The following is a 59,690-nucleotide window of genomic DNA, read 5'->3' as shown; positions in this document are numbered from 1 at the left end:
GACAGACAGCTCGGCCAAGTAGCCGTTTTAGGCATTCACAGTGTTTGTATACAAATCCTCTTGAAAAGGGGTTTTAGAAATCTGCCAGACTGCAGTTTTCGTTATTTTAATTGATTAGTTGTAATTTGACTCAGGTTTCTTGTCAAAGCGTGGTTTAGGGGACAGCAGTGTTAGGTCACAGTCAAGAATAACCACCTCCTGTTTGTACCTCAATGATGCAGTTTGGCTGATGTTTGAACTGTGAAATAGCCAACCCCTTGTTTCCATGTCTCTACCTGAACCAGTTAACCTATTTAGTATTTTAGATCTTTCGCAGTCCAACTAGGCACCCTGGTCACATCACATAAATATATATCGTCACTGTCAGGCAGAAACCTCCAATCTCCATATTCTAAATGTTTGTGTTTTTTCGTAAATGAATGCCCTATTTGTGCCAGTGTCATAGATCATTTTACTATTTTGGCAAATGTTTTATAAAAGCTTATGACCTTGTGTTTGATTTCCATCTTAATAATAATGAAAAATTGAGTTGTTATGACCATACCAGTATACTGCCTAAAAAGCTGGTATCTGTATTGGCGAGCACACATCTGCACCGATTTGATAAATTTGTATGTGATGATAGCTCATTTACAGTTACTGTATCATTTAAATGTCTCGTTTTAGTAAATTGTAGCTGCACTTTAACAATTTATGAAAGTGTTATTCATACGATATGAATCATACCTAGATGTATTTCTTTTATATTTATCAGTTCTGATTATCAAACTAGATAATAAAATACTATATCTATGGCATTCGTTCTCTGTGTGTGTGTTTAAGGTTTTACGAAGGTTTAAACCTGAGACAGGCCATACAACAACATTGATAGCCATCTAGCTCTGGTCCAGAGCATTAGAGAACTCGCTAATGCTCTGGACCAGAGCTAATAGCCATCATACCTCATGTAGTCTGCTTGTGTATTTGAAACTATTCTCTTGTCAAATCATGTACAAATTGCATTTTTGCCTAAATGTTTGGGCAGATAGCCTATATCCATTTAATAATTGTCAACTTGTCTTGTTTAGATTGCAATAATCATTTGGAAGTTAAAAAAGTTAATTGGTAATCAATTTTGCATCAACAGCCCTTACCATGGTAGTCACACACTTCCACCAGGAGATGGCACCATTAGGCAGCCATCTTGGCTGTTTTGTAGAGACTTGGATTTAATTTCAAACCAGCTCAATTATTGCACAATTGTTGGCGATATATATAATTGATGTTTATTAACGCAACCTTTCAAACAAACACGCGAATCTTGAAATCAACCTCTTCATTGAGGAATGCCATGCAACATTTGTGCATCGAATTTACAAATACATATCTGAGGGACTTAACTTTATTTATTTTTAGATGAATCCTGTGATAGGGCTAATCTATCAATTTCGCAAACTAACTGAGAGGGTACAATATGTAACCAAACAATGGTGGGAAAATTACTCTCATTACTCACATGTTTCACTTCAGTAAAAGTATCAATACTGCAATGTAGAAATAGCCTAGTTACAAGGAGTTAAAATGTACTTGAGTAAAGGGACAAAAGTATTGACAGATGCCACAAGCTTGTAGATCTGCTATTTTCAAATGGCCGAAATGTATATAGGGCTGGAGTGGTAAATGTTTGTAATAATCAAAATCTACAAAGTAACTAGTAACTAGAGTTTTCAAATAATAGTGGAGTCGAACTACAATATTTGTCTCTAAGATCCAGTGCAGCAGAAGTAAAAGTACTGAAAATGTACAGTACTTGAGTAAATGTACTTGGTTAATTCACACCGCTGTAACCAAATGGACCATTTGGGTCCATCATGGGTCCATGATGTACCCTCTCAGAGATCTAGGATCTGTCCCCGTGGGAGGAGCGTTCCTATCAGAACAGATAAAACCTGGCGGTAGGTAGCTGTGTGTTGCACATCATAGCAGCACTGCTACTGTTTATTAACGGAACGGAACACACTCCACATCAACACAGGAGGTCCTGAGAGAAGATCTACAAGATCAGGGGATTACTGGAAGCCGATCTGACTTGTGTAGTTTGATTGAGGTGCGCGGCAAAAGTGCATTCATTTCAATCATAATCTATATGTGTCATCTATCTTTATGATGCACTTGTTTTTGTGCGATCGGAGCATTCTACCTTTAGGGTGAATTTGTCTTTCTTTTTTTTGTGTGGAACACGCCCTGATAGAAAGGAAAAGGTATAGAAAAAAAGACCTGAGGGCTCCAGAATATACCTGAGAACAGACAGCTAAAGCCTTCTAATGATAACTGCACCGGACGGATTATTACTCTGCCGACAAAATAGACCCAATGAGATTGAGACAAACTTTGCAGCTTTTGTCCTGGGGACATCATCCTCTTCTTCTTCTTCATCATCATCCTCACATCTGGACACACCTGGAACAGCTGCTCCGACAGTGACCTGCAGCAGCCTGGACATCGAGTCCAACAACATCTCGTAGTTAAATAATACAAAAAACTTCACTTCAGCCATGAGTAGGAAGACGCGACGGTGGATTTTCCATTTCTTCCTTTGCCTTGGAATTGTATATTTGAAAATCGGGTAAGTAAAGTTGACGGCTTAATAATTGTCAATAATAGAGCACTGTTTCCCAAACAGTGGGTCGGGACCCATTTGTGGGTTGCGGACACATTTTTATGGGTCACTAGTAAATATATATATATATCCTTTTATTTTTTGTTTCCTATACATTTTGTTTTTAATTATTATTTCAAAACATTTTTTCATGAATTGTAAACAATTTCAATGGTTTTTCAAAATAATTTCTTAACAAAAACAAATCTTAAGAAATTCCATAAATTAGAAAACAAATGTTTGAGAAGTAGTGAAAATAGCCGATCTACAAACTTGCAACTTGTTGTGTGCTTGTAGATCTGCTATTTTCACTGGTTTGGGTCCTGGGGAGACATCACATTTCTCTGTTGGGTATTGAGCTAAAAAGTCTGGGAACCACTGTAATAGACCCATCCAAACTTTTTATTTGTATTATTATTTTGAATTGAGGTAAATGATAAATTGCTGTAAAACTCAAATGTGATGTTCTCTAGTTATTTTTGTATGAATTGTTTGAAAAAAACAAACTAAAAAATCTTTATGGGGCAAATGTTTGTAATTGCAACTCAGCCTATATCTGACACTACACAGTAACATGGTTAATGTAACTCTAAGCATGGAACCACAACCCTTAAGGGAGTGTTAAATGAACACTCAGGATTCTATTTCTTAATCAGCTGATCAATAGCGCTATTGATCAGTAAAACAGGGACTGTGCCAAGTGTGTAGCCTAATGAACAGTGTGGTTCTCAAATATTTTCATATCAAGGACCCCCCTAATTATGTATACGTATTTGGCCGTGGCCCCTTATCTGAAAACAATATTTTGTCAGGGACCCGCATGTAAGAGATTTGTGTAAAACATCAAAATGATTCCAAGGTTTTGTAGATTTTCTTTCATTATTTTTTTTTCTTCCAAGTAGCAGATCTACAAGCTCAATGAGTGCAAGATTGGCTATAGCTGATGTATAGGGTTAAAGTGGTTGATTTATGTCGATGCTGTAGTAACACATTTAGCCAGATTTCTATTATTTTGCTGCATGGCCCCCCTCTCTCAAGGATCCCTAAGGGTCCCCGGACCCCACTTTGAGAACCCCTATCATCCATCATGGCATTGGGAGCCAGTAGATGTAATACAATGTGTGTAGTCAGTGATGGACAAAGTAGGCTACTCAACTCCTGTACAGTCAAAGTATAGATACTCCTCGTCAAATATTACTAAAACTACTAAGTGAAAGTTGCTCTGGCAAATTTGTACTTGAGGTAATGTTGGTATTGTTAATTAATTGCTAAATTCATTCATTGTGTAAAATGTATAATTGTTCACTTAATTCCTTAATTGTAGGTTATAGGGTTAAGGTTATGTGAAAACTGAACATAAACCTTGTTTTAAAAATAAATCAATTTATTACAACTTATTACACTAATCGATGAATAATCCTGCCCTATTTTGGACATTTCAAGTGAAAAGTAAAGAAAAACGAAGTAAAAAGTTGTCAAAATAGCAGAACATTTTTCTCGATTAATCAAAAAATGACTGGATACAGTGGATAGAATAAACGCTATAAGACAATAATTGATAGTTGCAGCACTAATGTTTTCTCTTCATCCATGCAGGTGTAAAAATGGAACCAAATCGTCCCTCACAGGTCCATTTGGTCCAGAGTTAAATAAACACCAATTTTACAGTGTAGAGTGTTGTGTCACGTGTCAGATGGTGGTCCGTGGCCCTAATGCCTAACACATTGGGGGTCCTTGGAATGCTAAAGGTTGAGAATGAACTGAACTTGGTGTTCATCCACATGGATTAATGTTCTCAGTCGCCATGACTGATTTCTGTCTTATGGATTCCATAGAAGCCAGCATGTCTTCTATGGAATCATGTCATGCACCGAAAATAGCAGATCTACAAGCTGCACTTGCGCTGCAACGTGTTGTGAGCTTGTAGATCTGCTATTTTGGGTTATTTTAAGATGAAAGAGTATTTGAAGTGGTCAAACTAGCAATATAATACATGTTCAGAAGCATCTTCCATAAACATGAATGTTGTCAGATATGTCATAGGTTAAAGGCTCAATCTGTGATTTCTTCAACTGGTTGGCTTTATGTAGAACAGCAGCAACCTACGTTTAGAATGATAATACTTAAACAATGTGTTTTGTTTTTCATTTAATGTTTATTTTATCTATTTATCTTTTCGATAACTAGGCAAGTGCAAGGGTATGTGTGTGTAAGTGAGGGTGTGTAAATGTGTGTGATAGTGTGTGTAATGTATGTTACAAAAAAGAAAGAACAAATTACAAACATATTAGGGGGGAAAAAAGATAATACTTAAACAGCATCACTTTACATACTGTGTTAATTGTTTAAGCAGCACTATGTAACTTTGCTCTTCTACCCTGGATTTGAACCCGGTTTCCTGCGTGTTGACTTTTTTTTTACTATTTATTGAACTAATTAGCCTGCCTGCTTGCTCAGGGAATTAATTGAATCTTGACCACCAGGTCAAAACTTGAGTCCGATCCTGTGTCTAGGTGAGACATGACCTTTGACACCATCTAAATGTCTCAATAGAAGAGCAGTAAGACAAAATACTACCACCCCAATTGTACAAGTTATATTGTATTGACGTACTCTACCATACAGATTGGACAAAATTACATTTTATTCATAAAAAAAAGTTACATGAGTTGCATAGTGCCACTGTTTCATAAATCACAGATTATAGGACTTGGCCTAAAAAAAATGGTTCATCATTCGTGAGACTTTATTTATTTTGCTTTATTCCATGGGTCATCCCATGCCAGGGGTCTGTCGTCCGTGGTGGCGTTGGGAGCCAGTATCATCTGCAACAAGATCCCGGGCCTGGCCCCACGCCAGAGGACGATCTGTCAGAGTCGACCGGACGCCATCATCGTGATCGGGGAAGGAGCGCAGATGGCCATCAACGAGTGCCAGTTCCAGTTCAAACACGGCCGCTGGAACTGCTCGGCGCTGGGGGAGAGGACCGTCTTCGGGAAAGAACTGAAAGTGGGTATGTCACAATGCGCCATTCTAGTTTATGGTCCCATCTATAGGGTTTAATGGGATCCTTTAGGATTTTTAAAACGATTCCGGTTCCTTGACGATTCTCTCTTTAACGGTCACACAGTATCGCCTGCATACAGTATCGCATGCATATCATTGTAGTGGTTCTCAGAGTGAGGTCCAGGGACCCTCTGGGTTATTTGAGGGGGTTCCAAATGGACCCTTACAGGTCTGTAACTCCGAGAGTGTACAAATGGAACCAAATGGACACTTACAGGTCTCTAACTCTGAGAGTGTACAAATGGAACCAAATGGACCCTTACAGATCTCTAACTCTGAGATTGTACAAATGGAACCAAATGGACCCTTACGGGTCCATTTGGTTCCATTTGTACACTCTCAGAGTTATGGTGGTCTGTGAAATTAAAAAAGTTTGGGAACCGGTATTGTAATTGTATAGCAGATGTGAAGTCCACATACCAGCACTGACAGTGTGATAAAACCAGTTCCGGAAGGTTCCAAATGTGATCGAACCGATTCGGTTCCTCAATGTTGGATCCAGTTCCTCTGGTTGCGGATCCCAACCCTAATCCCATCAGTGGTGGAAAGTAACTTTGTACATTTACTCAAGTACTGTACTTGTAAGTAGGCCTACAATTCGGAGGTACTTTTACTTTACTTGAGTATTTCCTTTTTTTCTTATTTATTTCTTATTTGTTTTGCTGAAATGTATATTCCTACTCATATTATTAATATTTGACAGCTTTGGTCACTAGTTACTTAGCAGATTTAGATTTTTAATACAAACATTTTCACAATATCTGTCTGTGGAACCGAGTCACACAAAAATGTTATACCTCAACCCTTTCTAAGTGCTTGTCAGGGTGGGGGGTCCCCAGTTAAAATATGATTATTTTGGGGGTACCACTATCTCACATCATAGAGCTGTTGACAGCATGGCCATCATACTAAGATAAGATGTCATAATGTTAATGTATATTTGTTTTAAGTGAAGCAAGTTCCTTCTATTTAGGTGGTTCCCCCCCTTTCTATGTATAGTTCCTGAGAATTGCAAGCCTTGATACTATTCCGTCTGCAACAGTGTATCATTTTTCTATTCTGACATCCAAGGTGTTATCAACATTGTTGCACCAGTATTGCTTATTACTGTGGCCACTATGTATGAGTTTGTGCTCATATTGAGACAGTGAAACATGATTTATAGTATTCTCAGGCTGAATCCTCCTCTCTTTAGTTTGTTTGAATTAGACATACACTTATTGAGTCTATATGTATTAAACACTTTCAACCAGGTGGCCAGGTATTTTGGGCCTGTCACTAGGGGCGAAAAGTGTTGAAAATGGTAACAAATAGCAGATCTAAGCTTGTGACGTGTTGTGGAGCTTGTAGATCTACAATTCTATCTCTTCCACATGTGGGGAAGTATATATAGCGCTAAAGCAAAACTATTGCTGAAAAAAAAACGTGCTATTGAAAGGTATTTCTTTCCTTTTTAATCAGGTCAGAGCTTTTGACATTGACTGAAGGTGTTCTTGGTGATAAATGAGACAGAGACATCCTGCACTGTGAGTGGAATAAAGCTGGAGGCCATGGATACTCAAATGACACAAATGAATGATCAGCATATCATCCTTTACCTTCAGCACCATCCATTCCACACACCTACTGTACCTCTAGTGCAGGGTTTCTCAAACTGTGGGTCGGGACCCCCAGGGGGGCTCCCCAAATGATATTAGGGGGGCTCCCCAAATGATATTTGGGGGTCCCCAGATGTTTTGCTTAATGTGAAACATTGTTTTCTCACTCAACAGTAAAAAAAACAACAATACACAATATAAGTGTATACAGGGTATCTGCAGAAAGTGGATACCTCTGAAATAGAATTGTCATTGCATCAAAAGTAATGAACAAGCTATACTATAATGTTAAACGGAAAATAGGCAATCTAACGCTTTGCAATGCGAGGCCTTGTGAGTATGTACTAGATCGGTTATTTTCACAATATTTTTTTGTGGAACCTAGTCAAACTAAATTGAATGCCCCAGCTCTTACAATTCCTAAGATTATTTTCGCGTCTTGAAAAGTTTGAGAACCACTGCTCTAGTGAGAAGAAGAACTCATATCACACATTACCAGAACCGTGCACTTACATGGACTTAAATCTCATTACCTGGAGACCATTATGTTAAGTTGTGCGAGTAGCAAGTACAGTCAACAAGCTGATGTTATACAAGCAACATTATTTGCTCTAGTTGTTGTCTATTATAAGCCATGTTTTATTTGTCTTTTTTTATTTGCTCCTGGGTATTTTCCTGGGGTTAACATTCGGTTAACAACACTGTGAGCTTGTAGATCAGCTATTTCCAACAAGTGAAAACAGGAGTGGGCCTAGTATATAGCCCTGGAGCACTTCGGGTAACTACTGTAAATCTAGGTTTAAGTAGTTAACTTAACAGTAATTGAGAAATCCAATATCTCATCATTGTGTATTCAGGATTAGTCCTTTAACAGGCCTCCCATTCCTACTGGGCCTTTCTCACCATAATGCTGATATCGTCTCTGTCGGGTGGAAACCTCATGTCCAAAACTGTTACTTTTCAGGATTCAATTGCAAAAATAGCAAAAGTAGCAGATCTACAAGCTCGAAATCAGATCTGCTACTTTTGATGCTTTTGTGTGACGCTGTAGTACGATCAAGTAGGGCATTAATTCATGAAAAAAACACAACAAGTTAGAATATGGAGATAAGAGGTTTCTGCCCGACAGCGACGATATATTTTTTTAATCTTGTCAAAGATCCTAGTAAGTTCAGTGAAAAGTACCTTCATGTATTCATAAAATACTTTTCCCCCTAAAAGCAGAAATGCTTCAAGTCCAGACAGGCAGGTTGGTAGGTAGCTGCTTTATAAATGTAGCTCCTGTCTGTCGGTGCAGCTTTGGCAGGGGAAGCGTTCTAATGAGGAATCACAGTTAACCACTTAAACCCCAGCATCCGTATTGTGGGGAAAGGTTTTGCAGAAGAAAGCTTTCCCCACAAAAAAAGAAAGAACATAGCCGATCGTCAAGCTTGACGATCGGTTACTTTCAGCTAAAGCTTTCCCCACAATAACAGAAAACAGAAAAGACACTAGTATAGAGCCCTGAGGAACTTGCTTAACCATATAGGGTTTAAGTGGTTTAAGTCAGTAATTCACAGAAGCTCCACATGCCTTTCCGTCATAACGCACTCATTGTTTCTTTTTAATCTCATACCCCTGCATAGCTGTTTAAAGGTGCAGTAAATTATTTTCTTTTGTTAGAATAAGTGTAAAATAGCTCTATATTCCGATTGTAATCACTGCTAATATAGACTCGAGGTGTTTGTTCAGTAACAAGAGTCTCTTTGTTTCAACAGGCTCTTTACAAACAGAAAATACATTTTCGGGGTCAGGATACTAAATGTATCCAATCAGGTGGGAGAACTCATACAGGAGACAGGATAAACAAATAAATTGGAAGTGATGGCACAAAGAAATGAGCAGACACATTTTAAACTGGAACACTATAACATTTATAGTGTAAGTGATATTTTTTTTATAAAAATATAAAAAACACACAGCCAATGAGAAATTGAACTTTATCGGCTTTTGCAATGTGGAGGCTCAAACATGTCGTTCGCATGATATGTGCTTTAATCTACCACAGGTGTGACTGAGTTTTTTGGCCTGATTCGTCTCTTTAAGAAATCAAGTAGTTTGTCCTTCGGCACTTCACGTTTGGTTGTAAGATGCCGTTTGAGATGGGTTTTCATGCATTCAGTGCTAGAAGAATTTCACCACAGACCACACTGCCTGTACGATCTTCCTCCGCTCCACTCCACTCCAGCTGAATCCCAATTTTCAAGTTCAACTCCTTTGGCGTTACTGAATCAACTTTGGGCTTGGTTCAAGTTCACTGTGGAGAGAACAGAGACATACAGAAAAATCTGATCACTAATAAATACGTTCATCCAATTTCAACATACTAGAAGTACATAACATAAAAACATCAAGAACATGGGTACTGTAAATGGAACCTGCTAAAACTCAACTCACTGATGGTTATAATTAGGTCCAGCTGCTAGTTTTTATATTTTTTTAATATTGTTTCCTCCTTTGCAGACTTATCTCTATTTCTCCTTTTTAATGAAGAACACCGTTTGACCTGAAGCAGCTGATTTATAGAGTGGAGATCAGTTAGTATCAGGGAGGATATCGTCACTGTCGGGTGGAAACCTTGTATGTCCAAAACTGTTCCTTTTTTCTTATCATTTGTAAGACATTATAAAATAGTGAAAATAGCCTATCTACAAGCTCATAATGTGACGCGTTGTGAGCTTGTAGGCCTGCTATTTTCACTACTTTTGTGTGACACTCTGTTTGAATACGGAGATACAAGGTTTCTTCCCGACAGCAACGATGGGTGCGTTCCAGATCAGTTGTATCAGTGTGCTGGTTGCAGGGAGGATGGGTGCGTTCCAGTGGGGTTCACCTCTCCCCAGGCAGGGTGCATGCTGGGTGGATCCGCGTTGTGACGGAAGCTGGGACAAGAGCCAGACTGATGTCTAAACATAGACGAAGCGCTCCCCCACCCCGCCCCCATGCACATGCACTGGCTCACTGAAATACTGTACGGCTTTGGACGTTAGAGGTCTCCAATAGAATGACCCTTATGTTTATGTTTTTATGTTTTAATTATCACCGTTTGCAATACAATACAAAAATACATGGTATGATAAAAAAGTTGTAAGTGCCAGGAAGAGGCAAGAAGCCCAAATGACTTACACAAGGCCTATAGATACAAGTTGAAATAGAAAACAGATTCTTTTCATTTATTTTTTTATTCTGTTTTCTACGTAAAACGCTCAACCTACCGTCCCTTATTAGTAAAAAAAAAAAAGGCAAAAAGTAACACATTTTCATTGCATAAACATTCCCTTATAACTTAACCACAGGAATCCTAAGCGTCCGTTTTCCGGAGCAAACCTTTGCCGAAAAGTGAGATTTGGTGTATAGAGGAGAAAAAGGTGGGGCGTTTCATCTAGGCCCCTGGGGGACTCCAGCCAACAAAGTACAGGGTTTAAGTGATTAAAATAAAATAAATTGTTTGCTCTCAATGTATCTGCCTTAGCAGTGCTTCTCTCATAATATGAATGAATGTGCTTTAGTTAATGTGACTTTGTATTTACTTTATACTTCATAAATACTTTATATTGTATAGAGGCTTAGGCCTACCCTCACCTACCGCTGCTCCTACCTGTCATCATTAATCCCTCTAAGAGAAAGCGTGATGAATCAGTCACACTTGGCTCATCTGCACTATTTTTATGACTGGCTTGGAAGCAGTTATGCCAGGTATGTAAGGAGGCTTGGCAGAGGAGTTCTTTATATCACTGCTTCTCAAAGTGGGGTCCGGGGACCCCCAGGGGGCCCTTGAAGGGGGTTCCAGGGGGTCCCCAACAAAATGAGTTAATACATGATCAAAAATCTGTTTACCACTTTAACAGAAGTTTATACTGTGAGATCTCATGATCTGTCAGCACCACTGCCATAACCATGTAATGTTGTTTTTAATAGGAATAAACACACTACTGCCACATGTAATGTAATGTTATTAGTAGGAATAAACACCGAAGCACTCGGGAGGAAGTCGACTAAAAAAGGGGAGGAGCCAAACCCCAGTTCCTGTTTAAGGAGGTTGTGCCCCCAGAAGATCTTTTCAACATCTTTTCAGATGGGGGTCCACGACCAAATACATTTTGGGGTCACTTGCCTTCAAAATGTTTGAGAACCACTGCTGTATTATGTCATCAAAGGTGTTTAAAAATGTCTTCCCTTCCTTTTTTCTCTCTCTCTCTCTCTCTCTGTCGCAGGTAGCAAGGAGGCTGCGTTCACCTACGCCATCATCGCGGCGGGCGTGGCCCACGCCATCACGGCGGCCTGCACCCAGGGCAGCCTGAGCGGGTGCGGGTGTGACAAGGACAAGCAGGGCTTCTACAACCAGGAGGAGGGCTGGAAGTGGGGCGGCTGCTCCGCGGACATCCGCTACGGCCTGGGCTTCTCCAAGGTGTTCGTGGACGCCCGCGAGATCAAGCAGAACGCCCGCACGCTCATGAACCTGCACAACAACGAGGTCGGACGCAAGGTGTGTATGCCGCTTTGGCACAGTGGCACAACGCTACGGTGCAGAATCAGAATCAGCTTTTATTGGCAAATCACAATAAAAGTGAAGTGGGTGACGTTCGTTTTCGTTCAAGCTCCCATCGTTTTGTTGTATTCCATGAAAGAAAGAAAAAAAGGGGGATAGGGAGAGCAAGGAGAAACATTATAATCTAAGACATCTACATACGCATATATACACATAGCCAGGGCCGGATTTATCATTGGGCTAGTCTGCTAGCGTATCTACAGGTCACAATGCTATTTTCGAAAAAAGGTTTAGCAATTTTGAAAAGATTTAGAAGTTTTACTTTAGTACTGTAAGTATATGTTGATGCCAATACTATTGTACTTTTGCACTCAAGTCGAATTTTGAGTACAGGACATTTACACAGAGTATTTCTACATTGTGCTATTATTAAGTAAAAAAACAAAAAACTTAAAAAAACAGATCAGAGTAGGCTACTTGTTGCAGCAGTATCAGAGACAGTGTAACTGTACCCTGGTGAGGAGCTGGCTGGTCTGGTTCACAAGGCTACTGTAACAGGAGATGTTGTGAAAATGTGTCTTTTTGTACAGACTTTACAATGGGGCCTGTTCAATGCACCATATTGGCCCCGTTGTTTTCCAAGCCTCCTTATCTCACCCCGTGTCCTGAAGGGCCCTGCCGTCTAGAGCACTGCTTCTCACCCCTTCCCTTGAAGGGGCTTCCAGGGGGGGCCCCAGCAAAATGAGGAACAGTTTAGGCACTTTAACTTTAGTTTATACTTGAGATATTTGAAAATAGCCGATATACAAGCTCACACAAGGATTTGGAATAATTTGAACGCAAATCTTCTCTTATCATCTCTGGCACAAAGTATTTTCAAATGTTTGTGGGTTTAATGTAATGTACTTTAAGTTCCTATTTATCGGTATCACAAATACATTGTCATTTATTTTTTATATTAATTAATGTTACATTATCATTCAGATATTAAGTGTTTTGCCAATGATTTGGGGGTCCACTTGCAATACCATCGCGGCCCACCAGTGGGCCCTGGGCCACAGGTTGGGAATCACTGCGTAGGTTACAGGTTAGTACATGGCTCATGTACACCTCCTGTCCTTTTATAATTTCATTTTTCCCCCCTCCTAATTCCATGAGTGCCACACACACATTTCTCTGTTTCAGAGTTTCCTGGCTCGCGTATAACTACTGTACATCATTTTCAAGTGATGCATACTTGAGATAAATATTATATTGAGACATCTCTGTTTTTGTTGAGGATCAGCTACAGCATGGGCCTTGTCTGCAGGGAAGAGGAGGTTGTTGCAGTAAGCTTGCAGCTGCAATCCATAACGGTTTTAAAGTAAATTAAAGCTTATTTCAATATGTTAATACTATAATCAGTGTTAGTTATATTATGACTAACACAAATGTGGTGTTTGGTGGTGGTCTCCCTGCTCTTCAGTTGAGAAATGTGTAGATCTAGTGGTCGGGTATACTTACTTACTTACGCCTTACACCCTTACTGGGGTATAGGCCGTCGACAAGGGACCTCCAGAGTTTTCGGTCACAGGCGTTCTTTTCTATCTGTGACCAGGTGTATCCCAGTCTCTTGGTGTCTGCCTGGAGATCCCACCGCCAAGTGCTTTTTAGGCGGCCTCTGTTTCTCTTCCTTTGAGTGTTCCAAGTCAGAGCCTGTCTGGTGGTGTTTGACACTGGTTTGCACAGTGTGTGCCCGATCCATCTCCATCTTCTTCGTCCAATTTCATCTGCTGCTGGGAGTTGTTTTGTCTTCATCCACAGATTATTATTGGTGGCCGGGTATAGTAGCATAATTAGTTCACAAGAGGTATTGCATGAAACTCAAATATAAATAACTCGCCTTCAAATGTGCGCTCTGTTAGAGCGGGGAGCCTGGGTTCGGATCCAGGCTAAGACATGAAAGTTGTGCCCCATGCAGGGTTTCACTGTTTCCATAGATAACTCCCTGGTGGCTTCTGTTCCAACTGCCAAGAGCCTGGCTGTTGTCCTGGACAGTCAGCTGTCCTTCAAGGCACACATCGCAGCGGTCACTCGCTCCTGTAATAACACTTAATAACATCTGAAGGATTATCACCATGCCGGAGTCAGCCCACTGTGCCCAGCTCCTTATCAAGACCTCAGTCATCTCAAAGCTTTACTACTGTAAACTCCCTCCTTACTGGCCTCCCGCCATGTGCACTCATAAGCCCCTCCAAACCATGCAGAATGCTGCAGCACACCTGGTCTTGAACCAGCCAAAAGTGTCACATGTCTCTCCCCTTTTTTCCGCTCCCTTCATTGGATCCCGGTTGCTGCCCACACCGAGGACAAAACACCCTTGTTGGCCTACATGCCAACCAAAGGCATGGCATCCCCATACCTTCAAAAGCCTGATACAGCCCTACAACCTTTCCCACTCACTCAGATCAGCTAACACAGACATGAATGCTTGCTGTACGAACCTTCCCTGAAACACGTCCCAGACTCCCAAACTGTGGAATAAACTCCCCATTGCTGTCAGTGCTGCAGACTCACTCCCAATTTGCCGCAGTAGTCTGAAGACTCGCCTCTTCTGACTCCACCTCACTCCATCACTTCCCCCTGGCCGCTTTTTCTTTCAATTGATGTTATTGACCAAGATATGGCTACTATTCTGACATATCTTGGTCACTAGTTCTCATGTTTTTGTTTCTTACATTTGTTTTTATCGACCACACATATCTAAAATATGATTTAGAACATGTTGTTAAAACAGATGTTGGGTTCATTGTTTACCTGGTATCCTTGAGAGATTACACGGTTCTCTCTGCACTCTACTACTATGTGACTATTCACCTTGTTGTTTATTGACTTAGAGTTCAAGTTTACTCCGCTTATTCCCATCTCCCACTTGTAAATTGGTCTGGTCTTCTAAATACCTAAATTGTAAATTGAAATTGTAAATTGTAAGTTGTGAGTTGCAGAGTCCTGCTGTCATTTAAATATTGCATTGAATGTGACGCGACGCCATTCTCGTCTGCAAGTGACACCGTCGTACTACAGAGTATAAATTAGGCTGTACTTAGTGACATGGCTTTTTTTATGGGCAATTTGGCTGACACTGCTTAGGTACTGTTTGAGGATATCTTAACTAGGCTCCCTAAAGTAGATCTCACTATAATTATTGTAGTATGCCTTTCATGTAGGATTTTAAATTATGTCACAATGTTTTTGGAGCACCAGCCCTGGCATTTTCTTGACAGGAGTAAACGTGGAATGTACAAGGTGCATGTACAAGGTGCCATGGGTGGCGGGGGGGTTGGCTTAACCCATAGATCTGCTATTTTTCAAAAATTTAGCAAATCTTTGAATATATACTGTATATATCTTTTAGAGCGAACATTTTTAACTCAAATCTTTGCTTCTGGGTGTCCCTGGAATAAAATATTTTGAGGTGGGGGTCCGTGGCCAAAAGCACAGGTCTCCGCCAGGTCAGCAATGTTCTGAATTCAGTCATTATAGAGGTGAGTGGAATCTGTAGAAGTTTAGGGATTAATGTTGATGAAGTTATTGCACAGACATGCAAACTTTAGATGCCAATCTTAGCCAATCAGGATGGAATATGAATAATCGGATAGATCCGCCTTGATCACATGACTATAGAGTTATGAACGATTTGCGTGATGTTTGGACAAAATCTGTAGGAGTAATATAAAAAAATAACTTTAGCAAAAAACTTTACTTGGCCTCTAGGGAGTGTGTATGCAAAGTTTCACACCAATCGGTTCAGTTATAGGTAAAAACGTGAATCGGGCTGTTATAGCGCCACCATGAGGCTGAGTTGAAAAATTGTAGCATTTCTTCCTTGGCCTAGTGGGAATGCTGCGTTCATGCTTTGAGGCATTTTGTTCAAAACGGACCACTCCTGCAAACTTTGGATGCCACTCTTAGCAAATCAGGATGGAATAGGAAAAATCCTACAGATCCGTGTTGATCACATGACTATAGAGATAATGTGTACAGATTTGCGTGGTATTTGGACAAAATCTGTGGAGTAATAGCCAAAAATGTGTTTTACAAAAATCTGCCTAGTGGTGGCACTGTAACAGGCCAACGTGAAAACATTTTCTGTCCTGGCCTTTAGGGAGTGTGTGTGCAGTGTGTGCAGTGTGTGTGCAGTTTCATGGCGATAACGTTGGACCGATCGTATTACCTGTTAACCGACGGACGGACACACAGACGGACACACGGACGGACGGGGGCAAAAACATAGTCTCGGCCACGCCTTCGGCCTGGCGGAGACAATCAGGCTTTACGGGGGGCTCTGTTGAGCCCACAGTGGGCAATTGACTTGAATGAAGTGCATAAATTAAAGATTTGTGGGGACTGGGGGAGGAGGGCATGACCGCACTAAGCTGTATGCATCCATGCTTTCTGACAATTACCTCGAGAGAAGACTCCACAATGTCTGAGAGCAACATGAGAGTGGAATGCTACTTTAGGCTTGTTTTTGTTAAAATGTAATTTAGATAGCATGTTTATTGGACAGATGCTAGGCTTGTTGTTTGCCTGGTATCCTAAAGTTTCAATGCACAGATTATTATTTTGATAGTATATTGTTTAGACTGATGCTAGGTTCTTGGTTTACTTGGTATCCTAGTTTACTGAGGCACTACACTGTCTCTCTGCTTTGATGTAAGTGTTTACCTTGCTTAAGTCAATTTACAATTTAGGCATTTAGCAGACGCTCTTAATCCACAGCGATTTACAGTAAGCAGGTAAATACAAGGTAATACATCAAATGCATAGAAATAGTATCTGGGATCATAGGTAAACCAAGTCGCTCTGGATAAGAGCGTCTGCTAAATGCAGAATACATTGTAAAATTGTAAAATGGAATAATTACAACTGCCTGTTTGTGTGGAGGGCCCAACCTCCACACAAACAAAAGACAAGGTTCAGTCTAGTCCTGAAATGGCCATTCAGTGATGTAGACCACTTTTAGACCCCTTTACAGTTTATACATGATGTATAACCATAAGCATCGTATATATACACTCAGACTGTATGTCGGTATACAGTACACTGTGTGAGACATAAGATTGAGATTGATAACGTCAGCGTTTCAGTTCATGATGTGTGTGTGTGTGTGTGTGTGTGTGTGTGTGTGTGTGTGTGTGTGTGTGTGTGTGTGTGTGTGTGTGTGTGTGTGTGTGTGTGTCTGTCTGTCTGTCTGTCTGTCTGTCTGTCTGTCTGTCTGTCTGTCTGTCTGTCTGTCTGTACAAACGTATGTATGTAAGCTCACAAAAGCGTTGCGCCGCATTGTGAGCTTATAGATCGTCTATTTCACAGGATGTTCGTAAACCCCAGTATAGGGACTGTAGGGTTTAAGTGGTCAAACATTTCAGTTGAGTTTTCCTCTCTGATTTCTTAAAGGAAGTTTGTTTTCCTTAGTTTGGGTGCATAATTTGAGAATGCAGGATCTGCTATTGTGTTTTCGTCTCCCTCCCTGTGTGTGTCTCATATCAAATGTGACATCTCTAGCTCCAGGCTAGGGTCTAGCCTGCACTTGGGGATTCTTGCTTTTCTCCCTGACTCTCATTTCTCAATAGAAGCTTTTCTATATCAAACATGATCATGCCACAGATTAATGCCCGCATTCCCAGGACTATGGGTTACAGCAGTGCTTCACCAACATGTGGGCCGAGGCCCAATGGTGGGCCGTGAGTATATATATAAACTTATATCAGTGGTTCTAAAACTTTTTCATGTCAAGGACTTTGATTGATTGATTAGTTTATTGAATATTAAAATTCAAAAGGATAAAAACAAGAAAGCCCGCAGGCTTGTTTCAATTGTACATTACAATTGAAACAATACATTTTGGGACCCCCAAAATGTATTTGGCCACGGACCCCCATCTCAAAATATTTTGTTCCAGGGACCCACAGAAGCAAAGATTTGACTTAACAATATATATATTCAACGATTTGCACACATTTTCCCCCAAAAAAAAGAAGTAGATCTACAAGCTCATAGCACGGCAGGATGTGACGGGCTATGAGCTTGTATATCTGCTACTTTTGAATACTTTTGTTTACCTGGTATCCTAAAGTTTCAATGAACAGATTATTATTTTGATAGTATATTGTTTAGACCAGTGGTTTTCAACCTTTTTTGCGTCAAGGACCCCCAAATTGACACATATTGGCCCAGGGACCGCCATTTGAAAAGATATGCCAGGGACTCAACCATTTTTGATTCCTTGGGGGTCCCAATCTACACAGCAGTATCATAATCAGTGTTCATATAACTCTGAGAGTGTACAAATGGAACCAAATGGACCCGTTGGGTCCATTTGGTTCCATTTGTACACTCTCAGAGTTACACACACACACAAGGTTCAATTTGGTTACTAACTATTAATTTGTCTGGGGACCCCCTGGAACCCCCTCAAGGACCACTGGTGGTCCCCGGACCACTGGTTGAAAACCACTGGTTTAGACTGATGCTAGGTTCTTGGTTTACCTGGTATCCTAGTTTACTGAGCCACTACACTGCTCTCGTGCCCATTCCTTGGTGCGTGTATTTTATACTTTGGCTATTCAACAATTGCAGATATACCAGCTCATAGATAGCACGTCACTTCGTGCCACGCTATGAGCTTGTAGATCTGCTATTTTTTTGAAAAATAGTGAAAATGTGTGCAAATCTTTCCAATATCCAACAGGTCCTGGAGAAGAACATGCGTCTGGAGTGTAAGTGCCATGGTGTGTCGGGCTCCTGCACCACCAAGACATGCTGGACCACGCTGCCCAAGTTCAGACAGCTGGGCTTCATGCTGAAGGAGCGCTACAACCAGGCCATGCACGTAGAGCCTGTTCGGGCCAGCCGCAACAAGAGACCCAAGTTCCTTAAGGTCAGTGGCGGAAGAACTTGAAGTAAAAAAGGTTGTGTAGCAATTTACAATTTCTATTTCAAAAATGTCCTATTGCAATTCCATTGATTGTTTCACCTCTCATATCATATTTCCTGTAGCCTAAGAACCAATAATAGTAAGTAAATGTACTCAGTTTACTTTTCTATCCACTGCTCCAGGTCAAGGATCCGCAGTCGTACCGTAAGCCCAAAGACACGGACCTAGTATTCCTGGAGAAGTCTCCCAACTACTGCGAGGCCAACCCCCTTACGGGCAGCATGGGCACGCAGGGCCGCCTGTGCAACAAGACGGCCCTGCAGCCCAACAGCTGCAACCTGATGTGCTGCGACCGCGGCTACAACACGCACCAGTACTCGCGCGTCTGGCAGTGCAACTGCAAGTTCCTGTGGTGCTGCTACGTCAAGTGCAACACCTGCAGCGAGCGGACCGAGGTTTACACCTGCAAGTGAAAAGGATTTTTATCGGATGCTTTATTTATACACACACACACACACACACGCACACACGACCGCCGGTGCATGGCGGATCAGTGTGTGTTGTGCACATCTTTGAGTAACAGGGTTATGGTGGTCTGACGGATAATGGAAAGGGGGAAAAAAAACAGCCCATGTATGGAGGTCTATGAGCCATCCGCAACCAGTCGCACCCTGAGACCTGCTTTGAACGGATACAGCCTGGACCAGTGCACTAGTGCATTTAGTGGAATAGTGGACCAAGTAGGCTAGTGCACTCCAGTGGACAAGTGGATTTGTGCACTAGTGGACTAACGGACAAGTGGGCAAGGGGATTAGTGCACTAGTGGTGTAGTGAACCAGTGGACCAAGTGGACTAGCGGACCGAGGGTCCAACACAGTTGTGTGTTGATGACACTGATGTCAGTGGATATGTCACATGGTACTTGACAAGGCTTAATGTCTGCAGTGGGAAGCACTTGAGTCTTATGTGATACTTTGTTGCAAGGCAGTGTCGCGCTGCAAAAGTAGCCAATCTATGAGATCGCTGATCGCCAATCTATGAGATTGTAGATTGGCTATTTTGGCCCTTAATTACATGTCCAACATACTAACTGCATTCCCAACATACAGTACAGACACCGGGTTAAAAGCGGTTCCAGTCTCTGGCATCCCGAGTCATGTTTTCATCATTGAAGTTGCTCTGGCATTCTTTGACTTTTTTGGAATTATTTAATGGGAGTCATGGATCGGCTCAAACGTTAATAGAAATGTTGGTAACACTGTCTATGAAGCCCATGTATAATAATGCATTATATTCTTTATGACACTGTATAATTACATTAATGATCATAAATACTCCTGATGCTCCATAACAATCATTGCACATTATAAAGCATTTTATAATGACTCATGAGGTCAAGTATAAAGGCTTCATAATCTGCTTATAACACTGTATAATTACAGTTATAAGCACTCATAAGTACTCACTATGGAATAACAATAATAACACATGTTTATAGTGCATTATAGACATGATGGGCGTCTTAGATGGTGTTACCAAACGGTCTTATTCTCTGGTCATTTACACTGAAATTGAGTATCTAACGAGGAAACTACTGATTGTTTTTTGTTTGTTTTTTCTGTTTTTGTTTTAATTCTGGTGAGTAAATCTGGAGTAGAAATTTGCTTTTATTTTTGTGTGTGAAATGTTGCTGAAGTGCTCTCAAAGTGTTGTTCTTGTAACAGACACAGCTTAAACACTGGAGATGTGTGTATATACTGTAGTTTATTGTTGCTGTCAGGCAGAAACCTTGTATCTCCAGATTTGAAAGTTTTGATGTTTTTTGTTCTGTACATTAATGCCCTGCTTCGATCATACAGGAGTGCCGCACAAAAGTAGTGAAAATAGCAGATCTACAAGCTCACAGCGCGTCACACCACGACATATTGTGAGCTTGCGGATCGTCCATTTACCCACATTTTTTAATGATAAAAAAAGGAAAGGTTTTGGACATACAAGGTTTCCACCTGACAGAGACGTCATGTAATATGAGTCAGTGTCTGAAAACAAGGAAGACCCTGCCCCCCCTTAAAGGTATAGTTCATCCAAAACATGAATTCATGGACACTTGTTTTTGTCACATTCCTGAGCAAATAATCCAATATTTGATGATGCAGGAGCAGTAGGAGGTCATGGCAAAACTATATAAAATAATAATATAAACACTCACAGTGTAATCACTGCCAGGCCCACGGATGATCCAGGTTCAAAGAGAATGTTTTAAATATAGTTTTGCTCTTGTTAAGAGTGGTCTCCTATTAACTTCAATTAGTCAAATGTTGGATTATTGGCTCAGGAATGTGACAAAAACACAAAAATCCAACAATTCAAGGCCCCATTGGATGAGAAATTGATTGAAAAAAGTGCAGTTTCTTTTTCTGTGAACTATTCCTTTAAGAACCAAACGAACAATGTATTTTGCACAATGCAACGTTGTGCCTTGTGCTGCGTTCACACTGGCAGTGACAAAACGACCATGAAAATACACACTGACGCCTGACACAAAGTTGAGCTGGCTTCAACTTCTCTGCAGCGTTCCAATGACGCAGTGAGGCGTCAATCAATCATGTTTTCCTTTCACCGTTTCCACTCCCCTTCTCTCTCTGCACACAATTACTGCTTGTAATGGGGGGAGAAAAACTCATTCTTGCTGTCAGCCGAGTCCCCTGTTCGTTTTGACCCATGTCTTTATATTTTCCTTTATACTTAACACTGTTTTTATGCTCCCACACACGGACGCACGCTCGATGACGTCAACGTGCGCTTTGAGCGACATTTCAGTGTAGCTCAGTGGTTCTCAACCAGTGGTCCGGGGACCACTAGTGGTCCTTGAGGGGATTCCAGGGGGTCCCCAGCCAAATTAATAGTTAGGAACCAAATTGACCCTTATGTGTCTGTAACTCTGAGAGTGTACAAATGGAACCAAATGGACCCGTTATTGTACACTCTCAGAGTTAAATGAACACTAATGATGATGGTACAGTGTAGATTGGGACCCCCAAGAAATCAAAATGGTTGAGTCCCTGGCATATCTTTTTAAATGGGGGTCCGTGGGCTAATATGTGTCAATTTGGGGGTCCTTGGCACGAAAAAGGTTGAAAACCACTGGTGTAGCTGACTGACCAAGCTAGGTGGTTTTTTGTCTCTGTCGGGTGGAATATCTCATATCTCCAAGATCGTTACTTTTCAGGATTCAAATTGAGAAATAGCAAAAGTAGCAGATCGACAAGCTCAAGCTTGTGGATCTGCTACTTTTGCTGCTTTTGTGTGACGCTGTAGTATGATTAAGTAGGGCATTAATTTACGAAAAAAAACACAAAAAGTTAAGATATGGAGATGAGTGGTTTCTGCCCGACAGCAATGTTTTGTATCTTTTGTGGCTGCCAGTGTGAACGCAGCATAATAGCCGTTTCAGACGGAGAGCGAGTGACGCAGGCGTTCTCGCTTGGATCAGCGGGGATCACGCTGCGATCATTGTTGTTTTGTCCTCCTGCGCGTAAGCGGGGGAAAAAAAGCTGACCACAATCCAGCTCTTGGCGCCCGCGGGCGTGTGCACGAAACGAGCAACGAGAATTTCACGGGGCCGCGCTCGCTTGCCTCTCCGCCCTTCAACTTTTACACGCGTCCCAAGTAACCGCCTGCCTCTCATTGAAAATTAATTACTAAGGCGCGTCACTCGCTCCCCGTCTGAAACAGCCTTAAAGCCGGTCCAGACCAAAGATTCACAACGCAACCATTTGCAACACAGTCCTAAAACTGTGCTTTGCAAACTGGACAGTCCACACTCAGGCCCGAGCTGAGACCGATCACCGCTTCCACAGCAACATGAGATAAACCAGTAGTTCTCAGACTTCTTCGTGCCAAAGACCCCCAAAATTATATATATTTGGCCGCAGACCCCACATCTGAAACTGTTTTGAGCCAGGGACCCCCAGAGGAGAAGATTTGTGTTAAAAAAACAAAATCAAATGTATTCAAATATTTTCAATACCTTCAAAATAAAAAAAATAAAAAAAGTTAAAAAATAGCAGATGTACAACCTGAGTTTGTATATCTGCTATTTTTGAATAGCCAACGTATAAAATATGGATAAAGGGATTAAAATGATTGTGACGCTGTATTAACACATTTTGCTGGGGACCCCCTGGAACTCTCTCAAAGACCCTTGAGGGTAGCCTATACACTTTCCTTTCCTTTCTCCCATTTGCTCGCTCTATGTGTGCATTTTGCGACACAATGAGCTGACCTTCAACGGGGTAATTCAGGCCGCTGCAGCAGGTCTCTGCAATGTTCTGCAATGGTTTCGACGAGTTGCGAATCTTTGATGTGGACTGGGAATGTCTTATCAGAACGCTGAACTACTGAAACACGGGGGTTGGGTTTATTATTATCATTATTATTATTATTATTATTATTATTATTATTATTATTTCATACTGGCTTCTATTCCCTTCCCCTCCAGTTTGCTGCTATGTTGTCTGGAAAACCGTGCCCTGGTCAGTGTAACCTGAGCGAACCAGGAAACAAGACTGAGCATCCAGAAAAAAAAAAAAAAAGAAGACAGAAAAAAAAGAGAATCCCCTTAATATTCGTTGATAGAATATATTTTGTAAGAGATTATTTTTATAAGAATATTTTATTTATTTTTTATTTCATTTTTCCGTAAAATATTCTGTTAGCTGTTTTCTGACTGTATGCAGTAACTGAGTCTAGAGCAGTGATTCTCAACCAGTCTGAAATGCATTAAGGTCACGGACCCCCATTTGATATGCTTTTTTTCCCCGCTGGGACCCCCCAATCATCACTGCAAAATGTACAGACCATGGTCTATTTGGTTCCCAACTGATCAATCACTTAGTTGGCGGACCCCCTGGTGTCCACGTTGAGAAACACTGGTCTATGTAAGGGAAATATAAATGGTAAAGTTCCCAGAGAACACAAGGTTATCCTACAACGTGTTGCATTGTATTCGTAACGCAAAGCTGACAAAGAGTTACATTTTGGTTGGAGTCTATTAGCTCTTTTCCACTGACCATAACAAAGTGAGCCGTGCTCTGCTCCATGGCTCGGTTTCACATAAAGGTTCCCAGAACCTACATTTGGGGGCCTTGCTCAGGATGTGCTACTAACCCTGAGTTCTGGAAACCCACAACAAGTGTAGCACAGTGGTTCTCACACTTTATTAATTTCAAGGACCTCCATAACTCTGAGAGTGTACTAATGGAACCAAATGGACCCAAGGGGACATTTTGAACCCCCTCAAGGAACCATGAGGGCACCTGGACCACACTTTGATACCCACTGGTGTAGCAGTGTGTTTCCAGTGAGCCAACATGCACAATATCAGAACCCTGACTCTGTTTGACCAGAATGGAACAGTGCCTTCATTATCATTGGTACCTGTGAAGGAAGTAAGGAAGAGGCCCAATATCTTTCCAATATGGCGGCTGTGCATAGACCTATTCACAGGTTTCTGGGTTCCCCATCGTAGTGGAAAAGAGCTCCATGTTTTCATATACAATGTTTCAGTAATCCACAGACATACCATACACATTTTGGGATTTTTCAAGTTTTATTGCTACTACTGCACTGTAAAATCCTGAGTTTTCATTTAAAAGCTGCATTCTGGAACGTATTTGAATGAATAAAAGGTCATTTTAAGCAATATGTCGAGTATGTATCTATAGAGTACAATTTATTACATGGCTTGGTTGAATGCTTGATTCTGATTGGTCAATCATTGAATTCATCTGTGTATTATTTTTTAATAATGATCGCTGAACTCAATAACAGACTGCTGCCTAATCAAAGACTCAGAGCACCTGGCTCTTATCAATCTGTGTCGTTAGATGTTTGCCTTGTCCAACATGGCAGCCATGTAAACAAACACACAATGTCATTTACACAGCTTAACAGTGCTCTCAATAATGTTTTTGAAAATATTAAGCGAGAAATAGACATGTTGTAACCGAATATTGATTCTATTTAATCTAGGCCTATCGTGTTTCCCGAGACAACCTCATTGCACTGGACGCACCTGGCATGAATTAACGGACTACTTTCATTAACGTAAGCAATGTTATGTTCTTAGTTTTGGGTCAATGTATCAATTTCTTTATTAAGTATAGACGTGTAATAAAGCGAGGTAATCATTGGGGAGCAGATAATTATGGCGTGCATGAACTGTACAGTTTACAGTTTACAGTTTAGGCATTTAGCAGACGCTCTTAATCCAGAGCGATCTAGGCTACAGCTAAGCAATTAAGGACACAAGATAATATATCATAATAGGCTACATCATAATACACTTTATACATCAAATGCATGAACAATTGTGATCTAATAATAAAGGAATACATAAGCCTAGACCAATAATCTAATAATAACTAATACATACCAGTGTGTCAGAGACCAAAGACCACCAGGGAATGATGTGAATGAAGTGATAATGTCACTTTCATAGTCGGCCTAGTAAATAAATAAGTAGGCTAAATAAATAAGTAAATAAGAAAATAAAAAAGGACGTAAGTAGCTAACCAAGTAAGTAAGTAAGTAAGTAAGTGAGTTAGTAGATCAATAAATAAATAAGTGGCTTATTGCTGTTAATCAGTTGAGCAACTGTTAAGCAACTATGGGTCCATTTGGTACCATTTGTACACTGTCTGAGTTAGGAGTCGATTTGGTTCCATTTGTACACTGTCTGAGTTAGGGGTCCATTTGGTTCCATTTGTACACTGTCTGAGTTAGGGGTCCATTTGGTACCATTTGTACACTGTCTGAGTTAGGGGTCTATTTGGTACCATTTGTACACTGTCTGAGTTAGGGGTCCATTTGGTTCCATTTGTACACTGTCTGAGTTAGGGGTCCATTTGGTACCATTTGTACACTGTCTGAGTTAGGGGTCCATTTGGTACCATTTGTACACTGTCTGAGTTAGGGGTCCATTTGGTTCCATTTGTACACTGTCTGAGTTAGGGGTCCATTTGGTTCCATTTGTGCACTGTCTGAGTTAGGGGTCCATTTGGTTCCATTTGTACACTGTCTGAGTTAGGGGTCCATTTGGTTCCATCTGTTTAGGATGAGGATTTGACAGTGTAGATTGGGGTCCCTGCAGTCGTCTAATGGATCAAACTGGATCCAACTGACAATGATTGGTACCAATAATCAAATTAAATAATGTAATATGGACAAAGCATGCCATGCATTTAACTATACTTATCACTACTAAATATAGTGACAATAGCTGATCTACAGTACTACAAGCTCACAAGCTGGTAGGTCAGGTATTTTTGCTATTTTTCAACAGATAAATTCATACAGAAGAATGGAAATGCATTCTAACGATAATGTAACATAATTGTGATTATCTCAAATGCGATCGGGCGATTATGTAATAATTGTTACAGGCCTACTTATGACATCATTTGGTTGTTATTGACCAACCGAAGCTGAACATCCCTCTTGTTGGGTTGAAGTAGGCTGCAGACCTAATGGTGGGAGGGAGTGCAGTGTGCCCATGCACGAAACTGTTACTTTTCAGGAAATGTGAAAGAGAACCTGTGCTCTAATGGATAGAAAGTAGTTATTATTTAGTCACAAGATCTTATTAATACTTTTCATTGGTTCAACATTCATTAAAACCGATAGACACACTTAACCACTTTCATTTTAATATTTCCCCCAAAATAGCCAAAATAGCTGATCTACAAGCTCACAGCACTTCCCATTGCGATTGTAGATCGGCTATTTTCGTTACTTTTGCATGACAGATTTGACATAATTGTGTTTTGCATGACAAAGTAGGGAATTCATTTACGAAAAAAACATGAAAAGTTGAAATATGAAGAGGTTTCTGCCTGACAGCAATGCTCTGGGGAGGAGGAATGGAGGGAGTTGGAATCGTGCGGTCGGTCTTGATGGATGACTTTGACATCTGCTTCATTCACTGCTTGGCTACGTTGCCACAGCAACCACGCTGTGCCCCCCAGAAATGCTGCCGGGCTCCGAGAGGAGGCCAGGCTGCCCCATTAGCGGGACGGTAACCGTCGGTAACCATGCATGCCAAACCCACATCACTTGTGTTGGATGCTATTTATTTAGTGCCAAGAGCAAACAGGAAGGGAGGGGTGTGCAGCGTGTGTGTGTGTGTGTGTGTGTGTGTGTGTGTGTGTGTGTGTGTGTGTGTGTGTGTGTGTGTGTGTGTGTGTGTGTGTGTGTGTGTGTGTGTGTGTGTGTGTGTGTGTGTGTGTGAGAGAGACGGGGGGGTCAGGGATGATGTCAAGAAGGATTTAAATGTGCACAGCGATGAAGAAGGTCTTAACATCCCAGAAGAATCGACACAAAACCTCCCAGGACTAAACACAGCTTCAATAGAAGTATGGTGAAAAGGAAAGGCAGCTTCAGTAGAAGGATGGTGTAAAGGCCAGCTTCAACATAAGGAGCCAGCTTCAACATAAGGATGGTGTAAAGGAAAGGCAGCTTCAGTAGAAGGATGGTGTAAAGGAAAGGCAGCTTCAGTAGAAGGATGGTGTAAAGGAAAGGCAGCTTCAGTAGAAGGATGGTGTAAAGGAAAGGCAGCTTCAACAGAAGGATGGTGTAAAGGGAAAGCCAGCGTCAACATAAGGATGGTGTAAAGGGAAAGCCAGCTTCAGTAGAAGGATGGTGTAAAGGAAAGGCAGCTTCAGTAGAAGGATGGTGTAAAGGAAAGGCAGCTTCAGTAGAAGGATGGTGTAAAGGAAAGGCAGCTTCAATAGAAGGATGGTGTAAAGGAAAGGCAGCTTCAGTAGAAGGATGGTGTAAAGGAAAGGCAGCTTCAATAGAAGAATGGTGTAAAGGAAAGGCAGCTTCAATAGAAGGATGGTGTAAACAGGAAAGGCAGTTTCAATAGAAGGACGGTGTAAAGGGAAAGGCTCGGACACACACATGGCAATGACGTTGTCACACAGCTCCACAAAGGCACTGGTTCTCAAAGTGGGGTCCGGGGACCCCTAGGGGTCCTTGAGGGGGTTCCAGGGGGTCCCCAGCAAAATGAGTCAATAAAACATAGTGAGCTTGTAGATTTGCTATTTTAAAAAATCTTGGAAAACAAATATCCAAAATATTTTCAGATCCGCGGCCAAATATTTCAAGGTCATTTGGGGGTCCTTGATATGAAAAGGTTTGAGAACCACGGCACAAAGGGAAAGGAAATCATGTAAGCTTGCTTTTTAAATAGATGTCAACTAATGTGAAATAATGTAGCTTTCAGTGATTTTACTGCATATCACCACAGAGAGAGGAGGCCTGTCATATAGCCACACTTGTAATAGTTATTTATATTAAACGTTTTGTTGTTGTAAAAATAAGTGTTAAATAGCTTTATATTCTGATGGTGCATTAATCCAAGCGCTTTTCATTCACCCATTCACACACCGACGGCAGAGGAAACAATGCAAGGCTCCAACCTGCTCATCAGGAGCAGTTACTTACTGTAGGTGTTATTCAGTGTCTTTTGCTAAAGGACACTTGGACAGTAACACTGGGGGTGCCTGGGATCGAACTGGAAACCTTCCGATTCCCAAGCAACCGCTCTAAACCGCCTGAGCCAATGCCGCCCGATAGTAATCACTGAGCTTCTTTGTTTAAATTGGCAACCCACCTGAACATTTATTTTCTGTTTATAAAAGAGCTGGAGAAACAGAGAGACCCCTATTACTGAACAAACACTCTATAGCAGCCATTCTCAAACTATACTTTTGAGATTTTCAAGTGGGTCCTGATCCAGAAAAGACTGCTCTGTAGCAATGATTAATCAGAATGATTAATCAGAATAACAGCTTTCACTTTTTTTTTTTACAAAACTTTTTTTGTTTTAACCAAAATAATATCACTTACATCACCTTTAACTGGCTCATGGAAATTGAGCGTAAACACGTAAACGGCATCGTTCAAAATGAAGTTGTCTGTCCCAGGTTGGACCATTCAAGACGGAGCAGGCTTAATAACTATCATTATTCCTGCACCTTCACAAGCAGGGTTAATGAAGGGCCAATAGCATTCTACAACCCTGAGAGCAGTGACGTGATAACGCAGGTATGAGCCCCGAACAACCAACACATACTTTACTATACACCTGAAGGCACTCACAAAGGTTTATTCAAATTGAAGCACTCGTAAATCAAACATTTATCATCACTCTTTTTTCCAGTGGTGGAAAGTAACTAAGTACATTTACTCAAGTACTGGACTTAAATAGAATGTTGAGGTTCTATGGCATTACTTAGATACTGACCAAGATACTGAAACCCGGTTACTGACCAGGATACTGACACCAGAATACTGAGCCCAGGATACTGACACCAGGATACTAACACCCAGATACTTATACCAAGATACTGACACCAGGTTACTGACCAGGATACTGACCCCAGCCAGGATACTGACACCAGGATATTGACCGGGATACTGACCCCGGACCATACACCAGGATTCTGACACCAGGATACTGACACTGACACCAGGATACTGACACTGACACCAGGACCATACTGACACCAGGATACTGACACCAGGACCATACTGACACCAGCACCATGATACTGACACCAGGAACATGATACTGACACCAGGATACTGAGCAGGATACTTTTTACTCTACTACAATTATTTGACAGCTTTAGTTACTTTAGATTTATTTTTGTAATCTTAATTTCATTAATACAAAACATGCATTAACCACTTAAGCCACTTTGACTATTTTCACAATAGTTAGAACATTTTGAATAATTTTACATTTTGGTACTGCATATTTGGCTGTATATTTTTGATGCCAAAACGTATTTCAAATACCTGTACAGGCACTTTTTACTGTTAACAGAGTATTTTTATAATCTGGAATTGCTACTTTTACTTAAGTAAAAAGTACTTCTCGCACCACAGTTTGTTTTTTTTACCCTGTTTTATAGTGCATCCATAATATATTTTGTTTTTGGCTCTGGAGTGATTGAATAATGGTTGTTGTTGTGTGATTTTTTTTGATTAAATGATCCCATGGTTTGAGCATGTCAGATAATAACAACCCTTTCACCCTGAGCTCAACTTTTCCATCTGATTTTACATAACAAGGTTTCTGCCCAACAGCGGGAAGAAACCTCTTATCTCCATATTCTTATACTTTTTGTCGATCTGCTACTTATGCTATTTTTGAATTTGAATCCTGAAAAGTAACATTTTTGGACATATGAGGTTTCCACCCGACAGAGACGACAACATAGCTGCAAGCTGCTTGCACCATATATTATCATGCATTCTGCAGTGCTGGTAGAAGTACTTCACCCGTTTTCAACCGTATCTTCATTTAATAGGTCCTCACTAATGTTCATTATAAGATGGCCCCATTTCTGTCTACTCACTCTGTGTCTCAGAGGAGGGCTGTTGGACAAAACCTGCTTGCCAAAGTGGTCAGATGGGTGGGCCATAAACACTTTCAGGGCATGTTTTTTTTAATGATCGATCAATCGATTGTGCTCCGGCTTGGATCAGTGGAACTAACATATAGTATACTTTTAAATACATATTTATCAAGAAAAAAGCATGTCATTTGTTTCACACACACAGGACACGCACGCACGCACACACGCACAAACACACGCACGCACGCACGCACACACACACAACCTGACATCCATTTTTGGATGGTTTCATTGCTAATCTCACCTGAGCCAGAGGCACATAGCTGTGTGCAGGGTGCATTCTTTCACATGGGCTGTCATGACTAAGCACTTTATGTAAATACCCAATTGGACTCTATATTTATGAGATTATGTGGGGTTTTCGTGTTGCACTCATGCGAGCAAACTGCTTCTTTGGCCCAAAACAAGGATGTTTTTTTCCTCGTCTGTCAACATGCTCCTTTTTGCAAAGTCCTATGTGGTTCTCAAACATTTTGATGTCAAGTACCCCCAAAAATGTATTTGGCTGGGGACCCCCATCTGAAAATACTGTGTGCCAATGGACCCCTATAAGAGAAGATTTGTAATGTTCATCATTTTCACATCCCAACATTTTCTAACCATTTCTGATAATAGCCGAAGTATAGAATAAGGTTAAAGTGGATAAACTGTTTTGCCATATTAACTCATTATTGCTAAGGGGCACCCTGGAATCCTCTCAAGGACCCTGGGGGTCCCCAGACCCCACTTTGAGAACCACTGAGATATAGACAGTGGCGTCTCATATAGGGGCTGAAGGTTGATTTATACTTCATAGTAGCCTACAACATTGTTGTGCAGCAGAAATAACTGCAAGCCCACAACGCATCGCGTTGCAACATGTTGCTTGCATCTGTGTGCATCTGCATGTGTCACACCGTTGTACGGCCAAGACTAAAGGCCATTTAATCAGAAGGTAATCAGATTAAAAGTAATCAGGAAGTAATCAGTCACCGGTTTGCCTCCAGACCCGATCTACAGTACATGTCAGAAGTGCCCCTAAGCAAGACACTTGACCCCTTCATGCTCATCTCACACACATAGAAGTCTCACACACACATGCCCATGTCAAAACTTGAATTGTGTTTAACTGTCTATTCTCACGAGGAGCACAGTGTGTCCCCGCGGATCCAAGCTCCAATGCTTCCGCATTTGAAAATGTTTCTAAATGTTTTCAGTGCTGAAAAATTGTAGAAAATAAAGTGGATGTGCAGTGACGTAAATTATTCCTCCTGTAAATCAAATTGGTCGAAGCATTATACAGCTTGCTGCTTAGCAGGGATGGAAATTAAAGAAATGTATTTTAAAAAGATATTCTCCTCAATGGAAATTTCATACAGATGACAGCTTCTTGTCTATGCACGGCTTTCAGAAGGCGTAGTTACAGACTCTGTGTTGCATTGGAAGAAGACAGAGGTGTGGACTTCAGATTTGAGACTTGACAAGCTTAGGACTTTTTTGGGACTCGAAACAAAACGGAGTTGGACTTGACTTGAGACTTGCCTGTCTTGACTTGGGACTCGAGAGCAAAGATTTGAGACTTACGTACTTGAAAAATCACACCCTGTGTGAAGGAAGCGGTGCCTTTGGGGCGGGGCTTAACTCTTTTCAGTTCATCCCTATTGGTGGTCTGAGTCCACTTACCAAATTTTTACTTGGTAGCATGCTGCAAACTGGAATGATGGCTGTTTAAAGCCCAGCCAATGGGCAGACAGAGGGGGCGGGGCTTAAGTAATTACAGTTTGTCCCTATTGGTGGTTTTAGTCCATGTACAAAATGTGTACTCCCTAGCATGCTGCGAACTTGAGTTATGGCTGTTTAAAGGCCAGCCAATGAGAAGAGGGGGCGGGGCTTCAGCAATTCATGCTCGTTCCTATTGGTGGTCTAAGTCCACATACCAAATTTGGACTTGGTGGCATGCTGCAAACTGGAGTTATAGCTGTTTAAAATCCTGTGCTCATCCCGTGCTTAAACGGGCGGACGGACATAACATACGCTGGGGGTCGCTGGACCCCTCTTTGATAACTTCAGCAATTCATGCTTGTCCCTATTGGTGGTCTAAGTCCACATACCATATTTGGACTTGGTGGCATGCTGCAAACTGGAGTTATAGCTGTTTAAAATCCCGTGCTCATCCCGTGCTTAAACGGGCGGACGGACATAACATACGCTGGGGGTCCCTGGACCCCTCTTTGATAAGCAGTGGCAAGGGCAAGACCACCAGGTTTATGAACAGCTTCCACCCGGCTACCATTGGACTGTTGAACAAGGCATGACAACCGCCTGTCATCAGGCTGGCCGTGGACTTTTTCCTTTACCTGTGTTTTTAGTTTTTTTTACCATGTGGTTTGTATCAGTGAAAATGACATGTTTGTGGACTGTGTTGTTTGAACCTGACAAATCGCTGACACTCTCTGCACCTTAATCTCATGTACAACGCGCTAATATTCTTTTGCACCTTAATGTGTAGGTAATATCATGTACAGTATAAATACTTGCTGCTATGTCGATGCACCTTACGTCAAACCTCATATGACCAAAACTGTGACTTTTCAGGATTCAAATTCAAAAGTATAGCAGATCTGCAAGCTTGAAACGCGGCGCGAACGCTGTAGTATGATCAAGTAGGGCATTAATTCACGAAATAACACAAACATTTAGAATATGGAGATGAGGTTTCTGCCCGACAGCGACGATATACTGTATGAAGATATCTTTTGTTGATTTACCTTTTTACCTTCTCCTCCCGCCACCACCCCCATCCCCCCACAACCCCTCACCCCACCCCTCTTCTTCTCTTTCTCCTTTCAGGATACAACAACAACGAAGGAGTGCGCACAAAAACAAAGTCATTTCTTTTTTACACCTGTAAACCATGTGATGTGACAATAAAGCTGATTTATATTCTAAGACATGGTCCTGCATGGTGGTGCCAGCCAGCGGGACACCCAGTCCCAGCAGCCACACAGGAGAAAAACAGCCTTTTGTCTCCTTGCAGATGACTGACAGCACTTCTAAATCCCCATGAAGCCCAGGGGAGTAGCATCACCACGCACTTAATTACACTTCTGTTCCTCCTGCCAGGGCCTTTCTACCACATGTGTGGCATGTATCTGAAATTACACTCCATGTATGGAAAGACACTCACACACACACACACAACTTGTGTTAGCTTGCAATTCATACCAATTTGTGGAATAATGTAGAAGAGTGTCACGCTGTCATTAGAGCTTTACAGCGAGTGTTTCCCAACCTGGGGTCCGGACCCCCCTTTTAAGGGACGGAAAAGATCACGAGGGGGGGACGTCACCACGCCTTGTCTGTTTGGGAAGCAGTGGTTTACAGCACCCACCCGGCGGAACAGAAAGAAAGGTGAGGTGTCTCTACAAAGGGGCTTACACCAGACGCTGCACCTTCATCCCTGTAAAAGTGTGCGAGGAATGTGGTAATGACACACACACATGCACCCACGCACGCACGCACAGACACAGACACACAGACACACACACACACACACACACACACACACACACACACACACACACACACACACACACACACACACACACACACACACACACACACACACACACACACACACACACACACAGACACACACACACTGGTTTGTATTACTATACTTGTGAGGACATCAACCTTTTAGGACAACAATTTTATTTTAACTGTACGCCTAAAGCTGAAAAACTGCAGTTGTGGTGAGCTTGCAGATAGGCAATTTATCGGTGCATGACACTGGCACGCAACTATGACATAAATCTTGTTTTACTCTAATTCCTACCCCTAAACCCAACCTCTAAATGTTTAATTAGTATTCCTAACCCCAAACTGAATATTTTCCTAATTGTAAGTGTATCTCTAAAAATATTTTTTCAACCATAAAGAAACCATTTCTCTTGTAAGGACCAGGAAAATTGTCCTTACAACGTCCATTCCTCATATTCTACTTTTCTTGTGGGGACATTTTGTCCTCACAATTATAGTAATCCATCCACACACACACGCACACGCACACGCACACGCACACGCACACGCACACACACACACACACACACACACACACACACACACACACACACACACACACACACACACGCATCGTACATGAGAAGCTCCGTACAGACACGGAGCACATGGGAGGTATATGTCCCTGTGGCCAAAACCAAAGGAACCTCGTAGTCAATCTATCAGCCACACAAACCACTTCCCGCTCTGCGCTCTGTAAGCTATAATTAAAAAAACAAGAGATGTAAATCCTCACAGAATTCACGGAGCTTGAGGGCTTAGAACTCCCATTTCTGGTGCCTGAAGCGGGCACCCGCTGAGGTCGATTTGAACGAGCGATAATCAACAGTTCTGTCAGATGAAAGCTTTGAGTCAGGATGGTAGTCACTCTGGAGCAGTGTTCATTTTGACAGCAAATTGGTATTTAGATTCATTTTAGTCTGTTCAATAAAATTCCATTTACTTTTAATAATATTATTTTTATTAAGATTTTAGTCGACTGCGTTGTGAGAATGTAGATCGGCTATTTTCGAAGCGCGAAACCTGCATAAAACGACTTGCCTTAGTTCTACTGGATCTTTTCTCCACTAGTCCCTCCCTAACATGGGAATCGAAAGGTTTCCCCTGGGTTTGTATCGAAGCATCCTTGAGCAAGACACTGGTCCCTCCCTGGATGGATACAAGGTTTCTGCCCGACAACATGGCTATTTTGATGATGCATGAAATCTCACAGAATTCTCGTATTCTTGGCTGTTTCATCAGCATGCAACATTTCCAGTTGCTTTGGGTTGAGGAATGCGATGCATCCTCTCACAGACGAGTGGGTTGGGAGGGAATTTAAACATGGATGACAGTTTGAGGGAGTCATCATGCTGAAGTGAGTGTGAGTAATAAATGAAGAGCTTGACGACAGACTTACACAACACTGTATCAACGGTCCTACAATAATGAAAACGATTTTGAATGACGAATCAAAAAACACTTTCCACACTTACAGTGGATCTGTCGACATGGATGCTTAGAGAGAGGACGTCTGAAATGTAAACTACAATCACTTCTTCGTCATGCACATCACAATGTTTGATGATGATGCACAATGTTTGATGATGATGTTGCAATAATCTTATCTATTTATTGTATTTCTAGCTGCACTATAGTGGCAGGGCTCCAAGGATGACCGTTGAAGTCCATTCGTCTGTCCGTCCATCCATCCATCCGTCTGTCCATTCATCTGACTGCCCGTCCGTCTGTCCATCCAATACATTCCAAACTAAATATCTGTACTTCTGCAGACTGGATTTCCTTGGAATTTGCTGTGAAACGCCCATGCTCAATAGGGAATGAGCTCTATACCTGTAGATTTAGGTGACCCCATGGCCTTTCATTTTGATTATACCCACTTCACATACTGTAGCAGCCCAACATTTCCCACACAATAACACAATAACTAGTGTTTCCCTGTAGGCCTATGATCACATTCTTATGAAAAATACTGATTACACCAATCGACGCAACCCAGTTACATGTTACAAGTTGTTTTTATCTTGTTGCTGTAAAGTGACTTTGAGTACCTAGAAAAGTGCCATATAAATCGAATGTATTATTATTATTATTATTATTACATGATCGTTCGAACAACTCTTATGTTCAACAGTAACCAAAGGTTATGTCCACTGTTGGTTGTTAGAATGCCATTTATACAGGATAGCACTGAATACACTACTAGTGTATGATGCACTATGATTACATGTCTAAAATAAAAAGACCAACTTGGGATATAACTTGAAAATCAGCTAAAACTAGAAAAAGTGCTCCTCGGAGCACAGGTCTCCGCCTGGTCAGGTTGCAAAAATCGGCCTCTTGGTGGCTCTAAAACAGACGTATGTGAACTTTCACGGCAATCGGACGCTGCGTTCATGATTTGTGGCATTTTGTTCAAAGCGAACCACTCCTGCAAACTTAAGATGTCAATCCTAGCCAATCAGGATGGAGTACAAAAAAATTGACAGATCCGTCGTGATCACATGACTATAGTATAATGTGTACAGATTTGCGTGATGTTTGGACAAAATCTGTAGGAGTAATATAAAAAACATGTTTTGCAAAAATCGGCCTCCTGGTGGCGCTATAACAGGACAATGTGAAAAGGGTCGCATTTCATCCTCGGCCTAGTGGGAATGTACTTACAAAGTTTCACGGCAATCGGATGCTGCGCTCATGATTAGAGGATTTTTTTTTTCAAAACAAACTTTAGATGCTAATCTATGCCAATCAGGATGGAATATGAAAAATCGGACAGATCTGTGTTAATCACATGACTATAGAGATAATGTGTACCGATTTGAGTATATTGACTTGACATTGGTACAGTATGTGAGGTTAGATGTAAGGTGCTTGAACATCAGGTACAGCAGTAGTCTTGTCCTCTGTCCTTTGCAGCAGTAATTCCATGACCATGTCAGTCAGCCTGGGTAGCATCACTTATTTAATTAGCATGTTCTCCGTGACATCAGCAGCTCCGTGGCCAGCTGTGTTGTTCCGACAGTGACAGACACCTCTGACCTCACGCTGAACTGGGCCGGCAGCCAATCGGGCGGCAGAGGGAAGCCTGCCCCCGCGGCTAGAGCCATAGCTGTCGCTCCAACACACTGAAGAGCTAAACGGAGATGGAATTTCTCTTGCCAGATCGATGGACACACACACACACACACACACACACACACACACACACACACACACACACACACACACACACACACACACACACACACACACACACACACACATTATCCGGAGCATCCGGAATATCTTAATGGAAAGTGTGTGTCATCGGAGCGACCGGTGACACAGCCCGCCAAACACGACAGAGAGTGACGGACGTGATGGAAGCTTCACCTGTTAGAAATACAACCCAGTCACCAGAGAAGAACGTAACCGTTGTACGTCTCTGCAAACCATCTGAAATGCAAGCTGATCTGTCAGAGGGCTTCCATTTCCCATGTTATCTTGCGGGGCTGTAGACAGTGCCGGCGGTAAGTCCGTTTGACTTACATATGCTGGACTTGCAAGTGTTGGCTCACTGAAATGAAGTTAGAAGCAAAATGGCTGCCAAGTGGGGTCAACGCACGGCGCTTCTGTCCCATTGGTTGGCACGCGGTCAAGGTTCACCAATGTTGGACCCAATGTTGTTTTATGTCTCACATCATGTGGACCACAATGGAAACGAGCTTCAGCTTTTTTGTGTCTAATTGCTATTGAATGGTGACACTGTTGTGATTTTTGCCAATAAAGTATTCTATTCTATTCTATTCTATTCTAACAGGGAAGTTGACGCTTCTGGCAAAAGATTAAAAAGTCTATGGGGAAAAAAAATAATTCAGTGATGTTTTCTCTGGTGAGCAGGCTGTAGAAATAATGACCAGCATCTGAACCTGTCCTTTTTTTAACAGCAAACAGCTCAGACTAAAAGCCCAGATGGATGTCAGGGTGTCGCTTACGGACAATTTATGCTCCGTCGTACAATGGTGTCTTCTTCTTCTTCTTCTTCTTCTTCTTCTTCTTCTTCTTTCAGCTAATTCCCATTGGGGTCTCCACAGTGGGTCATTTGTTTTGATCTGGTTCTGTTTTCTGCGTCTTTCTCGTCACTCCAGAAACCTGTATGTCGTCTCTCACTGAATCTATAAACCTCCTCTTTGGCCTTCCATCTTCAGCATCCTTCTCCCATTGTACCCCTCATCCCTCCTCAGCACATGTCCAAACCATCTCAACCTCGCCTCTCTTGTTTTGCCCCCAAACCCTCTAACCTAGGCTAATCCTCTAATGCAATCCTATTTTATTTTTCATTTCAAGGACCCATAAGTGTGAGAGGGTACAAATGGAACCAAATGGACCCATTTGTACCCTCTCAGGGTTACAGACCTGTAAGGGTCCATTTGGAAGCCCCCCAAGGAACCCTGAGGGTCCCTTGGGGGGAACCACTACTCTAATGTAGTCATTTCTGATCCTATCAATCCTTGTCACTCATACGACGCTTATAGATCGTCTATTTCCCCACGCGCGACACCATCGTATGATGAACTGTAAATCAGACTTTGCTCGGAAAGCCTTCTACGTAAATATCAACTTTCCTTTCTCGAAGAGGCTGCAAGCTGTCTAAACAATGACAGAGGCTGGAAACCAACAAGCAACATGAGGCCGGCCTGGGAAAGAAGAGCAGCAGCAGAAACAGCCTCCAGTTCCAAACTTACATTCCCACAAAACACAAACGTTGTTTGCTTAACTTCTGGATTTTGACAGGTGCAGAGGAGGGGGGGGGGGGCTTTCCTAATTAACTTTGTTCTATTTTACTTTGTTATTTACGCGTACACACACACACACACATCTCTCTCAAGCCCTCATTACGAAACAATGCAACGTACACAGTCAGTTTAGATCTCTTAAAAAAATGGTTTGATATATCAAACGTGCGGCTTACTGTCACTCCTTTCATCTTCTTTTCAAATAGACGTTGTAATTATATTCAATCTGAATATATCAGCTGTTCAACCAGCAAAAGGCTTTAATAGTAGAGGTCTACATGACACTGACATCTGTGGCGGGCCCCAGTCTGATCCCCCCCCCCCCCCCACACACACACACACACCCCCTATAGATTACCTGAATTGCTCTGCCACAGGCAGGCCTATCACCATCATACAGTGTGCAAATTCCATCTGCAAATGACAGAGCCCACCCCCCTCCCGCCCCCACCCCCCCCCCATCTCTTCCACCCAGAATAAAACGGCAGCATATAATTGTGTTATGGGTCTTCAAAAGGTTTTCATCTAGTTCCTTCTTTTTGTGTGTATGTGTGTGTGTTCTCTGCCTCCGCCAGACTCTTGTCAGGATCACATCAGAGACTCTGAGAGGTGAGATGAAAGCCTGGACGCACAGAGCTACCGTTGCTCTCCATTGTCTTCTCTCATTATTACCTCTGACAGCTGAGAGAGGATCTATCTGCTTGTTTTTTAATATGTCTCTCACACACGCGCGCGCGCACGCACGCACGCACGCACACACACACACACACACACACACACACACACACACATATAGGAGAAGCTGCATGTTGGCTGGAAACCTTGTATGTCCAAAACTGTTTCCTTTTCAGCAAATGTTAATACGTTTCATTGGTTCAATATTTTATAAAACCCACAGACACACCTATAACCACCTAAACCCTAGATGGTTGACCGGAGTCCCTCAGGGCTCTATACTAGTATCTTTTCAGTTTTCTGTTATTGTGGGGAAAGCTTTAGCTGAAAATAGCAGATCGACAAGCTCACAACTTGTCGATCTGCTACAGTATGTTCTGCGAAAGCTTTCTCAGGGTTTAAGTGGCTAACCACTTTCACATTAAAAAATCCAAAAATAGCAGATCTGCAATGCTATTTTCACTACTCTTACCAAACACTGTTGTATGATGAAGTAGGGCATTAGTTTAAGTTGAAATATGGAGATACAAGGTTTCGGCCTGACATTAACGATATAGGAGCTGCACGCATCATTTTCACACGCCGCGTACAACAACCACAATGCCGCTCCGCTTCCCAAAAGCATGACGCTTGGCACACAACTGACAACTTTGGGGGGATTTTTTCTACTTTTTTTTTCTTTTCCAAGTGGAATCGATGTCTTGTCACTTGTTGAAACTTGTTGTTCTATAAAGCAATGCTCTGGCGAGCTCCGCTCCGCGTTCACTTGATCCTGTCCCGGGATGATGATAATGATGCCATGCAACGCTTGCAAAAAATGACTCAGCCTGGCAGTCATGGTTATTATTTATACTAATCTCCCGGTTTCCACACTCGTGTCAGGCCGTGCTGTGCCATTGCACTGACCTTCCTCTGTACTCACAAGATGGACAAATCAACAGATTACGTATTGTTTGAAAGATTGGAACACTGGTTCAATACATGGGGTCCAGGGAGTCCTTGAGGTGGTTCCAGGGGGTCCCCAGAAAAATGTGTAAATACAGCATCACAATTATTTTAACCACTTTATGCATTTATACGTTGGCTATTCAGAAATAGCAGATCTACAAGCACACAGTGCGTCACTTTGTGCTGCAAGCTTGTACGTACATCTGGTATTTAGGAAGAAGGATTTTGGACAATTTTAGCATTTTTTAACTCAAATCTTCTCTTCTGGGGATCCCTGGAACAAAACATTTTCCAGCTCAATGACTGATAGTTAGGAACCAAAAGGACAATTACCTCTGAAGAGTGTACAAATGGAACCAAATGGACCCTCACAGGTTCATTTGGTTCCATTTGTACACTCTCAGAGTTATATCAATTTTGAACATTGACAAGGACAGTGGCAGAGGTCTCTTTACCGCTTTCACATGCAGAGAGATGTTTAAAATAGATGTTTCTAACCTCTGAGTAAGAACCTTGCGCTACGTAATCAAATTAGAAAAGAATTGTGAGGGGACATTCTGCATAATGAGTACTTCAAGTATATTTAGATGCAATTACTTTTTTGCCAATAGCATTTTCAATGCCAGCCTTTTACTTGCAACAGAGTATCTCTACATTGCAGTGTACTGTAGCAATGTAGATTTGCAATAAGCAAATCGTCTCTGTCGGGTGGAAACCTCATATGTCTAAAACAGTTACTTTTCAGGATTCAAATTCAAGAATAGCAAAAGTAGCAGATCAAGCTCGAAACGGGTGCCTTGGAGCTTGTATATCTGCTACTTTGCTACTTTTGCGCAGCACTGTATTATGATCAAGAAGGATGTTAATACGAAAAAACATAAAAAGTTTGAATATGGAGATAAGAGGTTTCTGCCCGAAGGCAACAAAATGACTTAATAAGTCAAGACAAATCTGAGTTGTACTTCTTCCACCAACCGGTCCATTTCCCTGTACTCAACAGGCCATATGATAGTCAGATCCACCAGTATTGTAGCTGCACTGCACAGACACACAATGGCCAATGCTTCCCTCAGGAATAAACTGTAGCAGCTCATGCTGGAATGCCTTCACAGCTTCCTGGAGGCCATTCCCCATTCAGCAAACAATCACTGCCAGCTCATAAAAGAGACGTTTGTGTGATATGTCAGCGGTGTGTGTGCAGGGCTTAAAAAGCAAAGAGATGGTGTGGCCAGATTGCATTCACTTTCTCTCCCGGAGGGGAAAGCTATACTATTATTACCCGCAGCCATTGACACAGGTAGAGGCTTTGAAAAGCGAACGTGGCTCTGGCAGCGCTGTCAGACGATACTTGTGCGATCACAGTCGCCGTAAATTGCAGTTTGCGGTGAACCGCCGGGGTCTCTGGTTACAGGGGAGGTAGGCACTACAAAGACTTGTCTCTAGCCGGAAAGTCCTTTATGTATGTTTCCCCAAAGACAGGGTTCTATAGCATTCTCTATTAAATCTGACTGAAGACATGTTTTGCTATCTGTTTCCATCCTGAACCGAACCGTCCAACGGGATGGAGTCCTGTAAAGTTAAGATAAAAGTCCTGCCTTGATTTTATTCCATTCTAAATCCTAGAAGCCAGGACAGTGGTCCCGGCCCCCCTTGAGGGGGGGCATCAAAGATCACAGGGCCTTGTCTGTTTGGGCTTTGTCTGCAGACAAAGGAAGAGAACTACTACTGGCAGTCGAAATGGAGTGCAGGAAGATCGGCCTCAAGCTCAATGCCAAGAAAGCTAAAGTAATAGCATTTTACACGAAGGACAAAACCATTGGTACTGCTGACGGTGCTTGAGGTAGTCAAGGACTTCAAATATCTCGGGGCCTGGACTGCTTCAACGGAACAGGATCTGAAGGTCCGGAGGGCACTTGTCTGCAATGCCTTGCATGGGATGAGGAAAATATGGAAATCTGACATGAGAGATGACCTCCAGGGGCAGCTGTTCATGGCTACAGTGGAGTCAGTACTGCTGTGTAAGGGCCGAGACATGGACGCTCACAGCACAGCAAAAGGCCCCGGGTGGCATCTACACGGGAATGCTACGAATGGCACGAGGTATCACATGGAAGGACCACATCAAAAACATGGTCCTCTATATACGGGGGCCTCCCACGGGTCACAGACAACGTTTCCTCTGGCGATAGGGTTGCAAGGTCAGAGAGAGAAGGATGAGGCTGGCAGGGCACTGCGTCAGGCACCCGGAACTGGTGGCGAACAAACTGACACTGTGGGAGCCAACCCAGGGCACAGCCAGGAAAGGAAAGAGGTGCACCACCACCTATGTAGACACACTGCAGCGTGACAGCGGAGCTAACAACACTGCAGAGCTCAAGAGCTCAAACCCTGTTGCTAGGCATAGGAGGGTGTGGAGGGGAACGCTTCAGGAGTCCCAAGTTGGTGTTGACTAGGCTGCACTCTCGCATTGCTTCGCATTTGTCTATTCATCTGACTGGTACCATATCAGGAGAATGGATGACCCCATGTTCTGGTGGAATTTAACCTTCAGGGTCGAAAAAGTCAAGGTCACAATAAAGGTCACGGTTACAATCCAGAACGGATGGGAAGATCTTCTTAAAACTGAAATGATCAGAAAGCTGCCCTGAACACATGTTTAACTTTTGGGTCCAAAAGCTCAACGGTCAAGGTCACAATTAAACTCAATGTCATAATGACATAGTCGTAATTCAGATGAAGGGGTTCCAGGGGACATTTTCATGTCAATGACCCTAAATTTATATGTATCTGGCCATGGACCCCCATCTGAAAATGAGTTAAGCCGCAGGGATCATAAAAGCCATAAAAATGTTTTTTATTCGCCTTTATTCACAATGTTCCAGAAATGTTTAAAACGTTTAAAAAATGTACAAGCTCAAGTTAAAGTGGTTCTTCATTTTGCTATGACCCCCCCCCCCCCCCCCCCCCACACCCTCCCCCAAGGACCCCAGGAGGGCGGTCCCCGGACAGAGCCCACTTTGAGAACCACAGCCTTGTTTCAGCCTTGAAGACCTTCCTAAGAAGGAGACATTGAGACTAGTCAGCGCAGCTCCTTTAAGCTGCTACGGGACAGGGAGGGGGGGTTGTATAAAGCTAGCCTGTACATGTATGTTTTCTACATGCTTCTTTAACACACACACACACACACACACACACACACACACACACACACACACACACACACACACACACACACACACACACACACACACACACACACAAACGCGCGTGCGCACGTTTGTTTTGTCTCATTTGCCGGCGGTGTAACCCGGAGCTACAGAGTTATTAAAGCCATCGATCACGTCAGCCACCGCAGGCAGGCTGACACAGCGCTGGGAGCAGCAGCGTTGCACCAACAACAAACCATGTGGTCTGGAGCAATCAGCCCTCATTAGCTCCCTTTGGTTTTTTGGTACGAACGTTTTAGTGCGAACGAATCACTTCTGTCCTCAAGACTAGAGAGGTTTTTTATGCCACGGATCCCCACAAATTCATACGTATTTGGCTGTGGACCCCCATCTGAAAGGATTTTGTGCCAGGGACCCCCATACAAGATTTGTGTTGTTAAAATGTTTTTATCATAATATATTTTTTAAATACCCGATCTACGAGCTCCAGAGGCCACGTCATGGGGGCCCCCAGGGGCCACACGCTCACCATCGCTCCAATCCACTCCAAACACGTGGGGCAACAGCATTGTTTAACTCTTAAAATGGCCATAATTCGGTGACCATTGTTCTGATCAGCGCAATATAGGACTGGATTTGAAGACCCCATAGTGGCCTGAAAATGGAGTTCAGTAAAGTGCCACTCAGACATTGCAGGAAAAGAGAGAGTGTGTTATCTTTCTGGGCTGTGCTTCTCTTGGAAACATTTTTTTTCCAGCAGCACACATGGTATTTATCTGTCCATTGCATCACAACTCGCCCATGAGCCCTCAACATCTGGTGACTAATTAACTCTCAATTAAGCTAATGACCTCATCAGCCAGGCCTGATAGTGCTGCAGCTTTGGCAGAGAGGTCAGTGGGTATAATATATATATATATATATATATATATATATATATATATATATATATATATATATATATATATATATATATATATACATTGTCTCAGTTGGTGGACAAAGTACTCAACCTTCCCTTCCTAGAAATGTAGTGGAGTGAAAGTATCCCAAAAAATACTCAAGTAAAGTACAGATACTTCGTTTTTTTTTTTTACTAAAGGACAGTACTCAAGTATAGTTCTTGGGTAGTGTCCACAAGTGCATTGTGTGAATAACAAAGTTTTGCAGAGCAATCTTCATGGTGAGGTCCTGATATGTGTATGTACAAATGTGTATGTAGGCTAGTTTCAGTCACAGTCTTTTGAATAAAATTCCATTTTAGTTTTCTGAAATATTTTACTTTTAATCTAGTTTTCGTTGACTAAATATCATACGGTTCTAGTCAACTAAATCTACAGTTGATTTAGTTTAAAAAAACATATATTTTGTAATTCCGCAGCTGCGATGTGTTGTGAGCTTGTAGATCGGCTATTTCTGGAGGGCGACACCCACGCAAAGCCATGCATAGAATGACTTGTCTTAGTTCTACTGGATGGATCTCTTCTCCACTAGTCCCTCCCTGACATTTTAGTCTAGTTTTTATTTATTGTCATCATAGCTTAGTTTTTTTATTTGGTTTGTATAGTTTTCGTCAGTGAAAAAAGGTAGTCGGCGACCATTTTTCGTCATAGTTTTAGTCGACGAAATGAACACTGTCTGACCCTGAACCAGGCTTCATTGTGAGGTCCTGACACTGAACCAACGGTCGGGGGATCAAACCGCCACGTGGCGTGCGTCGACCTCAAAGTCACACCCGCAAAAACGACATGGCCGCTGTCATGTCCGCATGTAAATCATGCAGTTTATTTATCTTGTCTATCGGGGCTTCCCAAAAATGTTTTCAGCTTCCAAATACAAACGAGAACTTTTTTGAGGGCGGGGACTAAATCGAATTTGTAGGACGTTTTAGAATTTGCAAACTTACAAATAAGCATACATCAAACGTACATCAAATGCAGAAAGACAGAGTAGTGCCTCAGTAAACTAGAATCACAGGTAAACCAAGAACCTAGCATCGGTCTAAACAATATACTATCACAAAATGATATGTACATTGAAACTGAAGGAGAGTCTGTGTTGACAATATCTTAAAAATAAGTTGTGAGCTTGTAGATCGCTGTTTTTGAACAATTTTATTATTGCTTAAGTGGTCAACCCTATGAAAGTCAATCTTATACATTCTCTAGATTCTAAGAGTGAAAGTTCCCCCTCATTTTGCTGCACAGGGACCCACCAGGAACCCCCTTAAGGACCCCTGGGGGGGGTCCTCGGACCCCACTTTGAGAACCACTTATTTATAGTTGGAAGGCTTGGTGCCTCCGCACACTGCGGGGCTGTTGGGAGTTAATCCTCTTAGTTGAGCTGTGACAATGAGGCGATCAGCGGCAACCTGACGGCCGTGGAGATGTTAAACAGCTCCAGTGTGTTTGGGTCAGGGCCTCTGGGAAGCAGAATGCTGCCCTGAAAGAGGCAATATTTCTCAGATCGTCCGTCCCGATGAGCAACGATAAAAGCAAGGCCCTGTCACATTTTTTATCCCTGGCTACCGAGGCGACCCTTTCAGCCCGGGGATCTCACAGGCCCTCCGACGGTGACACACAACACCCCACCCCCCCACCCCCGACCCCCCTCCAGCTTTGTTTGCATTCAAATGTGATAAAAAGTTAAATGGTGAAACCCCCCCTGCCCTCCTCCCTCCCTGCTTCGCCTTGGAGATCTTGCCTGGTGAGTCAGTGTGTGGAAGAAAGGCAGCCTCTCTAAAGCAGTGTGCAGGGGGGGACGCTTGGGAAACGGAAGGTCCCCGGTTCGATCACCATTTTTGGGCTGTTCGCCTTTATTTTGACCATACAATAGATCAGTGGTGGAAGAAGTACTCACATGTTTTACTTAAGTAGAATTTATACCATAATGAAGAAATGCTCTATTACAAGTAAACAGGTAAGTAGACAGGTATTCCACATTTACTTGAGTAAACGTACAAAAGTATTGGCATCAAAATATACTTAAAGTACCAAAAGTAAAAGTACTCATTTGAAAATAGACGATCTACAAGCTAGCGATGCGACGGGTTGTGAGCTTGTAGATCGGCTATTTCAAATAGTTATGTGGTTAATGGATGTTTTGCAATAATCTGAATCTACAAAGTAACTATAGTAAAGTTGTCAAATAATTATAGTGGAGTAAAAGTACAATATTTGCCTCTGAGATTTAGTGCAGTAAAAGTAAAATTAATGCAAATTGGAAATACTCCAGTGAAGTAAAAGTGCCTCAAAATTGTAATTAAGTACAGTACTTGAATAAATGTATTTAGTTACTTCACACCACTGCAATAGATAGAGACAGGAAACAGGGGGGAGTGACACAGCACATGCCAGCCAGCCTTAACCACCCAGGGTGGAAGTGTCGCCCGTCGCTGTGTCAATGGGTGAATGCAGAGTCATATAAGGAGAGTTGTGTCACCTCCGTTCACTTCATCGGGCCAGTCCGAGGAGCCGAATAGTGACAAAGCCCTGAACCGGAAGTTTACGGAATGCACTGGAGTCTATGAGCATTTGTCACTATTTTTAGTTTACATGAACCACGTGACCGGCGCTGTTTCTGCCCCCTTATTGATGCAACTCTCCAATAGAAGGCTCTGGGTAAATGTAATGCACATCGCATTGTGCTTTGGATAAAGCCACAATATAAATGCAACTTTTTCCCAAATTGGGGTCATGGGGCTCCCTTAGGGGGCGCCAAAGATCTTGAGTTTTTGGTAATTATATTGTAGGGAAATTCGCTATTTGTCGTACAAGCTTAAGTGGTTAAGATGCATGAAAAATACAAGTGCATGTGTGTGTGTGCTTGCGTGTGTGTGTGTGTGTGCGTGCGTGTGTGTGTGTGTGTGTGTGTGTGTGTGTGTGTGTGTGTGTGTGTGTGTGTGTGTGTGTGTGTGTGTGTGTGTGTGTGTGTGTGTGTGCTTGCGTGTGTGTGTGTGTGTGTGTGTTTGTGTGCGTGTTTTGTGAGTGCACGTGTGGGGGTGTCAGCTTGTGTCAGAAAGGGGGGCTCCAAGTTGAAAAGTTTGGAAGCCAGTGTTCTGAGCAGAGCTTTGACACTGCTCTGTTCCCAGTGGCAGCCAGCCGGCCTGCTCTCATAATGCTTCTGAAATGGTTCTCTAAAAGGCTAATAACCTAAAATCTAAAATTCACTATCATTTAAGAGTAATGGAATTGGTGATTTTCCGGGTAACTTCTGCGTCATTTTGCCGGGGGCATGCAGACACTTGCCAGTCACCACAAAAATAACCATCCCACATTGTGAAAATAATCGCAGTGAAAGATTATATCCAAAATAGCTTTCGTTGAACAGAATAAATTACACAGTATGACATGTTTGGTAAATCCCCAGAATTAGGCAGTGAGGTGTTTATTTTCCTACAATATGACTTCTGCCCCCCCAATTACTAGCACTAAAGCAGAGTTTATTTAAAGGTCAGCTCCACTGTTGACGTTGGCTTAGCAGACAGGATGCTCCCATGTAAAAGCACAAACAAAGACCCTTCCACTGACATAATGCACATCATCTGGCTGCTACGATTCACCCATTTGGAACTCTGAGATTGTAACAAGTGATAAGTGGTTATTTATTTATGTATTTATTCATTTATGTATTGTTAAAACAATGACTAAATAGCTCTTTCTGATAGTAAATTGCAAAATATTTTTTGTTCAGTAACAGGGGTCTGCCTATTCAGCTCATTAATAAACACATTTTCAGGTTGGGATACCAATTTTATCCAATCAGGAGAGAGAACCCATACAGGATAAACAAGTGAAATTGGAAGTGATTAAACAAAAATAATGAGCAGACGTAGTTGTAAGTTGTAAGTTCTCTGTTAATTAAAGAGCTGTAGAGACTTTTACTGCTGATTACTATCACAATATAGAGCTTTAACTTTTTCAAGAACAACCTTTTGTTTCAATCAAATAAATATCACTTACACCATGTGTACACTCTTTGAGCTTTATTGTAAATTGCAATTAATTAGAATGAGTTGTAAAGAAACTACCATCTCTGGAGGTCATTTGGGGATGTAAAATGATGTGTCATGCATTGAAATCTGAAAATAATAGAAGAAGATATGATTATTTGAATGCTGTTAGACTAAGAAGCTGGGAAAATGCTTAAAATACACCTGACATTCATGCAATGGGTGTGGATAATCCAAAATATCAACTTTTCAGGAAATGAAGAAAAGAAAACATGTTTTTAGAACAACACAATACTACCTCATCAAAGTTGGTATGGTGACTTTATACATTGTCAGATAATTGAATGTGTATATATTACCCTCACTTTACTCAAATACAGCTCAAGTGGAGTTAGGATTTTCTGTTATTATTTCTGTCTGACTTCATCATTATGTTGGAAAAAACAACTATGGTTTAGTCAGAAACGCTTTTTAATACTTTTCATTGGTTCAACATTTGTAAAGCTCTCACACAGACGTAGAGGGTGTTCAATAGCACTGATTTGTGTTTTTGTTTTTAATTGAAAAATGGAGATGTTTTCTGCACAACAGTGACGATATCCTAATTGGCCACGGAGCTCTATCTGAAAAGATTTTGTTCCAGCGACCCCACATACAAGATTTGTATGTTCAAATGTTTCAAAAAATATAAAAAATATATAGATCTGCTATTTTCGCTGAATGTTCACTCCAATATCACAAGGGTCAAAGTTACCCCAGGAGGAGGTGGCAGAGATATGCTTCGTTTATAGCTTGTGGATCTGTGCCGAAAATAGCAGATCTAATAGATCGGTTATAGGGTATTTTCGGTGAGTGTGTGTTGGTGTCAGCAGATATGGATGTGTCTCTTTGAAGTGCTTCAGACAGATCAGATGATCGCATCTGAAGACCTGCTGCCATGTCAAACTCCCAGAGCCACACAGCTGTGTGTGCCGCTGTCAACACTCACACATTACCTGTCTGCGCGCACGCACGCACATACTTGTACGCATACACACACATGCATATATATAGGGTTCAATTTGCTCAGGAGGGGGGAGAGCACGCCATGCCTCTGATTTAAAAACATGCATTTCCTTTTGGGAAACGTAGACTGTCTGATTTGTTTGATATTTATGTTTGATAATAGCACAAGTATCCTATACTTTCTGTCTTGTTTTTGAAGTGTTTCTGGTACCTTATTTTGTTGTGTCGTTCTAATTGTTTCCTGTGCTCCTTGTACCTTTATTTTGTAATGATGTCCTAGTGTTTTCCTGTCTGACCTAGTTACTGTTTCCTGTCCTGTCTCACCTCCCTGTGATTATTAGTTATCTCCACCTGTGTCCTGTTAGTCCCTTAGCCAATCGTGTCTTAATTGTCTATTGGTTTCACCTGTGTCCTGTTATCCTTGTGTGTATTTAAGCCCTGTGTTTGGGTGTGATTTTGTTAGATTATATTGTAACCTATGTTCCTCTGTGATGTCCTGTTGTTCAGTGTTTGGTTATTAAACCCCTGTGAAGTTGGATTTTGTCTTGAGTCTGCATTTGGGTCCTAAACCGTCATTCCTGATAGGCGTAGGCTACTTTTTATTGCTTACCACACATCTGCCCCTTCGGAGCATAATTAATTGCGGCCAGCACAAACTCACAACATTACGGTCGACCATGTACGCCGAGTGACACAAAACGATGTGAGCCGGACAACATCATGGGTACACCATTTTGTTCTCTTTAGCGTGAGCACCGCCACCGACCGTCAGTCTCTTCAGACCGGCAGTATGGGTTGCCACGTTGGCAAAAGACAAGTTGAGCCGTTGAGCCAGCAGGGTACAACAGAAGTGTCCTCCCGGTGGGGGCTCCTCACTACACTGGCAGTAGGATACAAGAGCAGTGTCCTCCCGGTTGGGGCTCCTCACTGGCAGTAGGATACAAGAGCAGTGTCCTCCCGGTGGGGGCTCCTCACTCGCAGTAGCAGTGGCAACACAGAAATGCGTGGGGAGGAATTGATTGGTTAACTAATCTTGCAGCACAAAAGGGGTAAAACAATTGTGCTACAAAAACATAGCGGGTAAAATAATTAAAATGTTTGTCTGTGTGTGTATTTTTGCGTATGTACGTGCGTGCGTTCATGTCTTGTTTCTGCAACAAACAGAACTTCCCAGACCCCACATTGAGAAGCAGTGGCCTAACCTGAACTCCCTCCCAAGCAGACACTTTAGGGAGTGCACACGCACACACGCACGCACGCACGCACGCACACACACACACACACACACACACACACACACACACACACACACACACACACACACGCGGCTCTTTCCTCGGTGGAATAACAGGTGGGAGCACTTTATGGCTGATGAGTGTAAATATAAAGTTATGCTGCTACACAGGCTAAAAAGAAATCACACAGGACAAAACAGGGACAACAGTAGGATTACATGGTGATTACATCTGTATTACAAGTCAACGTTTCGGTCTGCATACCTTGTTTTGAGACTGTACAGAGATATAATTACAGTATTTACACCTAAAGAGGCTTAAATACCGGCAGGAGATTTCATCACAATTACAACTGCTTTGCACCTGATCACCTTATAGCTGATTGTAGCAGGGAAGGATGCTCTTTAACTACGGATACTTCTTTACAGATGCACTGTTCTGCCTTCAACACCCTTGCTTTTTTTTTAATACTGTGACATGGCTCTGTAGGAGGCCAGCCATTCAGATCACATGTGTGTGTTTTTCTGTCTGTCTGTCTCTCTGTCTTTCTGTCTGTTTGTCTGTCCATCCGTGTTGGACCCATCTGTGCCAAATTTCTTGCGCACACTTTTTTCCACATACTTTGTAGACTTTTTTGAAACATCTATATGGAAACAAGCCCCCAGGACTTTTTTTGTGTTATGGTTGTATAGAGAACGACTGGTTCATGACACTAAAGAGTGACAAGAAATGTACTTTTACAGTCAAAACGTTTTATCAAGAACTGCTGGCAGGAATTCTTCTCTGCCCTCCGGCAGGCTGTGATGTCACATGCACAGACCTCAACTGTGCAACGTTTTTTTTGCACAACAAATACTTACCGATAGTGATTTTTTTCTATAATCAAAGATAGTTGATAAAGGTTATGTATTCCATTCTTCTCCCAGCACGGCAGACAGCGGACAGATTGATAGCACTGAGTTGAACTTCCCTTCTCTTTATCAGTCTGCAGTTTAACAGGTAAAAAGCATAGCGCTGAGCAGATAATATGAGCAGCAGCATAGTTCATTCACAAAAGGAGTTAGTTCCACTGGGGACAGTCTCAGAAAAAGAAACCATTGTCACACACCCACTAGATAAGGTTTCCTTGCTTTATACTGGACAATGTGGCACAGTACACAGTAGAATGATAAATGGCAGAGGTGGGACAAAGTCACTGTTTTGCAAGTACAAGTCTCAATTATTTGCTTTCGAGTCCCAAGTCAAGTCCCAAGTCAAGTCCCAAGTCAAGTCACAAGTCAAGACAGGCAAGTCCCCAAGTCAAGTACTAAACTTTTAGTTCCGAGTTCCAAACAAGTCCTAAGCTTGTTGGAAGGTATCAAGTTACTTGAAAAGACGTGAAGTGTCAAGTCAGGACAGGGCTCAGGTCAAGTCACGAGTCATTGTCGTTGAAGTCCAAGTCGAGTCCAAGTATTTTGATTTTATTTGATCAAGCAAGTCAAAAGTCATCCAATTTGTGACGCGTCACAAAGAGTCCAAGTTGAGTCTCAAGTCCAAGTGTTGAGTGCATTAAATGCATGATGCATTTAGTGCAGTGGTTCTCAACGTTTTCATGTCAAGGACCCCCAAATAAAGATGTATTTGGCCGCGAGGAGAGAGAGAGAGAGAGAGAGAGAGAGAGGAGAGAGAGAGAGAGAGATGAGAGAGAGAGAGAGAGAGAGAGAGAGAGAGAGAGAGATGAGGAGCACACGTGAGCTTGTACAGTAGATCAGCCTTTTTAGCATTATACAACAAAATCAGGATTCCGATAGATGGATGTTGTTGTTGCTCTCTCTCTCTCTATCTCTCTCTCTTTTCACTCTGGCTGTTTCATAGCTTGTCTGACAGGTTTGCTTCAACTTTCTTTTATTTTTTTTCTACAGGAACTAGTTTCCAGCGCCTGCAGGCTTCCACATAGATGGAACTATAGGACCCGACACGCACAGCACAGCACAGCCATCGAGCTGCTTCACTTCAACCCCTAAACCTGCCAGTCAAAGTCACTGTCTGCATCCAGACAGAGACACAGGCTTCCTGCCTGCTCTGCTCAGAACCGTGGCCTCCACCTGGGGCCACGCTTCCAAATACTTTAATACCAAATTAAGACCTTTTCACCCTGGCCTCCCTGTTTTTGGCGGGAGTGCAACTATGTTCCCTCAAAACTAACACTAACCCCAACCCCAACCCTAATCCTAACCCTACCCCTAACCTTTTCACATTGGCCTATTATAGCGCCACCAGGAGGCCACAATAACCTACCTGACCTGGCGGAGACCTGTGCTCCAAGGAGCATTTTTTCTAGTTGTATTTGTAGTCATTTTATTAAATTAAATAAAGGGACATTTCACTTTCAAACATGATTGAAAGTGAAATGTCATTTTAATGTCTACTCAGGCTTTTGTGAGCACCCCAAACAGTTTTTAAGTTGCTTAATTCAGTATTTAGATATTTGATATTCATTTTATCAGACACGCACGCCCCCTTCCTATACAAACCCATTGTAACTTCAAACTCTATTTTAACTGTAACAGAGAGGTCCTCTGTTACTTATGCTTTGCACATGTACATTGTAACCTTTATTCATTGATTGATTAATTGCATAGCATACAGTATGAGCATGTTGGTATTTGCACGGTGTAATTTGCAGAAATGCAGTCATGATTTTATTGTTGATTGCATTTAACTGGACATTTTGAGTTGTTTCCTGTCCAGCTGAGCTGGCCACTGTAGTTCCACCTGTGGAGACAGAATGTTTGGTGATAATCTGGCAAGTGCTGATTATCACCCTGCTCCCCTCTGGCAGAAGGATGCGGTTACTGAAGGCCACCACAGCACGTCACAGACTCAGCTTCTTCCACTCAGCTGCCAGGCTGCTCACTGAGTCTGGCTTCCCTTCTCCCCCGCCCCCAAGGGTCACTGAAACTTGACACTGGCAATGACATTGCACTACTGAACACTATGGCACTTTATATTTATCTATTTTCTTGCATGGTGTTGTTTTGTGTTTGTTGGTATTTTATGTTATATGTGAAAAAAGAGAAACACAATCAAGTTCAAGTATTTATTTGCCATTTCAAAACAAGTTTGATAGGAAATTGTCTTGGTAATTCCTCTCACATACAAGACAGCACAAAAAACAACACAAAAAACAAAAACAAAAAACAACAGAACAGCAGGAACAATGTACGCTGCAGCTTTGGCACGTGTATACAGTACAGACAGTAGAAAGTGCAAGTATGTAGCATTTTAAAGTGCATGTAGCATTGTAATTGCCAAAGCAAATTCTTATGTGTATTACACAATGGCTAATAAAGGAATCTGAATCTGAATCTGCAATATGTGTAATATGAGTGCAATAGAGACCAACTGCAATATGGGTAATACTAAGTAAGTGATGATTGAAAGCTTAACATGTACCAAGTTGGGCTGTTCAGTTGCCAGCGTAATTGGGCTGGACCAAGTCAGAATGGAATGGCAGAGGGGGGGGGGGGGGGGGTGGTGTGTTTGTGAAATTGCTAAGGATATTGTTGTAGTGTAATGTTGTAGGAGAATCATTACTGGTGTAGTTCATAGAGTTTTAATATATGTTATGAGAGTTGTTATATGGATTTGTATGTGCGTATTTGTATATTGGTTAATCTACCCCTTGACATGGTGGAGTCCAAACTCCAAACTAATTGCAGCTGAGTATAAAAAGGTTTCAGCAACAAACATCAGTTGGCGGTAGGATGAGAGCCAGGCACCACCATATGTCAGCTGTGTTGGAGCTTCTGTTTTATGTCTCTTGTATTTTGGTGCCTCATACAATGGGTTTGTATAAGAAAGGGCCGTCTGATAAAATGAATATCAAATATCTAAATACTGAATCAAGCAACATAAAAACTGTCTGGGGTCCTCACAAAAGCCTGAGTAGATGTTAAAATGACCCCAAACATGTTTGAAAGTGAAATATCCCTTTACGACCCCTCACATCTGTATGCAAATTGCATGAACACAATTGGCCCGTGTTTGGGCCAATTGTGGGCCAAACGACAACCCCTTCAAGGACCCCACTTGGGAAACACTTCCAGTTACAGTAGTTGTAAGCTTGTAGATCTGCTACTTTCACTGAATGTTTGCTAGACGCTAGAAGTTCATATGGTTCATTTGGTTAATACAAAAAAAAGCTCTATATTCTGTAACAATTGGCCTTGTCAGAAACTGTAAGGTTCATTTCCCCTCCGCTCCACAAGGAGACACCACAATGGGATTCAGACTGGTACCTGTGGTGGTGACCTCACTTCCTCCCACTATAAAAGCAGGACTGGATTCCCATTTCCCCCCTTGTCCTTTGTTTCCAAACACATGCAGCCGGCCTGTGTTTGCCGTGTGCTGCTGATGTACCATTGATGTTTGCCATGCGTCTGTTAAACCTGGTATAATGTAAGTTCCAGTATTTTACTTCTAGTGATGTGGATTATATGATTATATTTAAGAATTGATGAACTTGAGTTATATGGATATTTAGATGTTTAATATTATGAAGTAAATACTTGGCCTATTATTATTTTGATGATATACCTTAATGTATAATATAATTTAAAGGCCATATTTATGTTTGATACTTTATCTGGCATGATATTATAATTTGTTTCTTTGTGTCTTTGTTTAGAACCATGGCATCATCATGAAAACCTACTGTCATACTATTCATCAGTATCCGGCTAAATAAACTAGATATTTGATTGCAACCTTGTTTCCTGGTGGTTTGTGGCTCCAGTATGAACTTTAAATCATAACAGGCCTACTATAGAGTTTGTTAACAGGGGTCTGCTTTTATCCACAGCTCTTTAATAAACAGAAAATACATTTTCATTTGGGTTACACATTTCATCCAATCAGGAAAGAGAACATCACAAAGCTTGTGGTGTTAACACCTTGTGTTCCAGTTCCAATTTTATCTGCCCGTTTTTATATTTTGTATATTTGTTTCATCACTTCACATCACTTGTTTATCCTGTTGCCTGTATAAGTTCTCTCTCCTGATTGGATGGAATTGGTATTCCGAGCTGAAAATGTATTTTCTGTTTACTAAAGAGCTGGAGAGACAGGGAGACCCCTGTTACTGAACAAACACACTATAGTAATGATCCTTATCACAAAATAGAGATATTTAACACTTATTTTGACAAAACAATATCACATAACCTTCTCCATAGGAGTAGATCACCCAAAACATTACTCATTTTCTATTACACAATTCATGGAGATTTTTTTTGTTTTTCTTGCATTCCTAAGCCAATAATTTGATGAACGGTGGGGTCTCCGGTATAGGAGAGTCTCCTGCTGAGTCTCATACTGACCGATGACCGGGGGCACGCCCCCCCATTGGAAACCTACATGTTATGTGGCCTAAATTAGCTTATATAATTTGACATCTCGATCCAATATTTGTTTTGATTACATTTCAAGCTAGTCAATACTACAGTAAGTTGATACTTTGTTCAATAAGTAGATTTTAAGAATGAGAGCTTTGTTTAAACTACAGCAAACTTGTCTGACCTGCTGACATCACATCGCATTACTTCCGCATAGGTCGGAGAAGATACGCTATAGTTTAAACAAAGCTCTCGTTCTTATAATCAACTAATCCAAAAAAACTTAGCACGGAAATACTCCAAATATTTCCAGCTTGTCAGAAATATAATCAAAACAAATATTGGACAGAGATCTCAAATGATATAAGCTAATTGAGGTCACATTCCACATGGGGATATAGGGGGCGTTGCTTTGGCGGTGACGTATTAGCGGGCCTGGAGTATTATAGTCTCCACACTGTTCTTGATCACAGTATTTTCTTTTATGGAATACGTTTACAGGTGCTTGGGTCACCGAGCCAAAAAAGACTGGTGCAGCATTTGCTTCTCTGCAGAGCGGAGGAACAAACTAGTCATTGTTTTGTGCCGGGGAGCGCATTTTATTTACACTATTACACATCCTGACATGACATGCACGCAGCCCCGCTTGTCTTTTGACAAAAAAAGCTCTGTTTGTAGAAGGACGGCGTGAGTCACGGTTCACTGGTGCACCTGGTGACCCTGACGTATAAATAATGAGGATAGATAGAGGCCAAAGCATTGTTTTATCTGTTCTCTCATCACGTTCATATAGCTGCATATTCCAGCTGAATTAACATCTCTATATTGGATGTGCTGACGGAGACAGAGCCACACTCGTTCTCAAAGTGGGGTCCCTGGACCCCCAGGGTGTCCATGAGGGGGTTCTGGACGGGTCCCCAGCAAAACGAGGAACAGTTTAATTTTACTATTAGAATTTAGAGTATGTATAAGAATGACTATTCAGATCTTAGGTTTAAAGGGCAAGACCATTTTGGTAGAGGTTTGGGTTGTGTAGTTACCTTGCCATGATGTAACTCCAAAGGTGGATAAGAAATCAAAAATAATTGTTCCATTGATTAGAAATTGACTAGCTCAAAATATGCTCCTCATTGGCTTACATTGTACGGTGAAACAGCTCTCAAAGTCACTTTTTTAGCACATAAAGGAACGCAAACAAAGTTGATTTAGACAATAGAACATCACCAAACCCAGTACTGGATTGGATCCACGGATCCAGTCCGGGTTTTCTTCCTAATAAAAATGACAAAATCAAAAGGAAGTTGACATTTCTATCTAAAAAAAACATTACTGGGATTGGTGATGTTCTATATTGTCTGAATCAACTTTGTTTGCGTTCGTTTATGTACTAAAAGAGTGACTTTGAGAGCTGTTTCAGCGTACAATGTAAGTCAATGAGGAGTTATCAATTTCTAATCACTGGAGCAATAATTCTTTGGAGTCACATCATGGCAAGGTAACTACTGTACACAACCCAAACCTCTACCAAAGTGGTCTTGCCCTTTAAACACCAAAGCTCTGTTGAAAATGTGTTAGATCAACCATTTGGTAATATTTTTTTAATATTGAAGATTTATTTATTTATTAATTAGGCATGAATTTGGGGGTTAATGACATGAACATTTTTTAAAACATTGATCTGTGTGACCCCCAACAAAAAGCTTTATTCTTTAATAAATGTATTTATCTTCTGCTCATCAAATAGTGAAATGTTTGTGATCAGGGTCACCCTCCCAGCCAAAGCTGCATTCCCGTTTCGGGGCATAGAGTCTGGTTATGTCTTAACTATCGTCTAATGACTTCAGACAACAGGAAAATTACGGTGCTGTCCCCTCCATCCGTCAGGGGCCTGTCTGGGAGGGGGCCCGACCCAGACAGCTGCACAACACGGGACCCTCCTCTTGTTTCCTGCCAGGGGGGCCGATGAAAGAACTGTCACTTTTCCCCCAAGCGGCTGCTAGCGCACTGGCTCAGAGATAACTGAACACACACACACACACACGCACGCGCGCGCGCGCGCGCACCTCCAGGACTAAAAAAAAAAAAAAAACACATGTCAAGGACCCCCAAATTGATGCATATTAGGCCAAGGACCCCTATCTCAATAGTTTGTACTAGAGACCTCCAGAAGAGAAGTTTTGTGTAGTTTAAAACATTTTCAAGATATTTCCAAATGTTTAAAAAATAGCGACTCTACATTGTTTACACTTTTTTGAGTGGCCAAAGTATGAAGTGTTAAGTGTCAAAGTGGTTAAACTGTTCTTCATTTTGGATGGGACCCCCTGAAACGCCCTTAGAGTACCTTGGGGGTTCCCGGACCCCACTTTGAGAACCACTGGCCTACAGGAAGAGATAGCGGAGTCTGATACATCCCAGCTCTCACTATGCACTCCACTTCATCAAATTAGACAGAAATAGAAATACGTTTTCCACTTAATTTTGAGTGTGCTCCTCTGACACGACTGGGTCTATCTGGTTCCCACCTTTTTTCTTTTCGTTGGAGCCCCTCTTCTTACATCTGAAAAAAGCTCAAACCCCGCGGGAACGGGTCAGAGGGGCCAGTGGCAAATTTCCGTTAATCTTTACCCCTGGAACACATTAGTTATGTTTGTCAAGTAACATGGAAGTTTAGGTCGTACGGAGTTGAAACAAATCTTCAGTCCTGGCTGTAAAGGGGGGGGGGGGGGGTGTATCAGTGTTCATTTTGACAGAAAAGTTCGATTTAGTTTTAGTCAAAGTATTTTGAATAAAATACAATTTAGTTTTAGACACATTTTAGTCATCTGAAATGATTTAGTTTTAGTCTAGTTTTAGTCAACTAAATCTACAGTGATTTAGTCAACTAACACGTGTATTTTTGGCATGCCTTGTTGGTGTTGTAATGCCTGATTATAAGTATACACCCACGCACAGCCAAGAATAAAATGACCTTTCTTATTTCTATGGATCTCTTCTCCACTATCTCTCTGTAACATTTTTGTGTCGTTTTTAATTGTTGACGCAATTGTCAGTGTCATAGTTTTTGTCATCATAGCTTAGTTTTTATTTTGTTTTTTATTTTTCCTAAGTGAAAAGAGGTAGTCGACGTCATGGTTTTAGTCGACAAAATGAACAGTGGTTTGTATCTAATGAGAAGCAGAACCACAGTCTGTCACCAGACCTCATGGTCCAGTATGTGTAAGTTGCAACAGTTGCTCTCTCCAAGCATAACTGAGAAATAGTTGTAAGCTTCATTTAAATGCCATCGTATTACGGTGTCGCTCACCAAAAACAACAATGCATCGCATCCTGCTCAGTGACTTGCAGTGGGGGAAGAAGTGCTTTGATTTTTTAGTTTTACTTAAAGGAGTAGTTCACTCAAAAACTGACTTATTTCTCTCAATTATGTAGCCTTGAATTCATGGAGATTTTTTTGTTTTTGTCACGTTCATTTTAAGTAAAATAAACTATCCCACAATGTATAATACTCGGACTGTCCTGTATTTATAATTTTACTTCAGTAGAAGTACAATGTTACTGGCATAAAAGATACCTAAAAGCACCAAAAGAAAAGTACTCGTTATGCAGAATGTCCCATTTCAAAAGATTTTTTCTAAAGTTAAAAAAATGAAAAAAGTAGATCTACAAGCTCACAACGCGTCACATCGCGACACGTTGTGAGCTTGTAGATCGGCTGTTTTAGAATATGAAGAAGTATAAAATAGGGCTTGAGTAGTTCATG

General features: G+C 41.8%; 1 protein-coding gene across 2 annotated transcripts; it reads left to right on the top strand.

Moving 5' to 3' along the window:
* Positions 1-1,996: 1,996 nt before the first annotated feature.
* On the top strand, positions 1,997-40,916 carry LOC311049734 (protein Wnt-7a-like). 2 transcript variants are annotated; one of them, XR_014601227.1, is made up of 6 exons: positions 1,997-2,605; positions 5,425-5,651; positions 11,556-11,827; positions 18,561-18,749; positions 18,929-21,592; positions 40,889-40,916. XR_014601227.1 is itself a non-coding variant. In XM_084063544.1 (5 exons), the coding sequence occupies exons 1-5, from the start codon at positions 2,535-2,537 to the stop codon at positions 19,217-19,219; spliced, it is 1,050 nt and encodes a 349-aa protein (XP_083919670.1). In that variant the 5' UTR covers positions 1,997-2,534; the 3' UTR covers positions 19,220-24,410. The 2 variants fall into 2 exon arrangements, 1 of the variants encoding a protein (XP_083919670.1); XM_084063544.1 differs by lacking the exon at positions 40,889-40,916 and having other exon boundaries at positions 18,929-24,410.
* The last annotated feature ends 18,774 nt before the right edge of the window (positions 40,917-59,690 follow it).

Source organism: Gymnoscopelus microlampas (assembly GCF_963454915.1).
Source record: "Gymnoscopelus microlampas genome assembly, chromosome: 7".
Classification (NCBI taxonomy): Eukaryota; Metazoa; Chordata; class Actinopteri; order Myctophiformes; family Myctophidae; genus Gymnoscopelus; species Gymnoscopelus microlampas.
This window is presented reverse-complemented; position numbering and strand designations above follow the sequence as displayed.

Bases quoted from the DNA above. Each gene is read 5' to 3' on its own strand.
- LOC311049734 (XM_084063544.1), top strand. From the start codon at position 2,535: ATGAGTAGGAAGACGCGACGGTGGATTTTCCATTTCTTCCTTTGCCTT. The intron at 5,652-11,555 runs GTATGTCACAAT...TCTCTGTCGCAG, and splicing joins CGGGAAAGAACTGAAAGTGG to GTAGCAAGGAGGCTGCGTTC. The intron at 11,828-18,560 runs GTGTGTATGCCG...AATATCCAACAG, and splicing joins ACAACGAGGTCGGACGCAAG to GTCCTGGAGAAGAACATGCG.